The sequence below is a fragment of the Ovis aries genome, chromosome 12 (genome assembly GCF_016772045.2).
Source record: "Ovis aries strain OAR_USU_Benz2616 breed Rambouillet chromosome 12, ARS-UI_Ramb_v3.0, whole genome shotgun sequence".
Classification (NCBI taxonomy): domain Eukaryota; kingdom Metazoa; phylum Chordata; class Mammalia; order Artiodactyla; family Bovidae; genus Ovis; species Ovis aries.
Window position 1 is genome coordinate 13,416,553 of NC_056065.1, and position 72,089 is coordinate 13,488,641.

General features: G+C 35.9%; 1 protein-coding gene across 1 annotated transcript; it reads left to right on the forward strand.

Moving 5' to 3' along the window:
* The first annotated feature begins 27,596 nt into the window (after positions 1 to 27,596).
* On the forward strand, positions 27,597 to 27,958 carry LOC114117287 (cAMP-regulated phosphoprotein 19-like). The gene has a single exon (XM_042257079.2). The coding sequence runs from the start codon at positions 27,600 to 27,602 to the stop codon at positions 27,936 to 27,938; it is 339 nt and encodes a 112-aa protein (XP_042113013.1). The 5' UTR covers positions 27,597 to 27,599; the 3' UTR covers positions 27,939 to 27,958.
* Positions 27,959 to 72,089: the final 44,131 nt, after the last annotated feature.

Sequence of the window (72,089 nt, forward strand, 5' to 3'; positions counted from 1 at the left end):
AATTTTGAGATTGTATCTAAATACTGTATCTCAGGCTCTTTTGTTGACTATGATGGCTACTCCATTTCCTCTAAGGGATTCCTGCCCACAGTAGTAGACATAATGGTCATCTAAGTTAAATTCAGCCATTCCAGTCCATTTTAGTTAGCTGATTCCTAGAATGTTGGATTCACTTTTGTCATCTCCTGTTTGACCACTTCCAATTTGCCTTGATTCATGGACTTAACATTTGGGTTCTATCTAACTCTATATCTATTAATTTGAATAAATATAGAGTTATTCAAGATATCAATTCTTAAAGATTTTCACCTTTCAGGTTATAATAATGTAACCTTGTATCCTGTTGTACTGAAGTAGACAAACTCCTATAACAGAAGGATCATCTATCCAACACTCTGTTATGACAACTTTGGAGGCGATAATTTGTGTTATTAAAATGTCACAGTAAAAAACAACTTACATAGTTTGAATCTATGACTAACTGGTGGTGCTTTTCTCTCATAGCCAAAATGAATGCAAACAGATTTTGAAAATGGAAGTTTTCAGTTTGGGAGCTATGCAGTTTGTGCCTTTCAAGTTTCCTGTTCTATTCATCTATGTTATCAAATTTAAGAACATACATTTGTTTGTAATATTCACTTATACTTTTAATTCCATGAGATTAGTGAGATTAGTAGTGATACCACTTTCATTTTAGATATTACTAATTTGTATCCCCCCCTCCTCCCCCATCTCCTCATTCTCTTCATCTTTATTAGCATATTTATAGTTTTTTTAGTTTGTGAAACATTTCAAAAATCAGATTTTAGTATTAATTTCTTATTGGCTTCCTATTTTCAATTTCATTGACTTCTCTACATATTTTTACTATTTTATTTCTTCTGCTTACTTGAGGTTGAATTTGTTGCTCTTCCTCTAGTTGTGTATATTAGAAGTTTCAGTTCAGTTGCTCAGTCATGTCCGACTCTGTGACTCCATGGACTGCAGCATGCCAGGCTTCCCTGTCCATCACCAACTCCTGGAGCTTTTTTAAACTTATGTCCATTGAGTCAGTGATGCCATCCAACCATCTCATCCTCTGTCATCCCCTTCTCCTCCCGCCTTCAATCTTTCCCAGCATCAGGATCTTTTCTAATGAAATAGCTCTTCGCATCAGGTGGCCAAAGTATTGGAGCTTCAGCTTCAGCATCAGTCCTTCCAATGAACACTCAGGACTGCTTTCCTTTAGGATGGACTGGTTGGATCTCCTTATTAGAAGCTTAGATTTTTATATTTTATATTTTTCTCTAATATATGTATTCAATGTTAAAAATTTCCCTCTGTACACTATTTCTCTAAAACCACTATTTTTCTTTTTTATTTTAATTTAGTCCAAATTGTGTGTGTGTGTTTTGTATATCTCTTGAGACAAATTTTATGACCTTTGAAATAGATAAATATATAGCTTTTAGTTGCATCATATTTGGGAATTTCCCAGGTATCTATCTGACATTTAATTTCTAGTTTCATTCCCTTGTGGTCTAATAGCATAGCCTGTTTTATTTCTATTCCTTTGACTCTATTAACTGTTATAGCTGATAATGCATTCTATCTTGGGTGAATCTATGTAAGCTTGAGAAGAATATATATATATATATATATATATATATATATATATATACACTTCTGTCTTTGAGTAGAAGCCCTGTCCATCACCAACTCCCAGAGCTTGGTCAAACTTATGTCCATCGAGTTGGTGATGCCATCCAACCACCTCATCCTCTATCATCCCATTCTCCTCCTGCCTTCAATCTTTCCCAGCATCATGGTCTTTTCCAATAAATCAGCTCTTCGCATCAGGTGGTCAAAGTACTGGAACTTCAACTTCAGCATCAGATCTTCCAATGAATAGTCAGGAATGATTTCCTTTAGGATGGACTGGTTAGATCTCCTTGCAGTCCAAGGGACTCTCAACAGTCTTCTCCAACTCACAGTTCAAAAGCATCAATTCTTGGCATTCAGCTTTCTTTATGGTCCAACTCTCACATCCATACATGAGTACTAGAAAAACCATAGCTTTGGTTAGACAGATCTTTGTCAGCAATGTAGTGTCTCTGCTTTTTAATATGCTGTCTAGGTTGGCCATAACTTTTCTTCCAAGGAGCAAACGTTTTTTAATTTCATGTTTGCAGTCACCATCTGCAGTGATTTGGAGCCAAAAAAATACTCTCACGTTCTCCATTGTTTCCCCATTTATTTGCCAGGCAGTGAAGAGACCAGACGCCATGATCTTAGTTTTCTGAATGTTGAGCTTTAAGCCAACTTTTTCCATTCTCCTCTTTCACTTTCATCAAGAGGCTCTTTAGTTCTTCTTTGCTTTCTGCCATAAGAGTGGTGTCATCTGTATATCTGAGGTTATTGATATTTCTCCCAGCAACCTTGATTCCAGCTTGTGGTTCATCCAGACCAGCATTTCACATGATGTACTCTGTATATACGTTAAATAAGCAGAGTGACAATATGAAGCCTTGTCTTACTCCTTTCCCGGTTTAGAACCAGTCTGTTGTTTCATATCCAGTTCTAACTGTTGCTTCTTGACCTGCATACAGATGCCTCAGAAGCCAGGTAAGGTGGTCTGGTATTCCCATCTCTTTAAGAATTTTCCACAGTTTGTAGTGATCCACATAGCTTTTTAAGCCACTTTTTTCACTATCCTCTTTCACTTTCATAGTTGATTGATAATGTTGTTCAGGTGAAATATATTGTTATTGATTTTCTACTTAATAAGTAACTGAAAAAGGACTATGAAAGTTCCAGCTATAGCAATGGATTTGTCCTTTCCCCTTGCAATTCTATCAGTATTTCCTCATATAGTTGTACATTGTATTATTAGATGCATCCCTATTTTGCATTGCTATATCCTACAGAGTGTTTCTATATGTGTGTGTTGGTGAAGGGGCAATTCCTTTATTTTTCTGTAATATTATTCCTAATATTTTTGTTATATTTGAATTCTACTTTGTCTGAAAAAAATACAACTACTCCTGTTTCTTTTCACTACTATTAGCGTGATGTATTATTCTTTATTTATTTTTTTTTTATTGAAGCATAATTGATTAACTCCATTGTGTTGGTTTCATGTGTACAGCCAAGTAACTCAGTTTTACCTATACATGTATCTTACAGAAAAACCTAAATGAACTTTTTGGCCAATCCAATAAATATCCAGTTTTGCTGGTACCATTTATTGAAAAATTATTCTTTTGATAGTTTTCTGCTTGAAGCACAGTGGTTGAAAACCAATATAAGAGCTTATTTTTGGACTCGGAATTACATTTCTTTGATCTGTACATCTATGCTATGCCAATACCACACTGCTTCAATTAATGAAGCTTTATAGGTTTAAGTTTTTAAAGTGAGACGTTTGAATCTTTCGTCTTGTGTTTCAAGATTTATCAGGTTCTTCTGTGTACCTTGGATACTTGTCAGTTTACATGGAAAAGACTGTTTGAATTTTGATAAGAGATTATTTTGACTTGTTTAATCAATTTGTGGAATACTAACATTTTAATAATATTAGTTCTTCTGAACCATAAATATGGTATATCTTTCCCCTTACTTAGGTCTCTCTCAACGTTCTAATTTTTCAAATTTGTTAATTTGTGTCTGTTTAGTCCCACACTTCTTTTGTTAAATTTATTTAAAATATTTTAGTCTTTCTAATGCTTGTAAATTCAATTGTTTTCTTCCTTTCATATTTAAGTGTTTATTGATTGTGTTTAGAAATATACTTTATATTTTATATGTGTCTTGCATCCTGCAACTTTACTGAAATTATTAGTTTTGGTAGTCCTGTATATGAGTATGTACGTGTGTTTTTGTCTGTATGTATTCTTTGATATTTTCTATATACAAGATAATGTCATCTGTGTGTCCAACTTTATATCTTCCTTTATAGTCTGGATGTCTTTTATGTGTTTTACTTAACTAATTTATCTAACTAAAACCTCCAGTAAAATGTCAAGTAGCAATGATTGAAACAGATATCCTTATCTTCTTAGGGAGAAAAATAGTCATTCACTATTAGATATAATATTAATATGTTTGGTTGGTTTTACAGATGGTTTTTTGACAGTTTAGATATTTCCTCTTCGTATGTTGGGTATTTTTATCATGAAAGTGTATTGAATTTGTTAGGTGGGTTTTGTTTCTTTTGAGAAAATTTGTTTCTTACCTCATCCTATTAATAAGGTATATTTCATTGATATTCATATGTTAAATCAATCTTGCATCTTAAGATGATTCTCACTTGATCATGGTGTATAATCCTTTTGAGTCTTCATACTTTTTAAGAATGGTTTCATAAAGGATATTCCTTTGTAGTTTTTTTTCACTAGACTAAGGCATAGACAGAAAGAAAAAGTGTCCCACATTCTTCTTGGCTCCACATGCCAGGAACGGAACAAATGAAAGAGGTTGACTGTGTGTATGCTGTAACTCAGATGCCTCAGACGTTCACTTGTCTTACTGAGATTTAGTGGGTGCTGTCTCTTCATTTGCTAAATGACTTTAGGATAATTTCTGCAGACTTTTTCCTATACTGTCAGCAGTTACATGGTTGTTTCACCAGGGAAACGTTCTGCCATGTTTTTTACAACTCTATTCTAAAGGTCAATCTCCAGTTTTTATTCTTAAAGGATATTTTCAATTGATATAGAAAGTTATAATCTTGCCATCTGCTGCCTATCATTTTCTGTTTAAAAACCAGCTGTGTGTTTTCATTTTTCTCCTTTGATGGTAACCCTTCTTCCATTCTCTAGCTGCTTTTACTATTTTTTTCCTCTATACTCATGGTTTAGATTTCAAGAGTTGTACTATAATGTCTCTAAACATGTATATGTGCATGTTTGTGCCTGGAATATTATTTCTGCCCATTTCATTTCTCTGTTCCTTTGTAATAAAATAATGTATATATTAGTCTTAATACCTCAATGTCCTATACCTCTGACACACTTCTTTCTAGTCTTCCCCTCTTTCTTTCTATTTTAATTTATTGTGCTCTACACACTTGCATTCTGATTCACAAGTGTCCAATCTTGTTGTGTCCAATATCCTTTTAAGCATAAATATTTTTCCTTAACATTCACTATTTTATCAACTTTATTTTATTGATTTGAATTTTTATTGATTCAGATTTTCTTGTCATATTTTTCTTTTGAATATCTTACTTCCCCTTGGTTTTAGTCATGAAGTTCTGTTTTCTGCCTCTTTTTAGTCATGACATCACTTTTTCTGCAGTGCCTTTGTTTTACCTATCCACAGATTTAGTTTAAATAGTTTTAGGGCCTCCCAGTGTTCTCTTCCTTCTTGGAGGACTCCACATTACTAAACAAATTGGGGGACTGTATGGATTCAAGGCTGGATTGCAGTCCTTGAAAGCCTCAGTCACCTCTATTTAGCTTATGACTCTTTAGGGTTTTCAGCTGACCATCGGGTGTTTTCTGCAGGATTCTTCACGTGAGCAGGTCCAGAAATTTAATATTTGTCTCAGCAACCTGCTGAAAATCTCAACTCTAATTTTCAGCACCTTTCCATTACAGGATTGGGCAAAGGATCCTATGGAGGAAAGACACCATTTGCTTGAGGTTACTCAAGTCTTTGCCACTCTGCTGGTTTGCTTCATTGTCTCCCACAAGAGCCATTTGTAGGCCCAGGATAAAAGCTTCGCTTGAGCTCAAGTTTCTATCTGAAGCTTTATTTCTTTCTGGAGTCTTACCCCCTTTAGTGCTTTTTGCCTTAGCTTCTCTGCTGCCTTCAAACATTTTATAGTTGTCTGCCAGAACACTTGTCTGCTGCCAGCAACATCATCAGCAGAAAAGGATTTAATACAATGAATCTGGCACTCGGAAATGTATTGGAAACATTGAAAGAGTTGTCTCCATGATTGAGTCTAGGATAAATACCAGTGTCAACAATGCTAACTAATCTCGCTCTCCTCTGAGCAGCTTTTACCTCTTCCTCAAGCAGATAGCTGGGAAACCAAGAGGGGGACCCTGGAAATAATTGACTTAAAGAATATCACCCCATAGATATGGTCAAGATACCAGGAACCTGATGATACCACCAGTGCTCTGGACCCTCTTGCTGCTACTGATTAAACATTATCTTGCTGCTGCGGACAAACAGATGAACCTCATCACCCATGGCTATCAGAGCGTTAGTCTTGGGCACAGGAAGTTAGCTTTGGGCATAGGAAGTTAGTCACTCTGGCTTTCTTAATTGTAAGAGAGTGTTTGAAAATTCTATGTAGTGAGAATTAGTATAATGTAGTTTATTGTTCCTTCATTTAATATTAACATTGCTACTTTAAAAGTAAAAAGTAAAAAGACATATATACTCCTTCTGCTTCTCCAATTTGGAAAGGTTGAACTGATATTCTACCAAAGTGTTCCTATTTTTAATATGATTTTGATATACTAAATAATTTTTAACACAATCATTTTCATCATTTAAATTTAGCAAGCAAACTATCTAGTAGATTCCTTGAGATTTCTAGAAGGGAATGCAGAAGACCCGGGTTCCATCCCTGGGTCAGGAAGCTCCCCTGGAGAAGAGAATGGCTATCCATTCCAGTATTCTTGCCTGAAAAATCCCTGAAAAATGGACAGAGGAACCCGGAGGGCTACTGTCCATGGGGCCTCAAAGAGTCAGACCTGAATGAGCAACTAACACTTTATTTCTTTAGATAATCTCATAGATCCCCTGGAGTTTCTAGGAGGAATACAAGTAAAGATACCTTGTGCTATTTTTACTTTTTGCTGCCTTACTCTTATAATTCTTGTGGTTATATATTAAAATTAGTGGATTTAAGAATAAATACTATTAAGCAGCTTGTTGTGGGGAGAGAGCAAATTAGCCGAGATGGCATATTCAGGCCTCTCATCCAACATTTTGTAAATAATGACTAAGTTACAGCTGAGATCATTTATAGCACTGTTCATGCACATCACAAGATACCTGCTTGGTCACAGGTTGAGTGCTATATGCATATGTGAGCTCCACCTGGAAAGTGTGGCATTACTGCTGTGTCTGCTGGCTCAGCCATGAGAGGGGAGAATACAGCATATTTACTGCAGTGGCTGCTGCACCTACCACCAGAGAATATTGTTGTGACTGCTTCTTCCAGCCTGTTAGCTTGTGCCTTGCCTACCCTGGGTTCAGCAAACAGTGCCAACAGTGTGAACAGCAAGGCAGCTGGCCTCATGAACAGGATCAACAAGACACTTGTCCAGATTAAAATCATTATAAAATAGCTATAAACTCTTTCTGAGTAAACTAAAATCTATAATGTGAAAGATACTTAAGTAGAAAGAAAAGTAAAAGTGAAGTCGCTCCGTCATGTCTGACTCTTTGCAACCCCATGAACTGTAGCCTACCAGTCTCCTTCTTCCATGGGATTTTCCAGGCAAGAGTACTGGAGTGGGTTGCCATTTCCTTCTCCAGGGGATCTTCCCAACCCAGGGATTGAACCTGGGTCTCCTGCATTGCAGGCAGACTCTTTACCATCTGAGCCACCAGGAAAGCTGGATCCCCGTCTTGGTGTTAATTTTAATATATTTATTTCATTCTGTGTCCTTTTCCCATATTTTGTAATAAAATAGCACTTCAATGACTTCTTATTAATATTTATAAAACTGCTATCTTTTAATTGTTAAAAAATGGAAGTATCACCCATATTTTAATCTGGAAGTTAAGCTACTTTAAAAATACTTTATTTCTCTGATTACTATTGAGCTAGATAAAAGGTTAGCAAATGCAGTCACTTGGCCTAGTTACAGAGTTTTAACGGTACACAATCATGTCCTTTTGTGTACCTATCTTCTGTGACTGCTTCCGTACTGAAAGAGCTGAGTCAAATTGTTACAATGGAGATGTCTGGCTGGCAAAGACTAAAATGTCTATCACCTGGAATTTTACAGAAAGAAAAACAAAATCAGTGATGCCTAGAAATAATATCTTTTATTTAAACATTTGTGTTTATTTCTGTAAACTATCTATTTATACTGTTTACTGGTGGTGGTTGTTAAGTCGCTAAATTGTGTCTCACTCTTGAGACCCCACGGACTATAGCCAACCAGGCTCCTCTGTCCATGGAATTCTCCAGGCAAGAATAAAGGTATAGATTACCATTTCCTTCTCCAGGGGATCTTCCTGACCCAGGGATTGAACATGCATCCCCTCCATTTCAAGCGTATTCTTTACCACTGAGCCACCAGGGATTATACTGTTGGCACATTTTTAATTGGGATTATTATCCTTTCTCATTCATTCATAGAAACCAGTGTTGTGTTAAATATGTTACAAGTATTTTCTCCTCATATATTCATTTTACTTTTAAGCATTTGCTTTAGGTAAATTTTTTAAACTATAATGTGAGTTTTTGACATAGTGAAGTAAAACAATGTTTAATTTTTCTATTGTTTCTATGTTATGTGTGTTTCTTGGGAAAATCTTCCCACAAATTAAATGACATATTATGTGACCACATTATTCTTTTGTTTCTGTAATTTGCAAGTTGTATTTTATCAATACTGTTGTGTGTACAGTATAGGGTAGAAATATAGGTTTATTTACTTTAAAATAAAGTTTAGTTACCACAACACTATGTGCTAAATGCTTGTCTTTCCACAGTAATTTAATGGTGAATGTTAAATCCTAACTACTTGTTAATTGCTACTTATTAATATACCAGCACATCAATAATGCAGTTGTCATTTTCACTGCTAGATAGACTGTCAAATAACTTTGCTAAGTCAAACAAAATACTCTGCTCCTGATTTGTTGTTAACTGCATTGAATTAAAACTCAGGATTTTGCAATATGAAATGCTCTGATTAGGAACACAATATTACTTATTCAATATTATTTAAGACTTTCAAGAATGTTTTATATTTTTCTAGGTCTTAAATTTGGACAATTCTAATATTTTTCAAAGTCTGTATCTATTTTAAATTCATTGTTGGTTTATACAGAAATAAATAGTTTATACGCTTTATAGAGGTTGTTTTAGATCTCTTTTTAGATCCACTGTTATTGTTTGATGTATTAAATTGTATAAGCTGATGTTTTGATTATATAATGTTTCTTGTGTTTATCTTTTTTAAAAACATTTACCTTTTCCTCCTTCATTACATCCTTTTACCTCAGTATCTAATCATCTCTCTGACACTTCATTCTTGCTGATAGAAACACAACTTATATCCATGAGATTTTTTTTCTTCAAGCTCTATAGTGTATTCATATTTCTCTAAGCAATCTAAGTTTCCTCTTACCCAAATGATGTGCATATGAACATGTGTGGAAGTTTTTTTAATGAATTTATATATTCATTCTCTTGGGTGAATACCTAGGAGTGGACTTGTTGGGTCACATGTTATGTCAGTTATCAATTTACTGTCTCCTGACTCCAAATTCACCTTGCATTATAAAAATTTCTCTATTAAAATTGAATATCTTGAACTTTCAAAGTTCTTTTTCTTTTTTTTCTACCTGTTGCCATGAGTCTCAGCTTTGTTTAGTAGAGATGCTGGAAAACATCATAGAGGGAAGGAGTTTTCTTTCAGAACTATATTTGACTTAAATTAACCACTGAAAATTAATAATTTAAGGTGTTATTCCATCTTTTACCAGTATTTCTTCTATTAAACATTAAGCAAAACCATCCATACCATCACTTAACAAAAAAATTTTGGTGTGCAGGTATCTTTTCAACCTCCAAATATATTGCTTAATGCTCATAACAACCCTATGAAGTATAAGTACTATTGTTTTCCTCACTATCCAGATGAGCAAACCTGCACCTGAAATCACATATCTAGTAGAGATTGGAACAGTGGTTTGACCTAGATTACCCGGTTTTCCCCTGCTATCTGATAGAGCAGACTTTTGCATGGCTGGTACCTGTCTGTACCAGCATGGCCTTACGTGCTGAGCAAATATTCACTTCATTCTCAAACCAATCCCACCAGGTAGGTGCTGTAATTGTTCTATTTCTAGATATTAGTGATGGAACTTGGAATATAAGTGTCAATGACCTTTGCCTACCTGTTCACACCTGTGTCACCGGTGTCTGGGAGAAAGCAGGTCATCAGTAAGTAATGTGGAAGGAGTAATTGAAAACAATGGTCAGAAGCTGATGGTTTCTTCCTTGTCATTTTCTCAGCATTCTGGGTGTGACAAAGGGTAGGTAAGCATTCACAATGCTTCCCTGTATAATAATACCTCTTTTCCATTCCTCTGTTTCTCTGTAGAAAATAATGGACTTCTTCATGGCTTGTTCTGCAAGGCATTTGACCTGTTTGATGTTCATTGCTTTGGAAAGGGACTTACATTTTATTTTGCATGTATTTTAAAATTTGAGTTCAGTTTATCAAATACCATTATTTCATGTACTGAAGGTAGGGAATCTGACTTAAGTGGTCTCAGTGTCCGCTTTATGTAGTTAAATTTCACATATGGGTGGCTTAGCTGGAAAAAACAAAAGCAACACCTGTCCAGATGATAATAGAATTATTTTTCATTAAAGCAGTATAAGGGGGGAACTTTTATCCAGAGGTAACTTCTCCTGTTATTTATTTAATAGGCCAGGACTACTTTTCCATCTTTTGATTGTTCATGTCTGAGGACCAGTCTTCTTTTCCTCTAGAATCCTCCATACCTGAAAATCACCTAATTTTTGGAAGCTGAGAATGTTCTGTTGCCTCTTTTGACAGTTGGGTAGTTGACTTGCAGAATCACTGAAATGTTTGACATTGCCGAATCACTCCTATTGCTTGGATTTAAACAGATACATTAGGTTGTTAGACTTCAGTGATATTTATTGTGTATACATTGTTTTAGTGTTTGTTCCTAATACATGTATGTACACACATATGTATAATAGGTGATGTTATTTCAAATGGATCAGAAGGAAAAGGATAGAAATCATCTTTTCAAAAGTTATGTTCATTTATTTGGAAGTGATTGGGTATAAAATTAAACTTTTTACATCTAAGAAACCATAAAGCAGTCAGGCAATTAGGTGGTCCTTGCAGACATAACTGCATTATGAAAATGAGCACATAATTAGAGGGGAAAACCTAAAACTATTGAGAAGTTGGCTCTTATTCTTATAATTTGGGTGCTAACATCTAATCAGAAATGTTTGAGGGTGACACTCCATGTGCTTGAGAATGGCACTTCATGTGATTTCTAAGATGTAATATTTTGATTATAAAATAGAAACCAAGCAATGGATTGATTTGTTGGCAACGGAAATAAATAGCACAAACTTGAAAGAGAAATGTGAGAAATTTTATGCTGAAATGCAACAAGTATGGGAAAGCTACCCTGCCCAGAAAGAGAGAATGCTTTTGTTCTCAGAATCAGAAGTCTTAACACTATAATTTGTGTACCCTGAAAAGATGCGTACACTTTTAAATAAATGGCTCCCCATTGAAGAGTAGGCGTGCCGTGTAAATTGCTAGAGACAAGAAAAGATGAACAGCATTCAAAGAAGTTATAATAGGCATATTAATTATTTTGTGTTTAGAAAGTAATGTTTTATTTATTACCAGTATTTCAACAGTATGGGAAAAGACCCTGATGCTGGGAATGATTGGAGGCAAGAGGTGAAGGGGATGACAGAAGATGAGATGGTTGGATGGCATCACCTACTCAATGGACATGAGTCTGAGTAAACTCTGGGAGTTGGTTGATGGACAGGGAAGCCTGGCGTGCTGCAGTCCATGGAGTCTCAGTCGGACACAATTGAGTGACTGAACTGAACTGAATTCCTAGTATAATGGCTTTTTTTTCTATATACACATAAAATATTAAATTTTCAAAATTTTGAGTGAGGGTTTTAGTATAGTGTAATGTTATCCAATTTTCCATTTAAAACAAATAAAATTAGTCTCCCAAATAACATTTTCACACATTGCCTGTCAGTTTAAGCCATAAACCTCTATACATTCCTCCCTTCTGAGTTTTAATCTTCTGTTCAAGTCACTTACTTAACATATTTACACTTAAATTTGTAATGTAAGGCTCATAACATTTCTTTGTAAAATCTATCCTTCACAGTCTAGATTAAGAATGATAGCTTCTCACATAATTAATTACCCATGCCAGAAAACTATCTTTGCTGTTATTCTCTTGTCAATCACAGGGTCACATATATTATATAATCTTTTCATTTTTCATATCTTCCATGACTTTCCTTCCACAACTAATTTAATTCAGTTTCTTATTATAACTTGAACACTATTGGCGGTCTCTCACCTTTCTTCCAGTCTTGACTTAGTAATATGTCCAAATGCAAGTTTGATCATGGGACTTTCTTTCCCAAAGAATTATTGAACCTAAATTTAGATTTCTTAACAAATCAATTCAAAATTTAATACTTGATATCTCTTCCTAGCTCCTATTACACTGGTACATAATATGTATACATTATTCCAGCATGCTAAGCTTTAAAATTCTCAGAATGTGTTATAATTTCTCAAATCTCTGGATTATTGCACAGCAGCTCCTCTGGTACAATATCCCTTTGAGTTTCCTTTAGTAATTAAACTCTGCTCCTGTGGATTTCACTTAATGTTGCATTAATCCTCAAACGTTTTTCCTGTCTACCTATTTTGTAAGGTTTGATGTCTGTTTTAAAGAGCTAATATCACATAGTGATAGATCTATTGAAGTGTTTATGAAAGCGTATTTATTTCAATTTTCTGTTAAAATGTTTTCCCCCATTTGATCATCTTCAAGAATATCCAGTTTTAAAAGACTTTTAAATCCTGGCATTTAACAAAATATATTTCACATAGTGTCACATTTAGAAAATATTCTTTTGATGAATAATCTGAAAAGGCTTGCAGACATAATAGCATAATACAGCATATCAAATGTATAGTCATATTTTCATCTCATGCACCAAAATAACAAGGTTTGTTTAATGTGTCCTAATACATGCCCTCTACTATATTTAGTCACTATTAAACAGTTAGACTTTAAAATAATCCTCCATAGACAAGATAAATAGGACACTGCAAGACTCCTGTAGGGCACTAAGGTGCCATAAAATAGATTAAATGAGAGACAAACTTTCAAAGAATGTAGAAGGTGAAGGACAGTACCAAGTTTTGTAAAGGAAAAATTTTCTAGTTTATTCCTCACAATATGTTCCCTGGAGACAACGAAAATCTGAAGCCTGTTCTATGTATTGGGGAGAAAGAAATCGAAACTATAGGTTTAGAGGAATATAGATGTAAACAAATAAATTAGTGATGTTTATTTTAAAACACAATTTTCATCCTTTTTGTTGGGTTTTTGATTCCACCACTATGATATTAAAAGTGGTCATTCACAACTTTTCAGCAACTCGCCTCCAATCACATAGCTCATGAGTCTAAGAACAACAACAACAACAAACCCATTGTGTGGTATAGATTAAAAATAAGTGTAATAAATAAATCAGTGAATGTTAAAATCAGAAGAGCGAATAATTTTTCAGTATTTTGTTTCTCAACTCACTGATCTTTTTTACATGCTCCATGTACTGAGGTAATAAAAAATAATTTTAGGCCAACCATATAAAACTCAATAGAGACAGATGTAGTAAAGTTAAAATATTTTTATATTCTTAAAGTTATATGTAGCTGTAAAGACAAAAAAATTTAACTGAGAGATAAGCAGGTAGAAGTTTCTTTCTCACTTACACAAGCTCAGAGGCCAAGTAACCTCTTCTGTGTGTTGGCACCTTGACACCCAGGGACACAGGGTCCTTCTCCTCTGTTCTTCCACTTAGCAAGACTTCATGTGTGCCTTCATCAGGTAGCATTGAGGACTGGAAATTGGAAGATTTTCGTGTTGCTGTTGCTGTGATTTTGGTGTTTAGTTTTTTATAAGTTTGTTTGGCCACACGCAACATTAAAAATCAGGGACTATGCTTTTATGAAGATGGAAAAAATGGGTATTGAGAGATAAATGGAATTTAAATTCTCTTAAAGCAAGCATCTACTTTTTTGCAGCATTAAATTCTTTGTAGCCAAAGATAGAGAAGCTCTTTACAGTCAGCAAAAACAAAACAGGGAGCTGACTGTGGCTCAGATCATGAACTCCTTATTGCCAAATTCAGACTTAAATTGAAGAAAGTAGGGAAAACCACTAGACCATTCAGATATGACCTAAATCAACTCCCTTACAATAATGCAGTTAAGTTCTGTTCAGTTGCTCATCATGTCTGACTTTTAGTGACCCCATGGACTGCAGCACACCAGGCCTCCCTGTCCTACACCAACTCCCGGAGTTTACTCAAACTCATGGCCATTGAGTCGCTGATGCTCTCCATCCATCTCATGCTCTTCCAATTATACAGTGGAAGTGAAAAACAGATACAAAGGATTAGATCTGATAGACAGTGTGCCTGAAGAACTATGGATGGAGGTTCATGACATTGTACAGGAGGCAATGATCAAGACCATTCCCAAGAAAACAAAATGCTAAAAAGCAAAATGGCTGTCTGAGGAGGCCTTACAAATAGCCAAGAAAAGAAAAGAAGTGAAAGGTAAATAAGAAAAGGAAAGATATATGCATTTGAATGCAGAATTTCAAAGAAAAGCAAGAAGAGATAAGAAAGCCTTCCTCAGTCATCAGTGTAAAGAAATAGAGGAAAACAATAGAATGGGAAAGACTAGCAATCTCTTCAGGAAAATTATAGACACAAAGGGAACATTTCATGCAAAGATGGGCACAATAAAGGACAGAAATGGTATTGACTTAAGAGAAGCAAAAGATATTAAGAAGAGGTGACAAGAATACACAGAATAGCAATACAAAAAAGTTCTTCATGACCCAGATAACCACGATGGTGTGATCACTTACCTAGAGCCAGACACCTTGAAACGTGAAGTCAAGTGGGCCATAGGAAATATAACTGCAAGCAAAGCTAGTGGAGGTGATGGAATTCCAGTTGAGCTATTTCAAATCCTGAAAGATGATGCTGGGAAAGCACTCAATATCTCAGCAAATTTGGAAAACTCAGCAGTGGCCACAGGACTAGAAAAGGTCAGTTTTCATTCCAATCCTAAAGAAAGGCAATGCCAAAGATTTTTCACACTACCACACAATTGCATTAATCTCACATGCTAGCAAAGTAAAGCTCAAAATCCTCCAGGCCAGGCTTCAACAGTGCATGGATGAAACACAAGCTGGAATCAAGATTGCCAAGAGAAATATCAATAAGCTCATATATGCAGATGACACCACCCTTATTGCAGAAAATGAAGAGGAACTAAAGAGCCTGTTGATGAAAGTGAAAGAGGAGAGTGAAAAAGTTGGCTTAAAACTCAACATATTGGATGCTTGGGGCTGGTGCACTGGAATGACCCACAGGGAGGGTATTGGGAGGAAGGTGGAAGGGGGGTTCAGGAATGGGAACATGTGTGCACCCATGGCAGATTCATGTTGATGTATGGCAAAACCAATACAATATTGTAAAGTAAAAAAAAAAAAAAAAAGATAATAATTAAAAAAAAAAAAAACATTCAGAAAACTAAGATCATGGCATCTGGTCCCATCACTTCATGGCAAATAGATGAGGAAACAATAGAAACATTAAGAGACTTTATTTTCTTGGGCTCCAAAATCAACGTAGATGTTGACTGCAGCCATGAAATTAAAAGACCCTTGCTCCTTGGAAGAAAAGCTATGAACAACCTAGGCAGCATATTAAAAAAGCAAAGACATTACTTTGCCAATAAAGGCCCATCTAGTCAAAGCTATGGTTTTTCCAGTAGTCATGTATGGATGTGAGAGTTGGACTTAAAGAAAGGTGAGCACTGAAGAATTGATGTTTTTGAACTGTGGTGTTGGAGAAGACTCTTGAGAGTCCCTTGGACTACAAGGAGATCCAGCCAGTCAATTCTAAGAGAAATATGTCCTGAATATTCATTGGCAAAACTGATGCTGAAGATGAAGCTTCAATACTTTGGCCACCTGATGCAAAAAACTGAGTCATTGGAAAAGACCCTGATACTGGGAAAGATTGAAGGCAGGAGGAGAAGGGGATGACAGAGGATGAGATGGTTGGATGGCATCACTGACTCAATGAGCATGAGTTTGAGTGAGCTCTGGGAGTTGGTGATGAACAAGGAGGCTTGGTGTGCTGCAGTCATGGTGTCGCAAAGAGCTGGACACGACTCAGTGACTGAACTGAACTGAACTAAAAGCAAGCATGTTCTTTCCCTCTGAGTTCATACCTCCGTCACCTTCTTTTGTGTAAAATGATCATTTGTTTCGCTCTAGGTGAAGATATGTGGCTTAGTAACTTTATAAGGGTGAGAATGTTTTTGATTACTATGCATCTTTGCAGAATTTTGCTGCAAATTGGTGGTTCCAGATGGTCTCCTGAAATTGTAGTTACCAAGATGCAAGGAATATCTTTTGGTTACTCTGTTCAGTTTCAGTTCAGTTCAGTCACTCACTCATTTCTGACTCTGCAAAGCTTTGGACTGCAGCACACCAGGCTTCCCTGTCCATCACCAACACCTAGAGCTTACTCAGACTCATATGCATTGAGTCGGTGATGCCATCCAACCATCTTATCCTCTGTCATCCCCTTCTCTTCCTGCCTTCAGTCTTTCCCAGCATCAGAGTCTTCTCCAATGAGTCAGTTCTTCACATTTGGTGGCCAGAGTATCAGAGTTTCAGCTTCAGCATCAGTCCTTCCAATGAATATTTAGGAATGATTTCCTTTAGGCTGACTGATTTGAATCTTCTTGCTGTTCAAGGAACTCTCGAGATTCTTCTCCAACACCACAGTTCAAAAGCATCAATTTTTTGGTGCCCAGTTTACTTAATACTCCAATTCTCCCATGCCTACATGACTACTGAAAAAAAACATAGCTTTGACTAGATGGACCTTTGTTGGCAAAGTAAGCTGCTAAGTTGTGACTGGTCTAATATAGACATAGTTTCTCCAGATTTGACTGTAGCTTGGGCTGTGATTTCAACCAAGTTTGAGGTTGTGTCAGTCATACTTCTTCAACCCATCAATCTAGGAGAGTATCTTTCCCTGGCTGGAACCATATTATGAAAAATAAACAAATTAATGTCCTCTATCATATTCCAAGTTTATACTTGTTGATATATTAATAAGGTGAAAGATTTTGATGGAGATAACAAATTTCATCTCACTATGGAATATCAGATACTTTATTGTAGTCAGTATATACTTTCTCTTAAACCTACAAACCCAGGGGTTAAAAAAAATACATGTTTTTAAAAGGAGACTACAATGTACTAATTTAATATTTATGAAGTTTATACCTGATGAATATTAATGGAATAACTATAAATACAAGGACTAATTAAAATGTCATCTTTTGTATATCAAATGGACTATTTTTTTTACACTTTATCAATTGTCTTCAAATTGCATTCTAATATCAAGCTGTTTTTAATTATTCATTGGGAATTATGCAAAGTTATCTAATAAGCAGATTCTCAGGAAAGAAAGATAGCCATATATACAAATTTTTATTCAAACTTTTATCTTTTTCTCTAAAGTGGTCTTTTCAAAATGTCACGTTCTTAAACTGTATTTTTAACAACTGTGCATATGTTAAATTATTAAAGAAATATAAAGCATAAAATGTTAACATATTAGGAGGTTAGTAGAAGTCCATGCATGTATGCCAAGTCACTTCAGTCATGTCTGACTCTTTGCGACCCAGTGAGTGGTAGTATGCCAGGCTTCTCTCTCCAAGGGATTCTCCAGGCAAGAATACTGGAGTGGGTTCCCATGCCCTCCTCCAGGGGATCTCCCCAACCCAGAGATTGAACCAGTGTCCTCTGTTAGGTCTCTTTCACTGGCAAGCGAGTACTTTACCACTAGCACTGCCTTGATCATCCAGTTCCCCATTGATAGCACTCATGCACACAGGCATTAAATATGAACTTATTGATGTTTGTGGACCCATTTACATCTGATGGGTCTAAATGAAGATTGTGAGGATATTTTAAGAATTATGCTTTTCTATCTTTTATATTTATAGGATTCACAATTTAAAATGACATAATTGTATATAGAGAAAGGTGGTATTAATAAATGTGTAAAAGGAAATTGGCATAACCAAACCATAAACGAAGATTAATTTAGGAAAGTTTCCTGGGTGCCAATATGGAAATTACAGTAAAAACTTAGAAAAACATGTTTGTGTTTTAGGATGAGCAATTTCTTTGAATCCATTACATATGTTTATAGCTTCATAAATATTTAACCACAATATATTTTAGCAGAAGTTTTTTTACATTCTGCTTTTAACACATTCATTATTTCACATATTCTGAAGGATTATTTTGTCATACATATTTATCTTCTTAAATATTGAATGTTTTGATTTCAATATAACTTGATTATTAAACACAAAAATTATTTGACAACACTCATTGACTCTGTTGTAAAGAATTCGCCTACAAAGCAGAAAACCTGGGTCTGATCCCTGGGTTAGGAATATCCCTTGGAGAAGGCAATAGCAACTTACTCCAGTATTTTTGCCTGAGTAATACCATGGACAGAGTGCCTGGCAGGCTACAGTCCATGGGGTCACAAATGAGTCAGATACAATTGACTTAAGCAACTAAACAAAACAACTACTGTTAGTTTAACCTCATGTCATATATGATTTGCAGATATTTTCTCTGATTCTAAAACTTTATTTTCCATTGTGTTTAGTGTTTCTTTTCCTAGGCAGAAGCACTTTAGTTTGATGTAATCTCACTTGTTGATTTTTGCTTTTGTTGCTTGTGCTTTTGGTGTTAATCCAAAGAATTATTGCCTAGACAAATGTAGGGGACTTCTTCCCTGTGTTTTCTCCTAGGAATTTTACAGCAACAGGTCTTAAGTTTAAACTTTTAATGCATTTGAGTTAATTTTTGTGAGCAATATAAGACAGGGGTCCAATGTCATTTTTATGTATGTGGTTGTCCTTTTTATCTCCACACAAGAAGAGACTAGTGTTTCCCCACTAGATGATACTGGCTCTCTTATCAACTTGGAGTTGACTTTGCACGTGTGTATTATATGTGGGCTACCTATTCTGCTTCATTGTTCTATGTGGTATTTATTTGTATGCCAGTGCCATATTGTTTCAATTACTATAGATTTGTACTATAGTTTGAAATCAGAAATGGTGATGCCTCTGGCTTTGTTCTTTCTCAGTATTGCTTTGGCTACCCAGACTCTTTTATAGTTTTATAAGAATTTTACTATATTTTTGTATTTCTGTGAAGTAATAATCCCTTTAGAATATTGATAATGACTGCATTAAATGGACATTTTTAATATGGACATTTTAACAATATTAATATGTAATATGGACATTTTAACAATATTACTTCTTACAATCTATGAATATGGGTTATTCCCTATGTGTTTGTATCTTCTTCAATAACTTTCATCAAAACTTGTAGTTTTAGTAATACAGATTTTTTACTCCCTCAGTTAAATTTACTCCTAAATAGTTTATTGTTTGTGATGATATTGTGAATAAGTTAATTTTCTTTGCTTATTTTTAATGGATATTTTATTGTTCATATGTAGAAATCCAAATGATTTCTATATATCAATTATTGTATCCTACAACTTGACTGAATTATTTGATAAGTTCCAAAGTATTTGAGTGTGGCCTTTAAAAATTTCTGCATATTAAATCACTTAGTCTGCAAATAATGACAGTTTTCCTCCTTTCTTTCTTATTAGGATGGTTTTCATTTCTTTGCCTTGCCAGATTATTCCAGCTAAGACTTCTAGTACTATGTTGAATGAAATTGATGAAAGTATATGCCCTGTATTTTTCCTAATCTTTGAGGAAAAGTTTTCAATCTTTCTTTATTGACTATGATGTTAGTGTCAGTTTATTTCATATGACATTTATTATGTTATTCTACAAACACATTGTTGAAGGATTTTATCAAAAACGATGCTGTACTGTGTCAAATGCTTTTCTGCATATATTGAGATTATCACATATTTTATATTTCATTGTATTAAAGTTTTATTACATTAGTTATTTGTAGATATCAAAACATTTTTGCATTTTATAGATAAATTCCACTTGTTTGTAGGGTATGATCCTTTAAAAGTGTTATGGCTTTAGTTTGCTGATAAAGAGAAATACTTTTCCATACAAACAGATGCTAAGGAAGTTCATCTCCAATAGACCTCCCTGTCTGAAATGCTAAAAGAGTTTCTTAGGCTAAAATGAAAGTTGATATGTAGTAACAAGAAAATGTAAGAAAGAACACCACACACTGGGTTAAAGGTAAACATACAGATTTTAAAAAATACAGATTTAAAAATACTTGAAAAGACGCTGATGCTGGGAAAGACTGAGGGCAGGAGGAAAAGGGGATGACAGAGGATGAGATGGTTGGATGGCATCACCGACTCAATGGACATGAGTTTCAAAAAACTCTGGGGGTTGGTGATGGACCGGGAGGCCCAGCGTGCTGCGGTTCATGGGGTCGCAAAGAGTCGGACATGACTGAGTGACTGAACTGAACTGTGTTAGGTTGGTTTGTTAACAAATTAACCATATTATCAGAATTCAGAGAAAATAACATTGCGGTAACTATAGCTACTGTAATTTTTAGCTTAATAGGAGGTAAACTGTGTTGTAAAAAAATAAAAATGAAAATGGGGGAGTAAAAGTGTGGAGTTTTCATATACAATCAAAGTTAAATTTCTGTCAGTATAAAATGGACTGTTTTATAAATAAAATATTTTTTGTAAGCTTCTTGATAACCATAAAGTAAAAACCTAAAGTAGATTCACAAAAGAGAGAGAAGGGGAATCATGGAATACCTAAATGGAAAATCACCAATTTACAAAGGCAGGCAGAAACAGAAGAAAAAGACACAGTGAAACTACAAAACAGCCATAGAGAAGATAATACGATAGCCTCAGTAAGTGTTTACATATCACTAATTGCTCTAAATGCAAACAGGATTCTATTTCAACATTCTCAGTGACATGGAAATCACAGAGAAGGCAATGGGAACCCACTCCAGTCCTCTTGCCTGGAAAATCCCATGAACGGAGGAGCCTGGTTGGCTGCAGTCCATGGGGTCGCTAAGAGTCAGACACGACTGAGCAACTTCACTTTCACTTTTCACTTTTATGCATTGGAGAAGAACACTCCAGTGTTCTTGTCTGGAAAATCCTATGAATGGAGGAGCCTGATGGGCTGCCATCTATGGGATCGCACAGAGTCCGACACGACTGAAGTGACTCAGCAGCAGCAGCAGAGACACAGAAATCAACAATATAAATAGATAGTAGAGATTGTGTGCGGGTAGATTGAAAAGAGGGAAGATGGTGTGAAAATATCATTTAGGGTGATAGAAGATGTAGATAACAGAATGATGAGATGAACATAGTGTCAAACCATAATATAACATTTTGAAGTACTATTTCAATCTAACTAGTAACATTTTATCAGGTATTAATTCTTCATTTGATTCAGTCTCTTTAATGGAGTCCATATTTCTGAAATACGTGATGATTTTTTGATTAGGCACTCAATTATGCATCTGAAATTACTAATAGATTGCCTGATTTTTATGGCAAATGTTTTTTATATGCCATGATAGTATTGGACAGATATACTCTGGAAACATTTTGGATTTTTCTAAAGTACTAAAAAGATATTTTAAGTCTTGCTTAGGGCCAAACTATCTTTGAAATATATTCCACATAATTACAATTGTTGAAATGGCACATGCTTAGACGGATGAAGAGACATTTTTTGTTATTAGAACTTTTTGTAATACATATTCTTCTAATGTCATCACAGTAAATGCAATAAATATCATTTAAATGTTTCAGGTAAAGCATTACCTCCAAGACTACAGGAGTTCTACCAGCCAAAATTTGAAGTCTTAGCCTTAGTTTTACTTGCAAGTACCATACAGCTGGGCTACTCAGGTGTTGCTAGTGGTAAGGAGCCCACCTAACAATGAAAGAGATCTAAGAGACAGAGGTTGCAGTTTTGATCCCTGGGTCAGGAAGATACCCTGGAGGAGGGCATGGCAACCCACTCCAGTATTCTTTCCTGGGAAATACCATGAACAGAGGAGCCTGGGGGTTATAGGAATATAGCAGGCATGTATGCACCATATAGGTGGTGTTTTTCTGGTGTCTCAGTGGTAAAGAATCCACCTGCCAATGCAGGAGAGTTTGATCCCTGGGCTGGGAAGACACCCACCCTCCCCACCGCCACTCCGCTGGAGAAGGAAATGACAACCCACTCCAATAATCTTTCTTTGGAAATCCCATGGACAGAGGAGCCTGCTGGGCTACAGTCCATGGAGTCGGAAATGACTTAACGACTAAACAACAACAACCATATAAGTGAGCACTCCAAAATGAAAGACATTCTGAAGTCATATAGTCATACACTTTTTAAACTCATAGATGTTATTCTCAAAATTATGTCACTGTGGCACATGGGAAATGCATAGTTTTCTGCAGATTTCTCTCCCCAAACATTGAGAAATATTAAATTTACACTGTAGCAACCACTGAAAGGTAATTTTTATCATTATCATAAATGATAGAGAAATAGGTTGAAATACTGGTTGATGATGATAGAATTCTAACACATATCTGGAAGAGTTTTAGAGGTGCTTTGATTCAATCTCATGAATTTAAAAAGAAAAGAAGATAGCTGAGGTTTTTATAGTCATTTGACCAGTTAACAATAGGGAAAAGGAGGAGGCTGCAAGGAATTCCAAATATTCTGTCTCTTCATTAACTCTGTTTGTTTCAACTCTTGTGGTGGAATGTCTTTTTGTTAATCTTCACACAGATCTCAAGATACCTTAGAAACTTTTCCTTGTACTGCTTTCAGAAAGCTGCTACCATATAAACAAGATTGGACTTAGGTGCAGGTGGATAAGAATTCTTGTGGAAAACTGGGATTCCTCAGCAGATGGATAGCCAACTTCTATGATATGTAACTGAAGTAAATTGGAGCTAGAAAATCTGCAGTTAACGTAAATAGCCATAGAGATATGAGCAAGGTTTCTGAAAACAGGTGAGGCCTGTTTAGATAAAAACTACTCAAAATTATGACTTAAATAAATGGTTGTTATTTTAAGAGGCTAAGTTTTGTAAGGGTTATTTTAAAGCAACAGAAGCAATAAAATCAATATCTTACTTATGAATAACAATACTATTGATATTTGTTGGGAACAGCTAGCCTAAAACATAGTGGAGTTGATGAGGACAAAAATGAAAACCTTTTCACTCACTTTGATAGTTATAGAAATTTGATATGAATTGTCTGCCTGAGATAGTATGAAATAATAAAATACTTCACTCTAACATGGTGCAATCATAAAAAAATATAGATCTAGCTTTAAAATTTCAGAAAAATAACATTACTGTCAGATAAAGTAAAATTTAGGTAATTTATTGCCAGAAAAAATTACCGTATGAGGTATATTAAAAAGTACTCCAGCAAGGAACAAAAAAAAAGGTATCAAAGAGCATTTTATTTTACACACAAAAAGAAATCTAAATTCTGGAAACTGAATCTTTCCTTGTTTAATGGCTCTAAAATGTAACTAAGGCAAAATTGTAGCAATGTATTATTGTTTAAAAATATGGAAAACTGGAGTGTATAGCAACAATAGAAAAAGGGATAGAAGAGAGGAATTGGAAATATTGTGCTATAAGATCTTTACACTACTGGTTAAGTCGTAAAATATTATTTGATGAGACTCCAATTAAGTTGTTGTAATACATTTTAAATCCTTTAACAACTGCTAAAAGCATTTTCAGAGCACAAAGTTTTAGTCAACAGGGTCAATCGAGAGACAAAATAGAATGTCAAAAAAAGTTTTAGTTACAAAAAGGAAGACAGAAAATAAGGAAAGTCAGATGGAACAAAAAGAAAATAGTGAGATGATGTATTTTAATTCAATCACATAAAAATAACATTTAATTTAAATGATTTAAAAGATATAGATTATATGGTAGAATGAAGAAAAAACATCTCTCTACTGGAAACATATTTTTACTTGTATTGAAATACACATAGCACAAAATTTACTCTTTTAATTATTTATAACTGTGCAATTCAGTGACATTATATACATTCACATTTTGTAAATTCATTGCCATCGTCATTTCCAGAACATTTTTTTTGTCTACCCCAAAATAAATTCCATATTCATTAAATATTGACTCCGTATTTCCTCTCCCCTCACCCCTAGCAACCACAGTTCTACTTTCTGTCCCATGAATTTGACTAGTCTAAGCATGACAAATTAGTGAAATCACATAGAATTTGTTTTCTGTGAAAGGCTTATTTCACTTATATCATAGTATCCTTGAAGTTTACCCATATGATTTTATGTGCCAGAATCTCCTACCTTTTTTAAGATTTAATAATATTATAACATTCTATCTGTATATACTACATTTTGTTTATCCATTAATCTGTTAATGGGCAACTGCATTTCCTCTTCATTTGGGCTATAGAGAATAGTGCTGGTATGAACATAACTGTACAAATTTTTGTTTGAATTTCTGTTTTCAATTATTTTGAGTATCTACACCCATAGTGAAATTGTTGAATCAAATAGTAATAGTAATTCTATGCTTATTTTCCACAATGAAAGGTCTTGGCACCTTTGTCCAAATTCTTTGACTGTATATGTGAGGGTTTATTTCCAAAGTATTTTATTTTATTGTATATATTTCTGTCTTTATGCCAGTGCCACATTCTTTTGATTACTGTAGATTTGTAATAAGCTTTAAAATCATAAAATGTGAGAACTCAAAGTTTATTCTTCTTTTAAAAAATTAGACTAATCAATTTTTGGTATACAGAATATAATTTAAGAGAGAAGAAATGGACAAATGGGAAAAAAAAGATAAAGAATATTCTAACTCATATATGAGGTTAACATTGCTCTGATATCAAAGGTAGAAAAAGAATTTTAAGGAAAATAAACACAGAGCAATAGTCCTTCTGGAAGGATTATTTTTTTCATTTACTAATATATTAGAAAAGCAAAGCTGACAATAAAATAATATACCATGATCAAGTAAGATTTATACTGAGAATGCAAAGTTCTCAGTTCAGTCCAGTTCCATCTCTCAGATATGTCTGACTCTTTGTGACTCCATGGACTACAGTACGCCAGGCTTCGCTCTCCATCACCAACTCCCGAAGATTGCTCAAACTCATATCCATCAAGTTGGTGATGCCATCCAACCATCTTATCCTGTCTTCCCCTTCTCCTCCTTCCTTCAATCTTTCCTAGCATCAGGGTCCTTTCCAGTGAGTCAGCTCTTCCCATCAGGTGGCCAAAATATTGGTGCTTTAGCTTCAGCATCAGTTCTTCCAATGAATATTCAGGACTGATTACCTTTAGGACTGACTGGTTTGACTTCCTTGTGGTTCAAGGTATTCTCAAGAGTCTTCTCCAACACCACAGTTCAAAAGCATCAATTCTTCAGTGCTCAGCTTTCTTTATGCTTCAACTCTCACATCCATATGTGACTACTGAAAAAGACCATAGTTTTGACTAGATGGACCTTTGTCAGAAAAGAAATATCTGCTTTTTGATATACTGTCTATGTTGGTCATAGCTTTTCTTCCAAGGAGCAAGTGTCTTTTAACACTGTGGCTCCAGTCACCATCTGCAGTGATCTTGGTGTCCAACAAAAATAAGTCTGTCACTGTTTCCATTTTTTCCCCATCTATTTGCCATGAACTGATGGCACTGGATACCATAATCTTTGTTTTTTGAATGTTGAGGTTTAAACCAGATTTTTCATTCTCCTCATTCACTTTCATCAAGAAGCTCTTTAATTTCTCCTTACTTTCTGCCATAAGAGTGGTGTCATCTGCATATCTAAGGTTATTGATATTTCTCCTGGCAATTTTGATTCCAGTTTGTGATTCATCTAGCCCAGCATTTTGCATGATGTACTTTGCATATAAGTTAAATAATCAGGGTGACAATATGCAAAGGATATGTGAGGGTTATATGTAAAGCTATATTTACATTCAAATGCCAATCAATGTAATTCACATATTAAAAAAGCAAAGAAGGAAAACCTTATGACCCCCTTTTATAGAGGTAGAAATGGCATGATAAAATGCAAATTTTACCAAATTTTATACAATTCAAAAAAAATCATGATTTTAAAAAACTCATAAAGCTAGAATTGAAAGCAATATTCATCTTACTAAGAAGACATATTAGCCTAAAAAGTGGACACATATTGTGTTTTGGAAAACATGTGAAAATTATTTCTGCAATAATAAAAGCACTTCAAACACAGACAAAGTCCACAATGTATAGAAGAGTTGGTTTCAAAAGAGCCGAAACAGCGTCTGTTGATTTTATGTGTTGTTTTTAGAAAGATTATGGGGGAAAGAGAAAACTCCATGCATTCATTCGTTAGATGCATGAAAGAGAGTGATAGTCTCAAAAGGTTGGAGAAGGTAACTGCGTCTAGATTTCAAACAGTAGGAGATAGATAGATAAGCTGGAATAGATATTAAGGGGATGCATTTCTTTTTTCATTTTTTTTTCTAAGTCACAGGAACTCCGTCTTGCCACAAGGACAAAATTAAAGATATATTCTCAATAAGTCCTTGGTTTCAGATGTCTTAGCAAAAGTTTACATTCATTTTATGGAGGAAGATATATAAGCTAAAAGGAAAAGAAACAAAGTGTATATGAATATTTTGGATTCCAAAGACCATTTGGTGTTATTAAAATATTGGGCTAATTGGAAGCAAATATCTAATCTTTTACAGAAAAATATATTAATGAAGTAATAATAAGTAAGCCTTGGAAAGATTGGTTTTTTAAAAATTATTAATTTAAAATATCAATACTGAAATAACATCAAAATAAATATTATATCTAAAGTTCTGAGACAGAAAAGTTAAAAGATGAAAGTCACTTTTTGCAATTTTACGTTTAAAGGCCTAGATCTAATAGATAGAGTGCCTGATGAACTATGGAATGAGGTTTGTGACATTGTACAGGAAACAGGGATCAAGACCATCCCCATGGAAAAGAAATGCAAAAAAGCAAAATGGCTGTCTGGGGAGGCCTTATAAATAGCTGTGAAAAGAAGAGAGGCGAAAAGCAAAGGAGAAAAGGAAAGATATAAGCATCTGAATGCAGAGTTCCAAAGAATATCAAGAAGAGATAAGAAAGCCTTCTTCAGCGATTGGTGCAAAGAAATAGAGGAAAAGAACAGAATGGGAAAGACTAGAGATCTCTTCAAGAAAATTAGAGATACCACGGTAACATTTCATGCAAAGATGGGCTAAATAAAGGACAGAAACTGTATGGACCTAACAGAAGCAGAAGATATTAAGAAGAGGTGGCAAGAATAAACAGAAGAACTGTACAAAAAAGATCTTCACGACCCAGATAATCACGATGGTGTGATCACTCATCTAGAGCCAGACATCTTGGAATGTGAAGTCAAGTGAGCCTTAGAAAGCATCCCTACAGGAAGAAGCGGAGTAAGAGGGAGCAGTATGTCTGCGGAAGTCCCCGAGGCAGCCTCCGCGGAGGAGCAGAAGGAAATGGAAGATAAAGTGACTAGTCCAGAGAAAGCTGAAGAGGCAAAATTAAAAGCAAGGTATCCTCATTTGGGACAAAAGCCTGGAGGTTCCTATATTTTAAGGAAACGATTGCAGAAAGGGCAAAAATATTTTGATTCTGGGGATTACAACATGGCTAAAGCAAAAATGAAGAACAAGCAACTTCCTACTGCAACCCCGGATAAGACAGAGGTCACTGGTGACCACATTCCCACTCCACAGGACCTTCCTCAAGGGAAACCATCTCTTGTTGCTAGCAAACTGGCTGGCTGATTAAAAAGAGCTGAACTGCATGAATCTTCTAATTCCCATTATTTCTCCTTAATATGTTACTCCCCTGCTTTTTATTTCCTTTTACTCCCTATGTCGTTTGAGAGTGATGGCTTTGCAGGTAGCGGTAGTGTGTGCTGCTATTTTAAGGGAATATACATGTGTAGAGTTTTTGATTAGTTTAACAGTGCACTGATGAAAAGAACATGTTAGAGCAACATAAAGTAATCTACTTGAAAATAATTGTATATATTACCTAACTTCTAGTGTAGGGCTGGATCCAACAAGTAACTAACAAGTTTTGCAGTTTTAATGTTGGCTTTCTTTAATTCATCTTAACTATAGCTTTGTATGTTATTCTTATTTGATATAACCTCTATTGTTGGTTTCTTCTGGATTTTCCTTTTGGGTTTTGTAAAACAGAAGTTTAAGACCACAAGTTATAAGAAAGGTCACATATTTCAAACACAAATAAATGGGGCTCCAAAAGATTTGTATCCTGTGCTTGAACTTGAATGGCCTTAAATCTGTTTCAGCTTTAACAATAGAACTTTACTTGGGCAATATTTGCCCATTCTGATGTAACTTACGTGACTCTATTGCTTAACAGCTGCTGTTGAAGCTAGTGTTCTCGTTCAGTTCTATAGTGTTCAGAATACCTTTTGTCATTGAAGATGTGAATGAAGTGTGCATGTGCATCGACTGTTGAATTCACTTTTATGCCATTTTTGTAAATACAATAGTTTTGCACAGCCTCTCACAACTGTCTGTATTACTTTCACATATTAAAGAGTAGATAATGTGCCAACCAGAAGCACGAGAGTTCCTACAAAAAACTCTGTATGTCATTAGAGCTTTTGTATAGTAAGAGTAGTTTATAGTCTTGGGGTTATGGAATACCAAACTGAAATCTTTGCTCAGTCTGCCATAGACTTAAGCTTTTTCATTTGTTAGTAGTACCCATGACATTCAGTGGCCTTGTGCAAATATGGTATGTTGCTTAGGCATATCTTTTGTCCTATGCAGAATGTTTCATTTTGACTTTTATGAAAATTACTATTCATATAATTTATATAAACTTTTTTAATGTAGAAACTTTTTACTTCGACAGTCAATTTAGGGGACACTAGAATAAAATACTTTGCCTCTTGTGGCCCCTCCCTTCTTTTTTTTTGCTTGTTTGACTCTCATTGTGTTGGGCTGTGCGATTCAGCCTTTTCAGAAACATAAGGGTCTGTATGTTCACTCTTGAAATTTGCTCTGCTGAATGCTGTATTTTCTAACCCAATAATTACATTTTCCTTATAATTTCTCAGTTGTTAATTAACCAGTCTTAATCCTGTATTATTACTAACTGACAGTTGTTTAAATAAAAGGAAATTTATAATAAAACAAGTATTTGAGAAGATTGGCCCAGGAATCTAGTCAGGATGAGCTGAATTTTAAGTAGTAATAATAAGCTAAGACTTGTGACAGAGCAATTCACATGATAGGTGGAACAGATAATATGTATTTAGATATTTTGCTTCTATAGATGTCATTTTAATAAAATGTAAATTAAAAAAAAAAGAAAGCATCCCTACAAACAAAGCTAGTGGAGGTGATGGAATTTTCAGTTGAGTTATTTCAAATCCTGAAAGATGATGCTGTGAAAGTGCTGCTCTCAATATGCCAGCAAATTTGGAAAACTCAGCAGTGGCCACAGGACTGGAAAAGGTCAGGTTTCATTCCAATCCCAAAGAAAGGCAATGCCAAAGAATACTCAAACTACCGCACAATTGCACTCATCTCACATGCTAGTAAAGTCATGCTCAAAATTCTCCAAGCCAGGCTTCAGCAATACGTGAACCATGAACTTCCTGATGTTCAAGCTGGTTTTAGAAAAGGCAGAGGAACCAGAGATCAAATTGCCAACATCTGCTGGCTCATGGATAAAGCAAGAGAGTTCCAGAAAAACATCTATTTCTGCTTTATTGACTATGCCAAAGCCTTTGATTGTGTGGATCACAATAAACTGTGGAAAATTCTGAAAGAGATGGGAATACCAGATTACCTGACCTGCCTCGTGAGAAATCTGAATGCAGGTCAGGAAGAAACAGTTAGAACTGGACATGGAACAACAGACTGGTTCCAAATAGGAAAAGGAGTACATCAAGGCTGTATATTGTCACCCTGCTTATTTAACTTATATGCTGAGTACATCATGAGAAACGCTGGGCTGGAAGAAGCATGAGCTGGAATCAAGATTGCTGGGAGAAATATCAAAAACCTCAGATATGCAGATGACACCACCCTTATGGCAGAAAGTAAAGAGGAACTAAAAAGCCTCTTGATGAAAGTGAAAGTGGAGAGTGAAAAAGTTGGCTTAAAGCTCAACATTCAGAAAACGAAGATCATGGCATCCGGTCCCATCGCTTCATGGGAAATAGATGGGGAACCAGTGGAAATAGTGGCTGACTTTATTTTTCTGGGCTCCAAAATCCCTGCAGATGGTGACTGCAGCCATGAAATTAAAAGACGCTCACTCCTTGGAAGAAAAGTTATGACCAACCTAGATAGCATATTCAAAAGCAGTGATATTACTTTGCTGACTAAGTTCCCTCTAGTCAAGGCTATGGTTTTTCCTGTGGTCATGTATGGATGTGAGAGTTGGACTGTGAAGAAGGCTGAGTGCCAAAGAATTGATGCTTTTGAACTGTGGTGTTGGAGAAGACTCTTGAGAGTCCCTTGGACTGGAAGGAGATCCAACCAGTCCATTCTGAAGGAGATCAGCCCTGGGATTTTTTGCAAGGAATGATGCTGAAGCTGAAATTCCAGTACTTTGTCCACCTCATGCGAAAAGTTGACTCATTGGAAAAGACTCTGATGCTGGGAGGGATTGTGGGCAGGAGGATAAGGGGATGACTGAGGATGAGATGGCTGGATGGCATCACTGACTTGATAAACGTGAGTCTGAGTGAACTCCGGGAGTTGGTGATGAGCAGGGAGGCCTGGCGTGCTGCAATTCATGGTGTCGCAAAGAGTCAGACATGACTGAGGGACTGAACTGAACTGAACTGAACAGAGATATGCTTCACATATCATAAAATTCAGCTTTTTAAAGTATACAGTTCAATGGTATAATATATTTAGAGACTTCTCTAGCCATCACCAGGTTTTACTTTTAAAACATTTCACTCTCAGAGGAAAACAAATATTTATCACTTGAGAAAAGCTGACTCATTGGAAAAGGTTCTGGTGCTGGGAAAGACTGAGGGCAGGAAGAGAAGGGGCAACAGAAGAATGAGATTGTAGGATGGCATCACTGACTCACTGGAAATGAGTTTGAGCAAACTCTGGGAGCTGATGAGGATAAGGAAGCCTGGCATGCTGCAGTCCATGGGGTCGCAAAGAGTTGAACATGACTGAACAACAACAATACCCAATAACAGTTACTTTCTTTTACTTATCCCCCAGACCTATGAAAACACTGAATTGCTTTCTGTCTCTAGAGATTTGCCTATTCTGGGCATTTTGTATAAGTTGCTATTGTTCAGTCGCTCAGTTGTGTCTGACTCTGCAATCCCATGGACTGCAGAATGCCAGGCTTCCCAGGCTTCCCTTCACCATCTCCCAGAGCTTGCTCAAACTCACATACACTGAGTTGGTAATGCCATCCAACCATCTTGTCCTCTGTTGTCCCCTTCTCATCTTGCCTTCACTCTTTCCCAACATCAGGGTCTTTCCTAATGATTCAGCTCTTCCCATCAGGTGGCCAAAGTATTGGAACTTCAGCTTCAGCATCAGTTCTCCCAAAGAATATTCAGGACTGATATCCTTTAAGATGGACTGTTTAGATCTCCTTGCAGCTCAAGGGGCTCCCAAATGTCTTATCCAGCACTGCAGTTCAAAAGCATCAATTCTTCAACGTTCAGCCTTCTTTATAGTCCAACTCTCACATCCATACATGACTACTGGCAAAATCATAGCTTCGACCATATCGACCTTTGTTGGCAAAGTAATGTCTCTGCTTTTTAAATATGCTGTCTAGGTTGGTCATAGCTTTTCTTACAAGGAGCAAGTGTCTTTTAATTTCATGGCTGAGATTACCATCTGCAATGATCTTGGAGTTCAAGATAATAAAGTCTGTCACTGTTACTATTGTTTCACCATCTATCTGCCATGAAGTGAGCAGATTGGATGCCATGATCTTGATTTTCTGAATGCTGAGTTTTCACTCTCCTCTTTCACCTTCATCAAGTGGTTCTTTTGTTCTCCTCTCTTTCATCTGTATCAAGAAGCTCTTTAGTTCCTCTTCATTTTCTGCCATAAGGGTGGTGTCATCTGCATATCTGAAGTTATTGATATTTTTCCCGGCAATCTTGATTCCAGCTTGTGCTTCATCCTGCCTGGCATTTCACATTATGTACTCTGCATATAAGTTAAATAAGCAAGGTAACAAAACAGAAAAACAGGGTAGCAACAGGCTTGATATACTCCTTTCACAATTTGGAATGAGTTCATTTTTCCATGTCCAGTTCTAACTGTTGCTTCTTGACATGCAGGCAGGTTTCTCAGGAGGCAGATAAAGCGGTCTGATATTCCCATCCCTTGAAGAATTCTCCATAGTTTGTCATGATCCACACAGTCAAAGGCTTTAGTGTAGTCAATGAAACAGGAGTAGATGTTTTTCTGGAATTCTCTTGCTTTTGCAAATGATCTAATGGATGTTGGCAGTTTGATCTCTGGTTCCTCTGCCTTTTTCTATGTTTGTATAAGTAGAATTATGTAATGTATGGGTATTTTGTAATTGGCTTCTTTCACTTATAGTGTGTTCATGGTTTGTCCATGAAGTAGCTTATCTCTGTCTTTCCTTAGTATTGCTAAATTATATTACTAAATTATATTACATTGTCACACTTTACTTATTCATTCATGAGGTGATAAACATTTTAATTTCTTCTACTGCTTTTTATGAATTATTCTGCTAAGTACATCAGTGCACATGTTTTTGTGATGATAATTGTTTTCATTTCATTTGGGCATACAACCAGGAGTGAAATTTCTGAGTAGTGTTGAACCTTATGTTTTGCTTTTGAAGAACTGCCAAGTTGTTTAAGAGAGCAGTTGCACCATTTTCCATTCCCCCAGCAATGTGTGAGTCTCCATTTCTCCATTTTTACCAACATCTGTTGCTGTGCAGCCATCCTAATGGATATAAAGTGGTAGTTCATTTTGATTTTTATTTACATCTCCTTAATGCATACCCTCTTTGGAGAACTTCTATTTAAACCCTTTGCATAATTTTCATTGAGTCATCTTAATCATTGATTTGTGAAAAGTATTTGTGTATTTTAGATGCACTGTCCTGTCAGTAATTTAGTTGTAAATATTTTCTACTGTCTTAGAGTTTTCATTCCACTTCCTTCATGATGGCCTTTGAAGTAGGAAAGCTTTTAATTTTGATGTAAATTAATTAGTTTGTTATTTTGACTTTTGGCCTCAGATCTAAGAAGCCATTGCTAAACATAGTGTAAATGGACTCTTGGGTTTTATTTGAGTATTGTACTTTTAGATGTAATAGTTTAGTGATTGTTCAGTGATTTTTTTAATAGTGTTTTTTTTTTTTAATAGTGTGGAGAAGTTCAATTAGTTCTTTTGCATTTGGATATCCAGTAATCCAGAAACAATTTGTTGAAATGGTTACTTTCTCCTTTAGATTATCTCTACATCCTTGTTGAGAATGAATCTGTCATAAATAAACATAAGAATTTATTTCTGGACTGTCAGTTCTATTCCAATGATCTGTATGTCTATACCTATTAATTTTCAAAATGAGCCCTTCATTTTTTTCTTTTGATTGAAAATTATTTTACCAATTCTGGATAATGAATTTCCATGAATAATTTTGGATAAACTTGTAAGACAACTGAGATTTGATTAGAAATTGCATAAAATATATAAATATATTTGATAATTCTTGACATTTTAACAATATTAACTCTTTCAATTCATGAACATGGGGTATATTTACATTTATTCAGACCTTTAGTTTCTGGAAAAGATAATTTTTAGCTTATAGTATATGCATCTTGAATGTCTTTTGTTGACTATCCAAAGTATTCTTTTTGATGCTACTGCAAATATTTTTAAATTTCATTTTTAGTAGTTTATGGCTGATATATAGAAGTATACTTGAGCTGTGTTATCAATCTTGTATTCAATAAATTTGCTCAACTTATATCTTAGTTCTCATAGTATTTCACTGTATTCTCTGGGATTTTCTGTGAAGAATAGCGTGTCAGCTGCAAATAGGGATAGTTTTACTTTTTCCTTTACAAACTGTATGATTTTTAGTTCACTTTCTAACCTGATTTTTCTGGTTAGAATTGCCATTAAAATGTACAGTGGAAGTGGCAAGAACAGAAATCCTTGTCTTGTTCCTGATCTTAGGAAGGAAAGCAGTAAATTTCCTCATTAATTATGATGCTAGCTGTGATTTTTTTTTTAATAGATGGCCTATATCAGATTAAGCACTTTAGCTACCTGATACAAAGAGCCAATTCATTGGAAAAGACCCTGATTCTGGGAAAGATTAAAGGCAGGAGAAGGGGACCACAGAGGATGAGACGATTGGATGGCATCACTGACTCAATGGACACAAGTTTCACCAAACTCTGGGAGATGGTGAAGGACAGGGAAGCCTGGCATGCTGCAGTCTATAGGGTTACAAAGAGTCAGACAGGACTGAGTGACTGAACAACAGATACCAGATTGAAGAAATTCTTTTCAATTTATATTGTGTTGTTTTATTTTTAATCATGTAAATATATTTGATTTTTTCAGATTTTTTTTCTATATCTATTATAGAAATGATACAATTTCCTTCATGGCATATTACATTAATTGGCTTTCAAATAGTGAATTAGCCTGACATTTATAAGAAAAACCAAACCTCACCTATTTGTCTTTATACTCTATGTCAGATAGTTAACATAGATTTATAATTACTTTTTTATCCAGTTTTCTTTTAAATAATATAAAATAAAAGTTTTACCAAATACATTTATACTCTCTTCTGTATTTATCCATGTAGTTACCTTCATTTAACCAATCTGTACTTCTTCATGTAGACTTTGTATCACTATTTAGTAAGCTATAATTTCAGCCTAAAGAAGTCCTTTAGTATTTCATGTAGGACAGGTCTGCTAGCAACACATTTTATCAGTTTTATTTATCTTGGAATGTCTTAGTGGCTCCATTACTTTTTGAAGGGTGTTTTGCTAGATATACAGTATCTTGTTGAAAAATCTTTTCTTACAGCATTTCAAAGACCCCATTTTCTTGTCTTCTGAACTCCATGGTTTCTGAAGAGAAGTCAAATGTTAATCCTATTGAAGATCCCTTGTATGTGATAAATTGTTTTTCTTTCACTGCTTTCAAGATTTTCTTTGACTTTTGTCAACTTCGCTATGAAGAATCTAGATGTGAATCTTTGTGTGTTTAATCTTGGAGTCACTGAACTTCTTGTAAGTTTAGATTAATTTTCATCCTTACTTTAAATGATTTTTTTTTCTGTTTCTTTTCTTTCTCTGGATTCCTTTGTGCAAATGTTGATAGGATCACCAGTATCTCAGCTATTGAAGCTCTGTTTATTTTTCTCCTTTCATTTTCCCTCTCTTCATGAGAATGGACAATCTCTAGTGACATTTCTTTAAATACTCTGTTGTTGATCTTTTCCAACATTTTAAAAAATGTCACATAATTAACTTTTTAATTTCAGAATGAGTTTCCATTTGTTACTTTTACATTATTTCTCTTTGTTAGTGTTAAATATTTGATGAGATGTAATAGTCTTTTGTCCTTTATTTTACCCCAAATCCTTTTAATTCTTTAAATATACAAATACAGCTGATTTTCAACTTTTGTTTTTTAAGTCTAATATCTGGTCCTGCTCAGGGATATATTTTGTTAGCTATTTTTCCCAAATTGTTGCATACTTTTGTGTTTGTTTTTATAATTTGCCTCATAGATTTTTTGTTGAAAACTCAGTTTTTTTACATAATATATTGTAAAAAATATTGAGTTTAACAAAGTCCTCATTCTCTTATTCTTGAATTAGTCACTAGGGAGATTTTGGCTCCCAGAATTCTCAAACCATCTTTGGTTTCTCATAGTTAGTTCATTTAGGAAATAACTATGAAAGATGTTCAGTTCCCCAGTAGGATATCACCCTTAGAGGTGGATAAGAGTTCCTCTCAGAGAACAGATCCAGGATCTAACTGCAGAATTTCCTCCTCTATCATGTTGGAGTCTCCATTTTACCCGTGCAGCAGGATTACGTCTTTGCTATGAACTGATGACTATTGTGTCTCATTCTTCCCTTTTCTAGTCTGAGTGCTAATTGTGATTTTTTTAGTTACTTCTCTATGGTGGTATGGATAGAGGGAGCAAAATTTGCTTAACTTGTAGTGACTTGTAGTTTATGAAAATATGAAGACACAGACCTTACTTGATGGAGAAAAGTGTCACACACAGACCCTGACCTTTCAGGTAGAAAAGGGATATCACTTTAGCCTTCCCTCCTAGAAAGAGGCTAAGTGTACCATATTCCCATTAAAGACAATAATAATAGCAATAATGTAAACAAATTTCTTCTGGCCAGAAGGTGGACTGTGTCATATTTTAAGGCATTCACTAAAAAATATTGTCATTGTACAAACTATCTGTGGTAACCTTGATACTTAAATTGTACAACATAAAAACAAATGTATGACCATACACACATATGGAAAAGAAAATAAGCACATTATTTTATATGTATGTCCATATCTATTACCATAGTTTGTTAAGACAAATTTTAAAAAGATATCTATAATTGAAGTGATGTCTGTATGACAGTAGAAAAGCAATCAGATTGAATTCTATTTTGGTGTTTATCTATGTGTGTGTGTGCTCAATCATGTTCAACTCTTTGCATCCCCATGAACTGTAGCCCACCAGAGTCCTCTGCCCATGAAATTTTCCCAGCAAGAATACTAGAGTGGGTTTCCGTTTTCTCCACCAGGGGAACTTCCTGACCTAGAGATTGAACTCATGTCTCCTGTGTTGACAGGCAGAATCTTTACTGCTAGCACCATGTGGGAGTACATGTGTTTATCTCTAGGCATAGTATGCATTATATTTCAAATTCAAATGTTGAAATATTCAAACTGAAATCCACCTTTTCTTTTTTCAAGTGTTATGTTGATGGTGAAGAGGACATTGTATTCTTCTAAAAATGGAAATATATTTAAAATTATACAGATAAAAATGAATAAGCTTATAATTTGAGTCATTTACTTTTCAGCTAAAGGATGGTCTTCCTCTTGGCAGAATCAGGAAAAATACAACAGTTCAGAATCCACTATATAAAATTTCTCTGATTTTATAGGTTCACAAACAATTTTCTATTTATATCTGGTGAATATTTTGAGAGAATTATTTGAGGAAAAGTAGTTGCAAGGCAGTGGTATATTTTAGAATATATTTAAATTAAAAATGGTTTTCTTTCATAACTTAGTATTTCACCTCCATATTGCATATTGTGATCATATGTTTTTATCAATATTACATCTTAGAGTTTCATCTTGATTGGTAACCTATAGCATTTTGTTTTTCATAATATACATATACACATAGAAATACACATATTATATGTGTATACATATATAAATGTGCATATACATATACACTATAAATATACATATTATATGCATAGACATATAATATATGCATTTCCCTATGAGGCTATGTCTTTAATTTACTTATTGTGTAGACGATAAATAGAAAGGCTGTTTATCATCATTGTTTTACTATTGTAAGACTAGCTACTTGCATTTAACACTAATATCAATTTTTATTTGCCATTCTCAATTCCCTTGTATCAATCCACTATGCACATGACTGAACCTAGCTCTTTATAAAATGTCAGAATCTCTTGGGGTATTATATGTATTTATTATAAGATAAGCAAGTATATATCAATTTGTCTCCTATCCCCATCATACGACAGAAATTGCTGTACTTTCGCCAAGGTAACCTGTGATATCCACTTTACACAGTAAAGAGACATATCAGTCATCTAACTCAAAATCAGCACTTTCAGCAAGAGTTCACATCTTTCTCCTTATGGAAAAGCTCTGCACTCAGCATATAGAGCTGTAAACTCTCCTCTAGGTACCAAGAGCTTTCATTTCACCCATATCCAAGTTTTTCTTTTTCTGGACATTGGATTCCCAATGTACACTTCCTCAGATAGGAAGAAACTTTTTCAGCTGTAACCCATGGTTATTTTAGAAACTTATTGGAGTGGTGGTAAAGGTGTGAGGCAGAAGAAGTGTTTTATAGTTTTCTGATTAAATCTGAATCTTTTAATAAGCTTTTGTCATGGCATTGTGATCTTTATAAGCATATCTATAAGCATCATATAGATGGTTTCCTCTTTTCACACTGCTCCCTAATCAGTTTCCCAGTTATAGCATTTGTAGTACACTTCCTTGAAACCCTGAGCCCTGTAAAATGTTGCTAACCTCCTTCCCCTTATCATCTCTTCTTAAATGGGACAAGAAGTAGGAGTTAGCTGGAGGGGAGATGAATTCTCTTTCTCCAACTGGATCAATTAACTTCAGTCCACTCAGTAGTGTTGAATCTTTGCAAACCCATAGACTGCAGCATGCCTGGATTCCCTGTCGGTCAAAAACACCCAGAACTTGCTCAAACTCACGTCAGTCGAGTTGCTGATGCCATCCAACCATCTCATCCTCTGTCATCCCCTTCTCCTCTTGCCCTTAATCTTTTAAAGCATCAGGTCTTTCCCAATGAGTCAGTACTTCACATCAGGTAGCCAAAGTATTGGAGCTTCAGCATCAGTCCTTCCAATGAATATTCAGGACTGATTTCTTTTAGGATTGACTGGTTTGATCTCCTTGAAGTCCAAGGGACTCTCAAGAGTCTTCCCCAATACTACAGTTTGAAAGGATGAATTCTTCAGCACTCAGCTTTTTTTATAGCCCAACTCTCACATCCATACACGACTAATGGAAAAACCACAGCTTTGACTACACAGACCTTTGTTAGCAAAGTAATGTCTCCGCTTTACAATATGCTGTCTAGTTTGGTCACAGTTTTTCTTCCAAGAAGAAAGGACCTTTTAATTTCATGGCTACAGTCACCATCTGCAGTGATTTTGGAGCCCCCCAAAATAAAGTCTCTCACTGCTTTCCATTGTTTCCCCATCATTTTGCCATGAAATCTTGGGACCAGATGCCATGATCTTAGTTTTCTGAATGCTGCATTTTAAGCCAACTTTTTCACTCTCCTCTTAGTTTTTCTTTGCTTTCTGCCATAAGGGTGGCATCATCTGCATATCTGAGGCTATTGATATTTCTCCTGGCAATCTTGATTCCAGCTTGTGCTTCATCCAGCCTGGGATTTTGCATAATGTACTCTACATATAAGTTAAATAAGCAAGGTAACAATACAGAGCCTTGATGTACTCCATTCCCGATTTGGAACCAGTCTTTTGTTCCATATCCAGTTCTAATTGTTGCTTCCAGACCTGCATAGAGATTTCTCAGGAGACAGATAAGGTGGTCTGGTATTCCCATCTCTTGAAGAATTTTCCACAGTGTGTTGCAATCCACACAGTCAAAGACTTTGGCATGGTCAATAAAGCAGAAATATATGTTTTTTCTGGAACTGTTTAGTTTATTTTATGATCCAACTGATGTTGGTAACTTGAACTCTGCTTCCTCTGCCTTTTCTAAATCCAGCTTAAATATCTGGAATTTCATGGTTCACGTATTGTTGAAGCCTGGCTTGGAGGATATTGAGCATTACTTTGCTAGCGTGTGAGATGAGTGCAACTGTGCAGTAGTTTGAACATTCTTTGGCATGCCTTTCTTTGGGATTGGAAGGAAAACTGACCTCTTCCAGTCCTTGGCCACTGCTGAGGTTTCCAAATTTGGTGGTATATTGTGTGCAGCACTTTCACAGCATCATCTTTTAGGATTTGAAATGACTCAACTAGAATTCCATCACCTCCAGTAGCTTTGTCCATAGTGATGCTTCCTAAGGCAACCTTAACTTTGAATTCCAGGATGTCTGGCTCTAGGTGAGTGATCACATCATGGTTATATGTGTCATGAAGATCTTTTTGTTTAGTTCTTCTGGGTATTCTTGCCACCTCTTCTTAATATTCTGTTTCTGTTAGGTTCAGTCCATTTCTGTCCTTTACTGAGCCCAACTTTATATAAAGTGTTCCCTTGGTATCTCTAATTTTCTTGAAGAGATCTCTAGTCTTTCCCATTCTATTGTTTTCCTCTATTTATTTGCTCTGATCACTAAGGAAGGCTTTCTTCTCTCTCCTTGCTAGTCTTTGGAACTCTGCATTCAAATGGGTATATCTTTCCTTTTCTCCTTTGCCTTTCACTTCTCTTCTTTTCTCAGCTTTTGTAAGGATTCATCACACAAGCATTTTGCCTTTTGCATTTCTTTTTCTTGGGGAATGGTCTTGATCGCTGCCCCCTGTATAGTGTCATGAACCTCCATTTATAGTTCTTCAAGCACTTTGTCTATCAGATCTAATCCCTTGGATCTATATGTCGCTTCCATTATATAATTGTGAGGGATTTGATTTAGCTATACCTGAATGGTCTATATTGTCACCCTGCTTATTTAACTTATATGCAGAGTATATCATGAGAAATGCTGGGCTGGATGAAGCACAAGCTGGAATTAAGATATACAGGAGAAATATTAATAACCTCAGATACGCAGATGACACCACCCTTACGGCAGAAAGTGAAGAACTAAAGAGCCTCATGATGAAAGTGAAAAAGGAGGGTGAAAAAGCTGGCTTAATCCTCAACATTCAGGAAACTAAGATCATAGCATCTAGTTCCATCACTTCATGGGAAATAGATGGGGAACCAGTGGAAACAGTGGCTGACTTTATTTTTCTGGACTCCAAAATCCCTGCAGATGGTGATTGCAACCATGAAATTAAAAGACACTTACGCCTTGGATGGAAAGTTATGACCAACCTAGATAACATATTCAAAAGCAGAGACATTACTTTGCCAACAAAGGTACATCTAGTTAAGGCTATGGTTTTTCTAGTGGTCATGTATGGATGTGAGAGTTGGACTGTGAAGAAAGCTGAGTGCCAAAGAATTGATGCTTAGGCTGCAAGGAGAGCCAACCAGTCCATCCTAAAGGAGATCAGTCTTGGATGTTCATTGGAAGGACTGATGTTGAGGCTGAAACTACAATACTTTGGCCACTTGATGCGAAGAGCTGACTCATTTGAAAAGACCCTGATGCTGGGAAAGATTGAGAGCAGGAAGAAAAGGGGATGACAGAGGATGAGATGGTTGGATGGCATCACCAACTCGATGAACATGGGCTTGGGTAAACTCCGGGAGTTGGTGATAGACAGGGAGGCCTGGCATGCTGCGGTTCCTGGGGTTGCAGAGTCAGACACAACTGAGCGACTGAACTAAACTGAACTGAACTGACTGGTCTAGTGATTTTCCCTACTTTTTTCTATTTGAAACCTGAATTTGGCAATAAGGAGTTTATGATCTCAGACACAGTCAGCTCCCAGGACTGTATAGAGCTTCTCCACCTTTGATTGCAAAGAATATCATCAATTGATTTCCGTATTGATCATCTGGTAATGTCAATGTGTAGAGCCTTCTCTTGTGTTGTTGGAAGTTGGTGTTTGCTATGACCAGTGCATTCCCTTGGCAAAGCTGCTAGCCTCTGCCCTGCTTCATTTTGTATTCCAAGGCCAAATTTATCTGTTACTCCAGGTGTCTCTTGACTTCCTATTTTTGCATTCCAGTTCACTCTTATGAAAAGGACACCTTTTTTTGTTGTTAGTTCCAGAAAGTCTTATAGGTCTTCATAGAGTCATTCAACATCAGCTTCTTCAGCATTACTGGTTAGGCATAGACTTGGATTACTGTGATATTGAACAGTCTGCCTTATAAACTAACAAAGATCATTTTGCCATTTTTTAGATTGTACCCACTTGCTGCATTTCAGACTCTTTTGTTGACTATGATAGCTACTCCATTTCTTCTAAGGGATTCTTGCCCATAGTCATAAATATAATGGTCATCTGAATTAAATTTGCCCATCCTTGTCAATTTTAGTTCACCAATTCCTAAAATGTTGATATTCACGCCTGCCATCTCCCGTTTGACACTTCTAATTTACCTTGATTCATGAACCTGATATTCCAGGTTCCTATGCAATATTGCTCTTTACAGCATCAGGCTTTCCTCCCATCACCAGTCACATGCACAACTAGATGTTGTTTTTTCTGTGCTTTGTCTTTTCATTCTTTCTGGAGTTATTTCTCCACTCTTCTCCAGTAGCATATTTGGCACCTACTGACCTGGGGAGGTCATCTTTCATTGTCATCTCTTTTTGCTTTTTCATAGTGTTCATGGGGTTCTCAAGGCACGAACACTGAACTAGTTTGCCATTCCCTTTACAGAAGACCACATTTTGTCAGAACGGTGTACAGTGACCAGTCTATGTTGGGTGTCGCTGCACAGTGAGGCTCATAGTTTCATTGAGTTAGACAAGGTTGTTGCCCAGCTTTATCCCTTTGTACTCTTTATCCCTGCATACAAGAGTATCCCTGTGTACTCTTTCTAGCTGGACTAAAAAAGAGGGCTCTCAGTGTATTTCACAAGAGATATATTTCAGGGTATACAGGGAAGATGAACTTCCCTCTGCCATATCTACAAAGTGACCTTAGGAATCCTCACACACACACACACACACAAACTGGTGTGAAAGTATGAAGGGATTAGATATGGGGCTCTGCAGTGGACGTTCAGCCTGCAGCAGTTCATCAGAATTATCATTCAAGTGTTCTACCTTTATATGGTTTTGCTGCCTGTCGCGCCACACTGGTACATCTTTGTTACCATACCTCTCCTAACGTGCCTTTTTCTGCAGATGCTGAAGTGGTCATTTCCAAAACAATCTACATTCTCAAATGAGCCCAAGAAAAGTCATGAATTTTCAATTTGTCCAGCTTCCTCTTGTTGTAAGGATGGAAGTGAAGGGTGTTAAGTTCTTTAGCTGTTAGATCTATAATCAGAGGTCTGCCTTTAAGATAACTTGTGGAACACATCAATCCTTCAAGCCTAGATTTTTCTCAACACACTTTTGTCATGGTTTGTGAATATCCGTACATGAAGTGGAATTAGAGGAGGATAGACTTTGTTAGGGCAGGAAGTGAAGTGAAGTGAAAGTCACTCAGTCATGTCTGACTCTTTGCAATCCCACGGACTATACAGTCCATGAATTCTCCAGGACAGAATACTGGAGTGGGTCCTGTTCCCTTCTCCAGGGGATCTTCCCAACCCAGGGATCAAACCCAGGCCCCCCACATTGCAGGCAGATTCTTTATCAGCTGAGCTACAAGGGAAGCCCAGGAGACACTATTAGAACAACTGGCTGGCTCAAAGGAGAGCCCTTTAATGGGCTAGTAGCCAATTTTTATAACCTCAATACAAGAAAATTCCTACTGGAAAGATGACATTAGGTGATTGGTTAGGATGTTATAGGGTGGATATTTTACCCTAATATGGAGTCAGGGAGCTGGCCAGTTTAGATCAGAAGGCTTATGGTGACAGTTGTTATGGGGCTTGGTTAATTCTGAAGATTTTTACAGCAAAATCAAACTTTCCCAGACTAATACACCAGGATTCCAAATGAAAAATAAGACATAACCTTATGTTTAACATTTGTAACAAATCAAATTTTTGTCATTTTTATAATTGTTGCTTAACTGGCTCTGTTATTGAAACCCACTAAATGACTCTCAATTCATTTTATACATTTGAATAACAGTGCCATGAACAATAAATAATTTTAAACATGAGAAAGTGTCATGTTTGAGGACTGGGATTAAAATGTGTTTAGGAATTTGCAGCAATTTCAATTCAGTTCAATTGCTCAGTCATGTTGGACATTTTGTGACCCCATGGACTGCAGCACACCAGGCTTTCCTATCCATCACCAACTCGTGCAGCTAGCTCAAACTCATGTCCATCCAGGCAGTGATGTCATCCAACCATTTCTTCCTCTGTGGTCCCCTTCTCCTCCTGCCTTCAATCTTTCCCAACATCAGGGTCTTTTCCAGTGAGCCAGTTCTTTGCATCATGTGGCCAAAGTGCTGGAACTTCAGCTTCAGCATCAATAAATATTCAGGACTTCCAATGAATATTCAGGACTGGTTTCCTTTGGGATTGACTGGCTGGATCTCCTTGCAGTCCAGGGGTCTCTCAAGAGTCTTCCCCAACACCACAGTTCAAAAGCATCAATTTCTTGGAGCTCAGCTTTATGGTCCAACTTTATGGTCCAACTCTCACATCCATACATGACTACTGGAAAACCATAGCTTTGACTAGATGGACCTTTGTCAGCAAAGTAATGCCTATAATCCTGTGTGAAATGCATCAGTATCACACAGGACTAATGGAATATTGAGGACATATCCACCTGACTAATATAAACTATACTTTTTGAGCTTCCCTGGTGGCTCAGATGGTAAAGAATCTGCATGCAACGCAAGAGACCTTGGTTCTATCCCAGGATTAGGAAGATCTGGAGAAGGGAATGGCTATCCACTCCAGTATCCTTGACTGAAGAATTCCATGGACTGCGGGAAAGGGCGGACTACAGTCTACTGGATGGCAAAGAGTCAGACGCGAATAACACACACACGCACACACGCACACACACACACACACACACACACTTCTTTTTATGTTATTCTTTTAAAAAAAGTATTTTTTTAAAAAAAATTTTAGCTGTGTGGCTTGTGGAATCTTGGTTTTAAGGATCAAACCTAAGCTCCCTGTAGTGGAAGTGCAGTGTCTTCACCACTGGACAACCAGAAAATTCCCTTTATACATTCTTCTTTTAAACACTTTTAAATTTTAATTTCCAAGAGGCTTATATTCCCTTTTCAAATGAAATTAACTACATAGGATTAACTCTATCATTATTTCAAGGATGGCAATTATTAGAATTTTTAGGGAAATTACAATAAGGATTTTAATTTCCAATAAATACACAATGATTGTCTTTCTTCTGAACAAAAATCATGTGAAGTTACATTTCCCAAATTTATACAGACTTTTATACAGTCATACATATTAGCCAAAAGGAATAAAAAACAGTTTAAACAATTTGATTTAGAAGCTTCATTGATTTATTTCCATAGTGCCTAAATTTCCATACAGAAACACAAAAGTTAAATGACCCAGGATGTTTGGTTTGCTTAATATTACCTCTGAATGAACATTCCAAATGGCTTTGAGTAAATCATATTTTTCACTTAATGGACTAATAAGTGCCTTTTACCCTAGTACTTAACATTCACCAAAGAGTGTTGCTGACTATATATGCTCTTTTCCTTTTCTTGGCACTATTGCTGAATGACTTTTATGTTTCTTCCTCTTTTCTCTACTTTTTTTTTCCTTTTCTCTTTCTCTGTTTTTCTTTCTCATTCTTATTAGCTGTTGTTGTCATTTCAATTTGCATATCTTTTTGCATAGCCTGAAGAGTTAAAATTATCTCAATGAACCCACTGTGCTGATTTAGATATAGACCATGCCTTTAAAATTTTTCTACTTGCAATGGGCTAGAAATAGAATACAGGTTTCATATAGGTCAGAAACTGTGCAGCAAATCAATAGCTATCTGACTTAGGCATGGGACTTCATCTTTCAAAGAACTAATGAATATTATCTGACATACCAGAGCAGTCTGTTGTTCAATGAGGCTGAAGGACAGATGTGTGTTATGTGTATCTAAGGTAAACTTCAATGATGCAACTATCTGGCAAAGATTCATCTGAACCTTCTTAGATACTTTCAAATAGTCTTAGTATGAACCCTAACTTCTTTGGGGCAGTAACAAAGGAACTTAAGAAAATAGGTTTATGACACCGCTTATTTGGCTGTATCTTTAATTTTAAATTTTATGCCATCAAATTCTTAGTGTTTGATTGGAATTGCCTTATATCTAAAATATACATCTATAAACCTTTATCTGTTATGTGTATGAAAGTATGTGTTATATATTTTTATCTATCTACCTAATAGTCCATAAACCTGTTTTTATTTATATGTATGAAAGTATGTTTTTATCTATTTTTATGTATCTAGCTAGTAGTCTATGAGGTCATAAAGAGTTGGCTACAACTGAACTGCCTTAGCACACACATACTAGATCCGTATTGAAAGTCTGTTTCAAATAATACAACAGTGGAATGTGGTCCTGTGGTACTTAGAAACAGTCTCTTGGTAATGGCCTGTAGGTGTTATGCAATCAAACACTGTAATCATGATTAATTGCTAGCCAACTAGCAAAGGGAGCCCCAGATGCCTTTAAATACAAATTTCAGCTCAGCATGATGTAAAAATTGAAAGCTCTCTTCTTTTTTATTAGTATATCTATTAAAATTACTTACTGTGCCTGTCTAAAGGCATTAAGAACCTTCAAGGGTACGAAAACAAGCTATAGTCCCGTTAATAGAACATTTGTGTAGTTTAAGATCTTTCTCTTGCTAAATGAACTCTCTATTTGCCTGCTCTGTTAAAGAAAGAACTGTTTTAAGGAGAAGTGAATTGAAAAACTAGGGGGGAAAGAAATCTTAATTATTTACTTCTCCGGGCCCTAAAACCAAATAGAAAATTTTCCTTTCTCAATAGAAGGATTATAGAATGGACACATTTCCAACATAAAAATAGTAGAATGTCTCTTCCATTATTCATCCAGCACTATACTGAACGCTCTAAAAATGTGAACATAGCACTCTTAACTAATGGAAATCTCAAAATCTTGGTTTAGACATGGGGAAAGAAAGAGACTTTCTCTTAAATCATCAGGGTGATTATCCAGGTTAAGAGGATAAAAACTTTACCACCGAATCTTCTACAAAGACAGTGGAAACAAACTAAAATCCTGGGAGTTCTAGTTCCTTGTGAACTGGATATGGTCAAGTTAATACTCCTGCCGGATTGTTCTTTGGGTTATAGACTCTCTGACTAGTGTTGTTCGTTACCCCATGAAGGTGGCCTTTTGTTTCTCTGCCTCATATACTAAAGTTTAACCCAGGTGTTACACCTTCCAAAATTCCTGTAGCTGTGATACTAATTACTTGATTATAAGTCTTGAATAACCATTCATCCTGATGTTTGTTTATTGTATTCTAACCTGAATTCAATAACCTCAGATATGCAGATGACACCACCCTTATGGCAGAAAGTGAAGAGGAACTAAAAAGCCTCTTGATGAGAGTGAAAGAGGAGAGTGAAAAAGTTGGCTTAAAGCTCAACATTCAGAAAACTAAGATCATGGCATCTGGTCACATTACTTCATGGGAAATAGATGGGAAACAGTGGAAACAATGGCTGACTTTATTTTTGGGGGCTCCCAAATCACTGCAGATGGTGATTGCAGCCATAAAATTAGAAGACACTTACTCCTTGGAAGGAAAGTTATGACCAACCTAGATAGCATATTGAAAAGCAGAGACATTACTTTGCCAGCAAAGATCCATCTAGTCAAGGCTATGGTTTTTCCAGTGGTCATGTATGGATGTGAGAGTTGGACTGTGAAGAAAGCTGAGCGCTGAAGAATTGATGCTTTTGAACGGTGGTGCTGGAGAAGACTCTTGAGAGTCCCTTGGACTGCAAGGAGATCCAACCAGTCCATCCGACTGAGCGACTGAACTGAACTGATGGTCACGGAGGTCTCCTGACTTTGAGAATAAGAAATATGCGGTTTGGGCAGGGCCCAACCTCCTCCTTTAATTGTCTTGCTATTTTTGTCTTGGAGTTTCAGTCCATAGAGAATGAATCTCTAATTGCTTTGGGAAATGGAGGGCCCGCCCATCTGATTTTTACCTCAAGTAGACTTAATAAGAGTCCCTAGCCAAGAAATGTCTAAGTCATAAAAAGGAAGGGAACTCTGAAGAACTGATTAAGGCTGAAAGAAAGAGAAGATAAGTATGAAACTAAATCTGAAATCATCTTTTTGTGATTATAGACATTATTGGAAGAGCTGTCAACATTTGAATAGAATCTGAAGTTTAATTAAAAAGGAGCATGGTCTTATTTCAAAATTTTTGAAAAATGTACTTTCTAACCATGCAAAACTGGTCTTTTTCAATGGCTTATTGTAAATAAAATTGAAATTACTGGTTCATAGAGAATGGAATGGTTGGTATGAAAATGGGAGTTAAGTTACATAGGCATTTTTGCTATGTACCCCAAAAATGTAGAAATGCAGGGCACCCAAAATGAAACATATTCACTGAAGAATAATGATTCTGCACATTTTATTCAGAAATCCTCTATTAATCTAAATTGTGGTTAGTCCTGGAGAAAAGGGGGCATTTAGAAGCTGTACTGGAGATGCAAATTCATAAAGCAATATTATGTTAGCTTTTGCCTACAGGCTTTTAACATTAATAAAGATGCGTTGTATAAGAGTTATAATTCATATGAATTTACTTTGATTATTTAGCCATTTGTTTTTGTTAATATAGGGTTTGGTTTTCTTGTTCTGCCCCTGCTACAAGAAAACTGGAGTATTTTGAACAGAAATAAACAAACCTGTGAGATTCTAGAAAGCAGAAACTCAATCTGGGACCTTGGAGGAAAACCAGAAAGGTCTGTATGTCTATAGCCATTCCTTATCTCAGGTCTCAATTGTTTTTGTAAATAAATTTAGGTGGAATAATGATGTAAGCTGGGAAAAGGAGAGAACTTTGCACAGGGAGAAATAAGCTCTCAGATTCAGTAAGACATTATGCGTGCTGACAAGTCCCTTGTTGCTGTGTACTCCTTTCAGGAAACTGATATACCAAAGGGAACTGTTTAGAGATATGCTGAGACTCTGACCACCTTATGGCCACCAAACTTCCCTTTAAGTTTTGTACCCCTTCAGAGCATTGGAGAATATTATCTAACTCACATATGTGTGTGTTGTCATCCCACCAATATAATTCATCAAAATAAGGAGTATGTTCTGCAGCAGAAACCCTAATAATTAGTGTTGGCAGTATCTGAATACTGCCTTATCTCATCTTGAACATAAGCTAAAAGATTGGTTGGAAAACACTTTTAACTAGAATATGTCTCTTGGAATTCAAATCTTTCATTCAAGATTTTATACAAGAAACCAAGAAAGTGATCAACAGCTTAGAAAGTAGGAAGAGGTCTACAATCTACTAATAATTCTCAAATATAATATTATATGTAAACAGCATATAGAGAAATATATAGATAAAATTGTTATTGAGTATAGAATTGTTAATCAGTATGAATTCCTCCTAATAGATTTATTCCAAGTTTAGGGTGTTCAGTACAGTTCAGTTCAGTCATTCAGGTTTGTCCTAATCTTTGTGACCCCATGGACTGCAGCATGCCAGGCCTCCCTGTCCATCAGTAAATGTCGGAGTTTACCCATACCCACGTCCATTGAGTCGGTGATGCCATCCAACCATCTCATCCTCTGTCAGCCCTTCTTCTGCACCTTCAATCTTTCCGAGCATGAGGGTCTTTTCAAATGAGTCAGCTCTTCGCATCAGGAGGCCAAAGTATTGGAGTTTCAGCTTCAACATCAGTCCTTTCAATGAACATTGAGAATTAATCTCCTTTAGAATGGACTGGTTGGATCTCCTTGCAGTCCAAGGGACACTCAAGAGTCTTATCCAACACCACAGTTCAAAAGCATCAATTCTTCGATGCTCAGATTTCTTTATAGTCCAGCTCTCACATCTGTACATGATTACTGGAAAAACCATAGCATTGCCTAGATGGAAGTTTGTTGGCAAAGTAATGCTTCTGCTTTTTAATATGCTGTCTGGGTTGGTCATAGCTTTACTTCCAGGAATAAGCATCTTTTAATTTCATGGCTGCAATCACAATCTGCACTGATTTTGGAGCTCCCCAAAATAAAGTTGGCCACTGTTTCCACTGTTTCTCCATCCTATTTGCCATGAAGTGATGGGATGAGATGCCATGATCTTAGTTTTCTCAATGTTGAGCTTTAAGCCAGCTTTTTCACTCTTCTCTTTCACTTTCATCAAGAGGCTCTTTTATTCTTCTTTATTTTTTGCCATAATGGTGGTGTCATCTGCATATCTGAGGTTATTGATATTTCTCCCATCAAACTTGATTCCAGCTTGGGCTTCTTTAAGCCCAGCATTTCTCATGATGTACTCTGCATATAAGTTAAATAAGCAGGGTGACAGTATACAGCCTGACATACTCCTTTTCCTATTTGGAACCAGTCTGTTTTTCCATGTCCAGTTCTAACTGTTGATTCCTAACCTGCATACAGATATCTCAAGAGGAAGGTCAGGTGGTTTGGTATTCCCATCTCTTTCAGAGGTTTCTACCATTTGTTGTGATCCATAAAGTCAAATGCTTTGACATAGTCAATAAAGCATAAATTGATTTTTTTCTGGAACTCTCTTGCTTTTTTGATTATCCAGCAGATGTTAGCCATTTGATCTATGTTTCCTCTGCCTTTTCTAAAACCAGCTTGAACATCTGGAAGTTCATGGTTCATGTCTGTTAAAGTCTACCATGAAGAATTTGAGCATTACTTTGCTAGCATGTGAGATGAGTGCAATTGTGTGGTAGTTTGAGCATTCTTTGGCATTGCCTTTCTTTGGGATTGGAATGAAAACTGACCTTTTCCAGTCCTGTGACCACTGCTGAGTTTTCCAAATTTGCTGACATACTGAGTGCAGCACTTTCACAGCATCATCTTCCAGGATTTGAAATAGCTCAACTGGTATTCCATCACCTCCACTAGCTTTGTTTGTAGGGATGCTTGCTTCCTAAGGCCCACTTGACTTCGCATTCCAGGATGTCTGGCTCTAGGTGAGTGATCACACCATTGTGATTATCTGGGTCATGAAGATCTCTTTTGTATAATTCTTCTGTGTTTTCTTGCCATCTCGTTTTAATATCTTCAGCTTCTGTTAGGTCCATACCATATCTATCCTTTATTTAGCCCATCTTTGCATGAAATGTTCCCTTGGTATCTCTAATCTAAGACTAGAAGAGATCTCTAGTCTTTCCCATTCTGTTCTTTTCCTCTACTTCTTTGCACTGATCACTGAGGAAGGCTTTCTTATCTCTCTTTGCTATTGTTTGGAATTCTGCATTCAGGTGGGTATATCTTTCCTTTTCCCCTTTGCTTTTTGTTAAATAAATTTATTTATTTTAATTGGACGTTAATTACTTTACATGTACGAAATGAGTTGCCAGTCTCCTTTGCTTTTTGCTTCTCTTCTTTCCTCAGCTATTTGTAAGGCCTTCTCAGACAGCCATTTTGCTTTTTAGCTTTTTTTTTTTTTTTTCCCTTGGGGATGGCTTTGATGGCCACCTCCTGTACATTGTTTCAAAGCTCCATCCATAGTTTTTTAGGCACTCTATCAGATATAGTCCCTTGAATCTATTTGTCACTTTCATTGTATATTCATAGGGATTTGATTTAGGTTGAATCAACCATGTTACAGCGTGTCTAGATATATTTTAATAGCTTGTGAAACTCATTGATGTTATCTATTTTTACCAAGCTGACCTAATCTCACAATTTTATGACTTGAGTATTTGTTTTAATTTCCAAACTATTTTTTTGTTAGTTCACCACATGTTCTTATAGAGTAATCTCCAAGGTGGTTCTTGGAAGATGTTCTTTTCACTGTCACAGTTACATAAGCCCTTGCTCTTTTCTTGGTCATGGAAATGCTCTTTTACTCTTTCATTAATTATATTCATTGTTTAATGTTGACTTTAATGGAGAAATCTTTGCATAACAGTGAATAAATAACTTTTCCACTGGTATATAAGCTCATGATTCAGATTATAACTAGGTGATCCTATAACAGTCTTTCATTTAAGCAAGAAGTATATTTCTTTTTTTATAATGGGGAAGTGCATTGTGTTATCAATCTTGTTTAAAATTAAGTATAGTAGATAAAAAATTACTATCAGTAATCATACTTCAATATTATAAAGCACAGTCTGGTAATGGCAGTGTATGAAAGCTATAATGCCAGAGTAAAAAAGAGACTTTTACGTTTGATTCATTTAACTTCATGAAAACTTCACTACAGCATTTTAATTTATATAATTACACTAGTAAGAGCTTCTCAAATATGCCAGTTTCTTGTTGTTTAGTCCCTCCATCATGTCTGACTCTTTTGGGACCCAATGGACTATAGTCTTCCAGGCTCCTCTGTCTCTGGGACTTCCCAGGCAAGAATACTGGAGTGGATTGCCATATCAGTTTATAAACCCATATTTGAGAACTTAACTTGTGGACTAAAAATCTAAGAGTCCTTTTAACTCACAGGATCCCAGAAAATGATCAAACGATAAGACAGCTTTTTTCAGAGCTGATGATATACAAAAAGTAAAACCTTCCAGCAAAGTTGGTAATGAGAGTTCAATACTTTTATTAATTTCACTTAGAGGCCATGTAGCCCACCAACAGTCCATTATAAAATAATTTTATTTTTACAAAAATATTTGCATTAGTTACATTTTTGTATACATTATAGAAAGCAATTTTGCCCCTGAGAGATTCCTTTTTTCCTATCCCAATGAAATTAAAATTCTAGATAAGTCAACCTTTTCCTTACACTCTGTATGCATTTCAGTTTTGTCATGGTTTTGAAAAAGTTGACAAAACAAATTATTTAATCTTTGTGCTATAATCTATCATGAAATATAAAACATCTAAAATGTACATTTTCTCAGGACAGGAAGTGTAAAGATGAAAATGTTGGCTGCAGCATTTGTAAATATTTGATCCTGTTTCCTATAAATAGCATATTATATCAGCAAGACTATTAAGTGTTCAGATCAAATAAGACATAATCTAGCAAAGTGGGTTTAGGGGTGGTGGAAAAGGCATTCAAACACAAGTCTAGCAAGTTTGCAGCAGATACGAAAACTTCCAGAAATGTAGTTTTATTTCCCTAATCACTTATTTCTTTCTTTCTTTCCTTCATACTTATTTCTGCCAAAGCAGTTCTGGGCTTTATTAATTCATGCTCCTTCCACACCCCTTAATATAATTTGTTGTATTTGGTACTGCTGAACACTTAAGAAACAAACAAACAAATAACAACCAAAAAAACCTTTCTGCATTAATCCCCATTGTTTGACTTCTTTGGCATACTTATTTGCACATCTCTTTGCATATCACCTTTCTGACTTATTATATGAAAAACAGATATAGAAAAAATTATATATTGTTTCAAACAAGTGTAGGAAACTCAAGTGTGTTGCTTTACTTTCTTTGTATCCTCTGAAGTTACTTTGTTCATCTCTTTCTAAACTGGAGCCTATATTTAAATACTCATTGTCAGCACCACCTCCAGGATAGCTGCACATAAGACTGATTTCAAGAGTCTTCACTGAGACATTGTTCCTCAGTGAGGTCTCCTGTGCTCCACGGGCGACAAATCATCTTTCATCCAGAGGTCGAATCCCATCAAAAATGCTGTTGGAAACATTTTGTTTTCCCTCCATTTTAGCCTTAGTATTGACAGCCTGTATTTTGCTAATATGTGCAGTTTTGTTCTTAACATACCTTAATATCCAAAACTTCTCATTTGGAGACATCATTTACAATTATCTGTCACCTACTTATTCTTGATGCTGACTACCACCACTTGTTGAGCTCTCTGAGCACCTTCTCATTTCCTAGCAAGACAACCCAGTGTCAGTCTTCATGTGTGTGTGCTAAGTTGCTTCAGTAGTGTCTGACTCTGTGCAACACTGTGGACTGTAGCCTAGTCTGCTAGGCTGCTCTGTTCACAGGATTCTACAGGCAAGAATACTATAGTGAGTTGCCATTTCCTTTCCCTGGGGATCTTCGTGACCCAGGGATCCAGGCTTTTCTGTCCATATTGGAGACAGTTGCCATTTCCTTTCCTAGGGGATCCCCCTGACCCAAGGATCGAACCCACATCTCTTACATCTCCTGCACTGACAGGCAGGTTCTTTACCACTAGTGCCACCTGGGAAGCCCATCAGTCTCCATGGACTTCTGTTAATGGTGGCTGGTAATTTGGCAAGAATGTATCCTGGGCTCACTATTTGTCTACCTGTGAACTGCCTGATGCGAAGAGCTGACTCATTTTGAAAAGACCCTGATGCTGGGAAAGATTGAGGGCTGGAGGAGAAGGGGACAACAGAGGATGAGATGGTTGGATGGCATCACCGACTCGATGGACATGGGTTTGGGTGGACTCCAGAAGTTGGTGACCGAAAGGGAGGCCTGGCATGCTGTGGTTCATGGGGTCACAAAGAGTTGGACATTACTGAGTGACTGAATTGAACTAAACTGCTAGATTGGGTTAACTCAGGCTGCAACTGGAAAATGCTCATATTACCTATTGCTTCCTGTAATTTAAACTGATTTAATCACTTTTGAATGACTCTGCAATTAAAAGATACTGATCCAAGTTAAAAAAAAAAGACTTTGCTTAGCTCTGATGAATAATAATATTTTACTAATAAAGCAAGCAGCTGTTCACTTTAGAACTATAATATTGCTTCAAAATACAGGTACAAAACTCCATAGTTGAGATTTAGAATATATAATTTTAGGCCCTAAGCTGATTTTTCTTTGGAATGACCGTAAATGAAAAAGTAAACCAGTGTTAATTATTTGCCTCTGTTGTATTAGGATCAAATATTTGCTGAAGGAGAAAGTAAAACCTGGCACATGTGGCATCTATTCTGTTTTTCTTTGTCATAAATAATTAAGGGCTCCTCTGGATTAAAAAATATATATTTTACTCTATTTTATTTGCATATTGATTTGCTTTTATAGCTAAAATACAGATAACATTTTGTTCTTTCATACTAATTATACATATTCTATTTTTTTTAGTAAAAAATCTCAGTCCAATATACTGGCTGCCAGCCTAGTCATGTCTCATTTTTAAGCCATTATACTCTCAGCAGAAGCAACACTATATCTGTCATTGTACTGCAGGGAATATTCTGTTTTAGATGGTGTTTTTATCTCGAACTTACACACCTTTTTCTTTTTTCTTTTTGATATCTCATGAAATAACATCTTAGATGAATACAATTACAGCCACAGAAACAAAGAACTTTAAAGTTCTTTGTAAATAAAACCTTTCATTTTGAGGGTTAATCTATGAGAATCAAAATATTGTTCAGTTAAGTTTTGGGAAAGATAAATATGTAGATAAGAGAAAATCAAATATATGTCATTATCTGTCTTGAGAATTGAAAAGAGCTAAGTGTATGAAACAGCTTTTAGGATTCATAAGGATTACCATCTCTACATTTCTTTTTTTTAAGTTTGCATCTTGACTCAGATGGTCAAGAATTTGCCTGCAATTTTCAATCTCTGGATCAGGAAGATCCCCTAGAGAAGGAAATGGCACCCTGCTCCAGTACTCTTACCTGGAGAATTCCATGGATAGAGGAGCCTGGAGGCTATGGTCCGTGGGCTTGCAAACAGTCAAACATGACTGAGCAACTTTCCTCTCATTGAGATTATAAAAACATTACAGTTAATTATATTTTCCTCAAAATATTTTTTAGTATGTGTTTGCTTATTCAACATTTGCAAGGGTTCTGATTATGCTTAGAGCACAGGGCATGAAATATGCCAAAAAAATATCTCTGAGCTATACAGATATAGATGGAGATATATGATTTATTTTGAGATAGCTATAAAAAAGACAAAAATATTAAATTTAGAGACAATATAAATTATAAAGGAAATAGATAAGGAGCTGAGATAGAGATTCATGGGAGTAAAAGCCACTTCCAATGTAATACTTGTAGAGTTCATTGTTGAACAAATGTATTAATTGTGCTGGTACTAATGGAGAAGAGGAGACAGACATAAAGCAGCAGAGAGAAAGTGGTAGTAGAGAATAGGAGTTGTATGTATGGAATCTGTGAGTCTGAAATGAAATTATTCTGCTATGGGGAGAAAAGAAGGAGATGGGTTAAGATGAGTTAGAATAAACAGGTAAAAACTTGTGCCATGGCTTGTAGGTCATGATAAAAACTTCCGACTACATCTTTTAGGTTGAACCATATGAAATTGCTAAAATATATGATCATTTTTACAACAGAAAGAGTAATTTCACCTGGTTCCACTTATTATTAGAATAAGAAGGCATTGGAAATTCCCTGTACATTAAAGTTATAGATTTTAAGAAGCTGATTCTTATATTGGATGGAAATGTTATTATACAGAGGCAAGAAATAAATGGAAAAATAAAACATTCAGGAAGCTGCTGCAGTCATCTTTCTTTATGAAAAGAAATGGTGAATTCTATTAAGGTGAGCTGGAAGGAAATGAGGTGGATATATACTAAGCACCTGCTGTGCTTCAAAAACTGAAATGCACATTAGGAAAACAAAAATGTACAGATTATTTCACTGCCATTCACAGCACACTGTAGGTCAGCTGTTTTAAACAAAGATGTGTATCACTATACTGTGGTAATGTAAAAAATATAGATATACTGGCCAGTTTTCAGATCCACTGATCAAGTTTCTGAATATAAACCAAGGGAATGTGGGGAGTGTGTGTGTGTGTGTGTGTGTGTGTGTGTGTGTGTGTGTGTGTGTGTTTCAAATTATCTGGCCCATTCTGATGTGCAGTTCAGGTTAAAAGCCCTGGAATAGTTAGAAAGATACACAGTTAAAATGGATAATTACAATACAGTGTGACAAATGCGATGATATAAGGAAACACAGAACCAAGGAAACTCATAAACACATTACCTAATTGAATAAATCATAATTTACTGAATGGTTTTTCCAATTATTGAGCTGTATACAACTTACAAAAATATATTTACCTTGAAGGTCTTAAGCATTTTTTTATGAAAATAAACAGTAGCAACTTGACAGTACTAGCTTAAACTTTGTGTCTTTTAACTCATTTATGTTAGAATTTGAGCAATACTAAAATGTTTTATTTCATTGAGATCATGATATGAAAATTTATGGTATGCTTTGGTCATTTGTATGTGACACATAATTTGCAAAGAATTTGCTGAAGTAAGGCAGGATTGAGAAGTTAATACTGTACTGATTTAGCAAATTATTCTACTTGTACTTTGCAGGCATGGGAAAGATAACTGTTCTCTTTTGTTTAAAGTTAGAATAAATGTTTCAATAAAAATAAGTGAGATTCTAATGTATGTCTTATAATTGTTTCACTATTGGTCTTACTCACCTAACTGTAAAAGACAGCATTTTAATATTCAGGAATGATGTCCTGAAAGGGCTTGTTCTGACTCACAACAATCAATTGTGCTTATCTCTTCCCAGCTCCCTGTTCAATGATAACACATTTGTACTGGGAGATAATTTTTCATTGGTCACTTGTTTTCTGCACTTGGGAAGAGTAGCCGACCGTCTTTGTTATGACCTATCTCTTCAAGGACATTTGTATAGTAAACAAATTTAAAGGATGGCTTCTTCTTCTGAGCAAAAGACAGGTTAGTTGTCCAATACTATATAGAGATACTATTTCTCTCTGGGAAAAGTCTGTTTGCATATTGCCCTTATGAAAGATCTCGATCTAACCTTAGGGTTCCTCTTCTGTATCACACATGCAGGTATGACTTATACCTCTCTGTCTGATGCTGGAGTATTTGAGATTTGGGGCATGGCACAAGATCTGATATTCTGGCAACTGCTATTGCTATGAGTAACAAACTCTCCTTTGTCTCTAACTCAGGAGTCTTGGATCTTCTGCCAGTACTCATGAAACTGTGCAAGCTAACCTTTTTGCTTGCAAGTAGAGTAAAAACCTTATACACTTCATAGTCCTTGAAGTTTAGTAGCTAGAAATAGTCATAAGTGAGAATATTCACACTGCAAAAATCTTTAAGCATTACAAACTAGTGTTTTGTTATTGTTTATTTTTGTTTTTCAAGAGTCAAGTGTTAAAGTTTTGCCAAACCTGAAAGTTTGGTTGCTTATTATGCTATATTAATATATGGTTAACAATACTGTCTGCCACATTTCCTGATCAGCATGCTGCCACCTTGCAAACCATCCTATTGAAAATATGGCAAGTGACAGACACATCCTGGTATCTCTTTATGGCTACAATGTAAAGAAAGTAGCTTTTGGATTTAGGTAGACCTGATTGTCAGTCTGCTTTGCACCTTTTAGAAGCTACGTGGATATAGCATTTTATTCGAGCTTCCTCATTACAGTTCACTCTGATCAAAGGTTCCTACATGTGTTTTGGAGATTTATTCCAGTAATGTTTAGTATACAGTATGAAAGTATCTCATACCTTAAAATGTGCTCTCTAAATTGCTCTTTGTACTCTAATTTTCCGTGACTTACTGTTCACAGCAATTACAGAGATCAGTAGTGATGGGAAGATAGAGTATACCCAGGTCTTAAAGACATGCTGCCAGCATGTACATTTGGCAAGCACATGGGCCCTCCCCCAAATAGAGAAACTTTTCTAATTGACAATTCTGATGAAAAGGTAAACATACTGTGGAGAACGATCAAAACCTTGAGGTAGAAAATAAGGACCATGGAAATGAAGCAACAAGTCCTTATAATTCAGCAAAATATACTTTTGGCTTTGGCTTTGCTCTAAGATTCTGGAAAACAGAAGGGTTGAATATCTCCTAATATCTTAAAATTTGTGTTCAATCATCAATAACATGGTAACAAAAGTTATGATATTTAAAATGAAATTGTAACCAAAAGTGATATCCAGCTGCTTGCCACTCAAAAACCAATAAAGAGGCCAGGTTGGTGGACAGGGAAGTCTGCTTCATTTTGGAGGGCTGGCAGGGAGACAGATGCCTGTTCAAAGGCTAACTTCACCTCCTCTGACAGTGGGCAAGAGTTTTATAAAGAAAGGAGGAGGCTACATCCAGGAACAGCGCAGTCAGTCCTGACAGTTATCTTGAAGTTGGACATGTGGTGGTCTGATCAGCATCATCTTGATTGTTAGTCTTGATTGTTGAAGTACAGTTAGTCTTCAGTTCCCTGTATCTCATATGGTAAAGGGGCTGCCTGCAATGCAGGAGACCTGGGTTCCATCCCTGGGTCGAGAAGATCCTCAGGAGAAGGGGAAGACAACCACTCCAGCATTCTTGCCTGGAGAATCCCATGGACAGAGGAGTTCGGTGGTCTGTAGTCTGTGGGGTGGCAAAGAGTCAGACGCAACTGAGCAACTAACACTATTACTATTCATCTTCAGTTCCAGGGTGAGTTTGTTTCTTGTTGTTTCCTTGGAGCCAGTTCTCAGAAGAATGGCAGCTTAGGTTATGGCTACAGTCTAGCCATCATGTAGTTAACTTCTTCCACCTGGTAGGGATTTAAGTATCTATAAGACAACCCACAAGATATGGCTCAGAATATTGTCTATAGCCCTGAGAAGAAACTGTAGCTCCTTGACTTTGCTTAAAGATGTAATTATTACTGCGTGGTCTAGGATCATTTTCCTTTGCTTCTGCATTTTCTCATGTCTCTGATTAAACATAGTCTTTGGCTAAAGATTTTCCACAGACAAGAGGCAGGTTCAGGAAATGAGGGTCAAGGATCTTAGGGTCTTACTCCATTTCAAAATTATATCTATACTAAGAACAAAGCTTCCATTCAGATTTCTTTGTATCTGAATATTTACCTTCAAGTACATAGTTTTGAGTTACAAAATATCTGAAAAAAATAGTGTGAACTCATATTTCAGTATACATGTAATCTTACCATTTGAAGATATATGTCTAATCATTATGGCAAGAGTAAAATAGAGCAGTGATTAATAATGATCATGAAACCTGGTTATTTGAAGAAACTTTTGAAAATGTTAAATTGAGAACCACTATTCTCATCCATAAATGACTACTGGTAAACTCATAGCTTTGACAAGATAGACCTTTGTTGGCAAAGCATGTCTCTGCTTTTTAGTGTGCTGTCTAGGTTGGTCATATACTTTCTTCCAAGGAGCAAATATCTTTTGATTTCATGGCTGCAATCACCATCTTCAGTGATTTTGGAGCCCTCCAAAACAAAGTTTCTCTCAGTTTTCATCGTATCCACATCTATTTGCCATGAAGTGACGAGACTGGATGCCACGATCTTAGTTTTCTGGATGTTGAGTTTTAAGCCAGCTTTTTCCATGGACTATAAATTCTCCAGGCCAGAATACTGGAGTGGGTAGCCTTTCCTTTCTCCAAGGGATCTTCCCAACCCAAGGATTGAACCCAGGTCTCCTGCATTCCAGATGGATTCTTTACCAGCTGAGCCACAAGGAAAGCCCAAGAATACTGGAATGGGTAGCTTATCTCTTCTCCAACAGATCTTCCTGACCCAGGAGTCAACGGAGGTCTCCTGCATTGCAGGTGGATTCTTTATCAACTGAGTTATCAGGGAAGCCTCCAATGAAGACACACAGGTTTATGAACATTATTGTCATCCAAGTACTGCAAACTATAACAATGAGATTCCACTTTATTGTGGTTGTTCAGTCACTCAGCTGAGCCTGACTCTTTGCAACCCCATGGACTGCAGTACACCAGGCTTCCCTGTCCTTCACTGTCTCCTGGAATTTACTCAAACTCATGTCCATTGAGTCACTGGTACCATCCAACTATCTTATTCTTTGTTGCCCCCTTCTCCTCCTGCTCTCAATCTTTTCCAGCTTCAGGGTCTTTTCCAATGAGTTGGCTCTTCTCATCAGGTGGCAAAAGTATTGGGGCTTCAGCCACTACAAACTTATTGTGTAATACAATGATTAAAATCTAAAAAAACTGACAACATCAAATGCTGGTGAGAATGTGTAGCAAAGGGAGCTCTCATTCATTTCTGGTCAGAATGTAAAGTGTAGCAGCCACTTTTAAAAATTTGACAGTTGGTTGCTTACCTTATACTCTAGCAATCATGCTCCTTGTTATTTACCCAAATCAGTTGAAAACTCTTGTCAGAGAAAATCATGCAAAGAAATATTTATAGCAGATTTATTCATAATTACTAAAACTTGGAAGCAACCAAGATGACCTAAACCAATATGATGTATTTATATGATGGAATATTATTGGTGATAAAAAGCAATAATCTATTTAAACATGAACAAATATGGACCAACCTTTGAAGCATGTTGCTAAGTGACAGACGCTAGTCTGAAAAGGCTGCATACTGTTTGATTTCAACATATGATATGACATTCCAGTAAAGGCAAATCTAAGGAGACAATAAAAAGATCAGTGGTTGCCAAGAAGCTGGCATAGAGTTGTCATGGGGGAGGAGTGAACAAGCAGAACACAGCATTTTTGGGGCAGTGAAACTATGCTGTAAGATTCTATAATGGCAGACACGTGCATTTGTCAAAAATACATAGGAAGTACAACACAAAAAGGAGCCTAATGTAAACCATGGACTTTTGTTAACAGTTTATCAACATCAGATCATCAGTTATAACAAATGAAACACACTAATACAAATGTTAATATAGGGGAAACCAGAAAGATTGAGGGGATATATAGAATAACTCTACTTTCTGTTCCTTTTAGGCTAAATCCCAATCTGCCCTGAAGAACAGTCTATTAATTTAAGAGAGAGAGAGAGAGAGAGACAGAGAGAGAGAGAGAGAGAGAGAGAGAGAGAGAGAGAGAGAAAAGCAAACCTCAAGGCAGAAATTTTGTGCGGAGTAAAAAAATATTTCATTATTTTTCAGTGCTGACATACACAGGTGTTCTTTTAAATTTTTCATTGTCTTGCTATTCAGAAATGAACTAAATACACAGTGTTATAGCTTGAAATTGAGTCAACCTTTATTTTAGTTAATTTTCAAATAAATGATTTATTTTCTACAAAACACCTCATTTCAAGGATTTAGCTTGTTTAATTCAATGAATTTGGTTAATGTGTTCTCATCTTTATAAACCTCTCTTACAAAGACTTGGATTTGTGCTTTGGCATAAAGTACCAGAGATTCCTTAAATGTCTTAGTCAATAGTTATGAAACAAATGAAAACCATGCATTCATAAAAAATCATATTCCTTATTAAACATAATGAGGATAAAATATTTAAGCAGTAAATTTACTTGTTTGAAAATGAATGATGTTTTTGATATGTGGATCTCTTTAAGTATTTTATCAATCATTTGATATTAGAAATTACAGGTTTAAACAATATTGAATTCTGAATTTTTTATATCTTGTTTATAGTGATTTTTACACAATGAATTAAATCAACCTTTATGAAATTCATTAGATGTTTAAATGACTAAAGTCGCTAACATCTGCTCTTTATTATTTTGGCTTTTTTGTCACATGTATACATGGTGATGGAGAAGACTCTTGAGAGTCCCTTGGACTGCAAGGAGATCCAATTAGTCCATCCAAAAGGAGATCAGTCCTGGGTGTTCATTGGAAGGACTGATGTTGAAGCTGAAACTGCAATACTTTGGCCACCTGATGTGAAGAGCCGACTCATTTGAAAAGACCCTGATGCTGGGAAAGATTAAGGACAGGAGGAGAAGGGGATGACAGAGGATGAGATGGTTGGATGGCATCACCGACTCAATGGACATGATGAGTTAGGGTAAACTCTTGGAGTTGGTGATGGACAGGGATGCAGTCCATGAGGTCGCAAAGAGTTGGACACAACTGAGTGACTGAACTGAACTGAACTGATACATGGCTTAACTGTGTTAATATAGGATGGTTGACATTTCTCATATTGTTTTGAAATAGGAAACTATTGTTACTCATTTATATGTTTTCAATCACAATAAATTCATGTTAGGGAGTTATATAGATACCTTAGAACTAAATAAGAAGCCAAGATAGTGAATGATGAATTATCTTTTGTTTGTTGGGTATATAAAAAAGATAGGTAATAGTTTCTATTATTTTAGAAATTTGAATAATAAAGTTGTTAGAAAACCTGAGAGAAAAATGCCTTTCTATTACCATATTTTCATGAAAGAATGACATTCAATATAGGTGACTATGCTTTTTCTTTTTTAAAAAAAAAGGGTTTTCAAAAATATTGTTTCATTCACACAAGATGAATAGGCATGCATTTTGAAATTTAAGGAAAAATACCTCCAAATTAAAAAACAGAATATAACCAGTGCCTCTGTCACCATTTGTTCCTGTCTGAAAGTAAGGAAAAATACCTCCAAATTAAAAAACAGAATATAACCAGTGCCTCTGTCACTATTTGTTCCTGTCTGAAATATACTTGAAGGCCTCAGGTGTAAGCACTTTCCTGGGTTTTGAGTGTATCAGTTTAAATGTTCTGTTTTATGACATGGCTATATCTCACTAGCAAATATTTTCTAATGTTTCTGTAATATATATGAATATCATTATACTCTGTTTTGTACTCTATGACTTGCTTTCATTCAACATGATGTGTGCTTCATGTTAATATACTTAACCTTATTTTGATTGCTATACAAAATGTCTGTAAATGAATTATTACCCAGTATATACATTCAGTATATCATTATCATTTGGGTTCAATACAGTTGCTTCTTTTGCTTTTACTAGCATTATTTCTATGCATATTTTTGACCACATTCCTTCAGTTCAGTTCAGTTCAGTTCACTCAGTTGCGTCCGACTCTTTGCGACCCCATGAATCACAGCACGCCAGGCCTCCCTGTCCATCATCAACTCCCGGAGTTCACTCAGACTCATGTCCATTGAGTCAGTGATGCCATCCAGCCATCTCATCCTCTGTCGTCCCCTTCTCCTGCCCCCAATCCCTCCCAGCATCAGAGTCTTTTCCAATGAGTCAACTCTTCGCATGAGGTGGTCAAAGTACTGGAGTTTCAGCTTCAGCATCATTCCTTCCAAAGAAATCCCAGGGCTGATCTCCTTCAGAATGGACTGGTTGAATCTCCTTGCAGTCCAAGGGACTCTCAAGAGTCTTCTCCAACACCACAGTTCAAAAGCATCAATTCTTTGGCTCTCAGCCTTCTTCACAGTCCAACTCTCACATCCATACATGTGTAGTTAGTGTTTCTCTGGAGTACTGAGTTAGCAATGTGACTTCTGATGTTCTGTTTTCTGTTTCACATCTCTGCTCCAAGCAGTATCAAACTGATCTTGATCCATATCTTCATGCATTCTGAATATGATCCAACTGTTTCATCAGTTGTTTCTCTGACAGTGAACCCCATAGTGGTTTTTATTTGTATTTCACCAATTACAAATGAACTTAAATGTCTTTTCATATTCTGCGTGTGTGAGCCTAGTCCCTCAATTGTGTCTGACTCTTTGCAACCCTTTGGACTGTAGCTCACCAGGCCCCTCTGCCCATGGGGTTTTTCAGGCAAGAATACTGGAGTGGATTATTATTTTTCTCCTCCAGGGAATCTTCCCAACCCAGGGTTGAAACCTTTCCCTCCTCTCCTGTATCTCCCACTTTGCAGGAGGATTCTTTATCCCTGAGACATCAGGGAAGCCCCTTTTATATGCTAATTGATGAGTTATTTTTTGACACACCTACTCATGACTTTGCTTCATTAGCTAACGTTGAATTATTTATTTCTTAGTAAAATCTTTATATATTTGAATGCTAATTTTTTATTGGTTACTATTTCAATTTTCTATTGCTCTGTAACAAATCACCACAAATTTAGCAGCTTAAATCAACAAAAATGTTATCTCATGGTTTCTGTGGGTCCAGAGTCCAGTGTGATTTAGGGAGGAGCTGTGCATGGTAGGATTTCCTTAGGCTGCTATCAGGGAATCAGTGAGGTATGTCTTCACCCAGAGGAACTTCCAGGCTCCCTCGGGTCATTGGCAGAATTTATTTTTCTGCACTTTTATGACTGACATCACTACTTTCTTGTTACCTGTTGGCCAGGGGTTGTTCCCAGCTACAGGAGGTTATTCTCAAGTCATTTGATGGGAGGCCCCTTGCAAAGGCCTTCTCTTGGATATGACAGCTGCTTCAAATCCAGCATGTCTGCATCTCCTGCAGCTTTAAATCTCATTGACCTCTTCTGTCTCTGACTTCTAAAGCCTTTTTAAGAAGGATTCATCTGACTATGCCAGGTCCACCTGTACTCAAGGGGAAAGGAGTTTACAAAATATGCACAACAGGAGTTTTAGAGGCTTGTCTTAAAAGTCTGCCTATCCACTTATATAAACTACAAGTACTTTCTCCAAGCTTATGACTTGCATTTAAATTTAATAAACATTACTTTTCCCTGGTGGCTCAGATGGTAAAGCGTCTGCCTGCTGTGTGGGAGACCCGGGTTCAATCCCTGGGTTGGGAAGATCTGCTGGAGAAGGAAATGGTAACCCACTCCAGTAATCTTGCCTGGAAAATTCCATGTACTGAGGAGCCTGGTAGGCTACAGTCCATGGGGTCACAAAGAGTCGGACACGACTGAGCAACTTCACTTTTACGTTTAGTAAAGATGATATTCTTAATTTAAATATGCTATTTTCTCTAAGTACTTTGAATATTTGTCATTATTATTGCAAAGTAAACTACTTTCAGACTTCTCTTTTCTTGCAGGTAATTTATTTTATCTTTGACTCCTTTTCAGATATCATAGTTGTCTTTGGGTTTTATAGTTTCAGCACTATATAAAATTATCCAATTTGAAACTAATCAGGCTTCCTGAGTTACAAGATTTATTTATTTCTTTTATTTCTATACTATTATTTTTGCCTATGTCTCTCCCTTATTCTAATTATTTATCCCTTAGAACTTCATTGAGTTGTAGCTGAATCTTTCCTATGCTATTTTAATGTCTTTTAAACAATGGTTTATATATATATTTATTTCTTTACCTCTCTGTGGTCCATTCTGAGTAATTACAGATGATGTAATGTCACCTCAGTAATTTTTTAGCATTATTTAAAATGTTATTTATTCCTACTCATCAAATTTCTAATAAAATTCCCATATTTATCACTTTTATAAATTTCATATGCTGCTTTATACAAATAGTTCAAGTCTTTCTGAAGTTTTTGGTTAATTCTTTCTTTAGATTTCCTATCTTTCATTATATAGATATATGAATGTTATATTCTGTGTTTAATAATGCCAGTATCTGCAACTGCTGGAGATTTAATCCTGTAATGAAACCTGTAGACGCTCAAGTCATTGCATTGTGTTTTAATCCTGTTGAGTCTCATAAGGGTTAGCATATTTCATCATTTTTTTTAAATTTTTGAGTGTCAATTTATGATTTTTGGCAGTTCATTTGTGGGAAATTTTTTTAACTCTGATGATAAAATGTACCCTGGACTTCCCTGGTAGTTCAGTGCTTAAGATTCTGACTTCCAGTGCAGGGGCTGCAGGTTCAATCCCTGGTTGGGGAACTAAGATCCCATGTGCCAGTTGGTGTGGCCAAATAAAATAAAATAAAATAAAATATATCTTGCTAGAGAAAACTTTGGTTTATGCTTGTATAATAGATAGTTGAGGTAACTACAAACCTGAGACTGTCTTGAATTACGTTTTAGGCTTGAGGTTTTTTTCTATCATGTAAGTCACATGATGATCAGTGTGTGGATATGAATTATCTCTCTTATCCGTTCAACCTGTTGTCAAGTTTAAAACATCAATTACCAATTGAATGAACCTACAACGACATTCCCCACCTCCATTTTCCAACTGAGAGTTTTATTTTGGGATTTCCCTAGATTCTGATACAGTTCTAATACTGTCTCCCGCCTTGTGACATTCCCAGAATGAATTCTCCCCATCCTTTATACAGCTTGTTAAAAATCTCCAGTCTACTAGGGTTAGATCGAAAGATACTCAAATGACAAGCACTGTGGGAGTATGTCAACACTGTGTACTGTCATCCTGCTCATTTAACTTATATGCAGAGTACATCATGAGAAATGCTGGGCTGGAAGAAGCATAAGCTAGAATCAAGATTGCCGGGAGAAATATCAATAACCTCAGGTATGCAGATGACACCACCCTCATGGCAGAAAGTGAAGAGGAACTAAAAAGCCTCTTGATGAAAGTGAAAGAGGAGAGTGAAAATGTTGGCTTAAAGCTCAACATTCAGAAAACGAAGATTATGGCATCTGGCCCCATCACTTCATGGGAAATAGATGGGGAAACAGTGGAAACAGTGTCAGACTTTATTTTTCTGGGCTCCAAAATCACTGCAGATGGTGACTGCAGCCATGAAATTAAAAGACACTTACTTCTTGGAAGGAAAGTTAGAGAGTCCCTTGGACTGCAAGGAGATCCAACCAGTACATTCTAAAGGAGATCAGTCCTGGGTGTTCTTACGAAGGAATGATGCTAAAGCTGAAACTCCAGTACTTTGGCTATCTCATGTGAAGAGTTGACTCATTGGAAAACACTCTGATGCTGGGAAGGATTGGGGGCAGGAGGAAAAGGGGACAACAGAGGATGAGATGGCTGGATGGCATCACTGACTCGATGGACGTGAGTTTGAGTGAACTCCTGGGGATGGTGATGGACAGGGAGGCCTGGAGTGCTGCGATTCATGGGGTCGCAAAGAGTCAGACAGGACTGAGCGACTGAACTGAACTGAACTGAACTGAGATAGCATATTGAAAAGCAGAGACATTACTTTGCCAACAAAGGTCTGTCCAGACAAGGCTATGGTTTTTCCAGTGGTCATGTATGGATGTGAGAGTTGCACTGTGAAGAAAGCTGAGTGCCGAAGAATTGATGCTTTTGAACTATGGTGTTGGAGAAGACTCTTGAGAGTCCCTTAGACTACAAGCAGATCCAATCAGTCCATTCTAAAGGAGATCACCTCTGGGTGTTCTTTGGAAGGAATGATGCTGAAGCTGAAACTCCAGTACTTTGACCACCTCATGTGAAGAGTTGACTCATTGGAAAAGACTTTGATGCTGGGAGGGATTGGGGACAGGAGAAGAAGGGGACAACAGAGGATGAGATGGCTGGATGGCATCACCAACTCGATGGACGTGAGTCTGAGTGAACTCCAGGAGTTGGTGATGGACAGGGAGGCCTGGCGTGTTGCGATTCATGGGGTTGCAAAGAGTCGGACACGACTGAGTGACTGAACTGAAATGAACTGAACTGTCTTTAGAGACCAGCACGTTTAAAGAACATCTTTTCACCACAATATATCTGCAAGGAATTCCTTTTCTTATTTGTGTACCTGGCACTGTATTTTCCAAAAACTTTTAAAAATAAATTTATGAAGCATTTTTAGGTGTTCTCTAATGGGAACATTGTCTAGACATCTATCCTACCATATTGCTGGGCAAATATCCTGTAGCACCTGTATATTTTTGTTCATAAGAACAAAAAGCAACCACAAAACATTATTTAAATAAATAGTTTACTGTAATGTAACATTAGGGAGAGTAATTCTTCTGGTCCTTTCAACCACATTATAAGACAAAATACACAGAATTCTGAATCTTATACAATCAATTACTGTGTGTATAACATAGCCATTTGTAGATATCAACATCATGATTAGTTTATTTTTTCATTATTTTTATACTTGTTTACAGAGTTCTTTAGAGTTATTTATTTTGATAGTTTCCTAGAACTTCTGTAATCTTACCAGAACCAAGAGACAAACAATTTCATCTTAGACAAGCTGACATAGAACCAGAATTTAGGTTTTTAATAAACTGAATTTTCTTGAAATATAGTCCTTTTTACCAGGTGAATTGGAATCCAGTCCTCTGGGCATCTGGTTGAATTTTTCTTATAGAGTTAATGACATTATAAGACAATCCCTATGACATTAAAAGCTTTTCTAAATTCATATGTTTTACTTAAATTTTTGCATTTTGGTACCTGGCATTTTTCTCTAAAGTGATTTACTTTTTAAAATGTTTTTTGGCCAATATCACATGATCAGTTATTCTATCACAAAGATATAGTTGTTTAATCTATTAGTTTGGTTAAAAGTGTGTGTTAATTATTAGGATTTTATTGTAATTTGGCAAATCAACTAAAGGTTTCCTCTCCCAACAGGTGATGGATGAGTTTATCTAGTCAGCTCTCCTCTTTGGCTATAAGGATAATTATTATTAATACATCACTTTAGAACACATTGTAAAAAATTATTTTTTGTTGGTTATTTTTATGAGCACCAGAACGATCAGTCATTACTATACTGATAACATTTCAGCACTTTCAAAGCCTTCCTAGCTTACTCCTAGATCCCTATATTTAATTGAGAGGGTGTATAATTTATAAAAAATATAACAGATAAAAGAAACAAAGTACATGGGAACTCATATACACCTGTGGTGGATTCATGTTGATGTATGGCAAAACCAACACAGTATTGTAAAGTAAAATAAAGTAAAATTAAAAAAAAATTAAAAAAGAAACAAAGTACCATTTATATATCTTCCCTTCTACTCATAAAATTCTTTCAGAAATCAAATTATATTCAACCCTTTACATTTTTCTTTATATTTCATATATTTTGTAATTGTTATGTTTACTTCAGGAGGCATCATTTACAAATTCCTCTCCTATCAGTGAATCAAAATTCTTCTGCTACTACTTATACTTTTGTAGATAAAATTGTCACCATACGGGCACTACAAGAAACTTCAGTTCCTTCCTTAAATAGCCTCTGACTTCTCCAGAAGATCAGTTCATATGATCCATCATGGCCAGACACTCACTAAAATTGTAGACCCAGTTGAACAACTGAGTCCAACTTCATTTAGCAACTCTCAAACAGAACATTCTCATACTGTATACTTTTAAAAAGGTTCACTATGTGTGAACCTTGAAGTGAGCTTCCCTTTGTGTATTCTAAAGAAAATTATAAATGTAATACAATAATGTAATGATATGAAATTTCTAAATCAAACTATACATTCTTAAAAATCTCAGTAAAATTCCCATAAGTATTTTATAGAATGAGGTGAATTATATGTATAATTATTTATCAAGCTGTACTAAAAAATTAAGAACAAAATTAATAACATATCCCAAATTACATAGAAAATATAGTAATGGGCTATAATAATTAATTTGCTATTTGCAAGACAGGCCAATGTAATAGGATAAAGATAAAAGCACAATATTTTCTAATATATGAGACATTAGTATGTGTGATAGCAACAGATATTATATCAATCTAACAAAGAATAGGAAAGTTGGGATTTTTTTTTTTTGAAAAAAAATGAAGCTAACCTTATTTTAAGTATATTTCAGAAAAGAATTCCCTGGTGGACCAGTCATTAGGACTCAGTACTTTCACTGCTGTGGATGCAAGTTCAATCCCTGGTCAGGGAAAGAAGATCCCACAAGCTGCACAGTGTGGCTAATCATATATCATACCCAAAAGGTAACATACACACACATACATTTATATATGTAAATTAAATATTTTCAATATTAAAGTAAATATATAATACAGACTACTTTATATAGTTACTGGCAGAAAATATAGGGAAATGAATATACATATATGTTTCTATAAATAATCTTAGCCTAATGTCACCTTTTGGATAGACAGAATGTTTTTCCCCCCACCCAGTATATCAATATTCTCAACCTCAGAATTTGTGAATATGTTACCTTATCCTCTATATTGCAGAGGAATTTTGCGATGTGTATGTGATTAGGTTAAGAGTCTTGAGATGGGAAAAGTGTCTGGCAAAAAGGAAGCATCAGGGTCACAGTCAGAGAAGCAGAGAGGGAGAAGAGATGTAAGGACAGAAACACTGTAACAGGAGAGAGAGAGTGGCAGCAAGAAGGAAAGGAAGATGCTACATTGCTGGCCTTGAAGATGGGGCACTGGTGCATGAGCCAGTGAGTGCTGTCAGCTTCTAAAAGCTGCAAAAGGTACATCAACAAATTCTCCCTGGAGCTTCCAGAAGAAAAACAGTGCTGCCAACCAATTTTAGACTGTGACCCATGGAGCTGCATGATCATAAATCTGTGCTGATTTAAGCCACTCAATTAATGGAGATATGTTACAATAATGATAGGAATCTAACACAACCTTATCAAACTAGAAAGATATAAGAACTTATGTGGGAAAAAATACAAATGTTTATGTTAGAACCATTTTTTTTAAAGTTCTTATTTGGAAGACATGTAAAAATAAGGCAAATGACATAATGGACTGTAGTATTTACAACATGTATAAAATCACACGTTAATATAAAGATTATTGACAGAGTTCCTTTAGACAGAAAAAGAACAGATAGCCTTCTGATACTATGCAAAGCATATAAGTAGGCTAACTATCAAATAGGAAATACAAATAGAAAGACATACATATCTTCAAGAACAATCAAAAAATATGAAAATTCCTTTTTTTTTTGTCATCACAGAATCAAGCTGTAGAAGTTTGGGTGCTTCATTATGCTATCAAAATTATTTCTTTACATAGTCTTGAGATGTATTAATTTTCATTTTACATATTTTAATTATCTTTGAGACAATGAACTATTTGAAATTATGAGTGAGATAATTTAATAATTTCATTTTTGTAAGTAGAATCTAACGGGCTTGAGACTAAAAATTAGTAGGAGAAAAAGTAATATAATGTTATCATTTTATTTAAAAATAATTTTCTCATAAATAACTACATTAATTTGCTCTTATAAGATGATCAGAACTGATATGTGGGAACAAAAATTCTCCTCTCATTTTAAAATTAGTTTGACCTTAACCAAGTAATAAAATTCCAGATTTTGTGGCCCTTATCTATAAGATAATAAAATGCATTATAAATCAAGTAAAATAAAGACATCTTATCTCAGGGTAGGTGGAATTTATAATATGTATAATAGCAAAGAGAGTATCCATAAAATAAAATTATAGGAATGTGAGATAAATATCATGATATTTCAACCTCTGACATTTTCATTCTAATTTTTTGCTAAGTACCTTTTAAAGCTTATCCTGTTTTATCATTCTACTGGGGATTATTAAATTTCCTCCACCCTCAGCTTTATCTTATTTGAATATGTCCTTCTATTTCATTGCTTTCAAAAGCCCTTTTGCATCTGTTGAGTCATGTTTAATCACTACACATATGTGTTTTTAAAACTTGTTTTGAGAAAAAATAAATTATTTTATAAAACATATTTT

What these genes read in the sequence shown, in the direction of transcription:
- LOC114117287 (XM_042257079.2), top strand. Translation starts at nt 27,600, where the DNA reads ATGTCTGCGGAAGTCCCCGAGGCAGCCTCCGCGGAGGAGCAGAAGGAA.